This window comes from Cydia amplana, chromosome 2, assembly GCF_948474715.1.
Source record: "Cydia amplana chromosome 2, ilCydAmpl1.1, whole genome shotgun sequence".
Classification (NCBI taxonomy): Eukaryota; Metazoa; Arthropoda; class Insecta; order Lepidoptera; family Tortricidae; genus Cydia; species Cydia amplana.
This window is the reverse complement of record NC_086070.1, coordinates 2160190-2225226: the sequence shown is the minus strand read 5'-3', so window position 1 is coordinate 2225226 and position 65037 is coordinate 2160190. Positions and strand designations below refer to the sequence as shown.

The window sequence follows — 65037 nt, the reverse complement described above, 5'->3', positions numbered from 1 at the left end:
TTACTGAGATTGAGTAAATATCTTTATACATAATCATCATTTGGTGGCAATAAATAACTAGCCTCAAGTCCATACACCATGTAGCAAAGAAACACTTACGAAAATCCGGTCCGAAGGACCATTATTACCATTACATAATATGATAATATACATGTCTAAGGGTAGCATTCCATCTGTCCCAAAACCTTGGGCCAATGTGCATTGCATCTCACTCTCTCATTAAGCAAAATGTGAGACGCAAATACACATTGGACCAATATATTGGACAGATGGAATACCACCCTTACTGATATTGGGTAATTATCATTATATTATCATTTGGTGGCAAGAAATTACTCGCCTACACTCCTTACTTACACCATATGTAGCAAAAAAAAACATTTTAAAATCCGGTCCGAAGGACCATTAGGACATTTGGTAAATATCATTATAATAATTATTACATTCTTGATATGTCGTCATTAGCGACGATAACGGTAGTGACCGAAGTCAAAAGATGCTGTCTATTTAGATAATTGATTTGATGAAATGTTCTTATTCTTAAGCTCCATCTGGCGGCAGTTTAAGAAATATCATACGACTTTTACTTTCATTTTCTATATTTTTTATTACAACGCCATCTATCAATGCTCTAGCAAACTAACAAAGAAAGTCGATGGCGAGAAAGGGACTACCCGTCGTCGTTTCACGCTTACTCCATAGATGGCGCTCAGAGCGCTAATAAAGTTAAACTGCAATAACCGTAATGTTGTTTATCCTTCTCGCTCCCGCAGTTAACTATCACCGATGAAAGGGACAAAAACTCGGTGTCAATGTATCGTAACGTAAACATTTCTGTTAGTTGCGAGTCAGATTCCACGGCGACGGGTACGGTAGCACGAATCCAACGTGTTTAAATAAAGTTAACACGAAATACAATACGATATATCGGGTAATTGTTTTACTAAACAGTGTTTCGAGTTTTAAAATAGTGTCTAGTGTTGTTTTAAGCTGATTTGTGTGTGTTTTTAAGTGATGCAGCCGAGTTTTTGTAATACTAACGGTATTAGTGCGTCGTGAACTTTGTCTGAATTTTAAGACACACCTAGTGGCTTTTGAAGTCTGGTTTTTGTTGGAACACAAAAGAAACAGGATGTAACACAGAGCACGTGTTATTTTCACTGACAATTTAACGGTGAGTACCCAATGAATACCTATTCAATTTCGGAATGTTACTGTGTTACATACATTAGTCTAGTCAAACGGGATTTTTAACCCACATATTTTGCGAATTCCTAATAACTTCACTTAAGTAAATATGTAATTAAGATTTACCAGTGTTAGCCAAGTGTTAGCCAGCTGGATGACTAACTTAGACGTTAATTACACTTAATTAATTGCGAAGTTCCAACAACATTCATTCTAAAGCCTAACGCCTAACCAGCCTCTAACCCCAACGTATACTTGGTCAACCAGATCTTGACAGTAGAAAAAGGCGGCAAATTTGGAAAATGTAGGCGGGAAGGGATATCGTCCCATAGAACATTTGAATTTTTTTATTTTTTTTTACTGACAAGATTTGGTTGACCAGCTATACATAAAATTTAAAAAAAAAACATCCGCGCAAAGGCAATCATCCATGCAGCCAATTATTTTTTTAAAACATAAACTTGTTTTGTTTGAGTTATTTTATCGGGGCGTGTATGCACGTCAGTTATTAAAGAGTTTTATAGTTTTGTCAGCTTTTTACACGTCTGGCTTGCCATTCAGTCGGACGGCCTTGCTTAAAGGTCTGCCATTCTCCGACCGTTTGTCACGCACGTCGTTGTTAAGATGTCGAAAATGTAGGATCTTATGAATCATTTCTATACAAGGTGTTAAGTTTCGTACCGATTTTTGGGTTTTTTTGAGGGGCTACAGTGGGGTTCTTCAAAAAAGTAGTGGACAGGGTCGGCAACGCGCATGTTACATCCCTGGAGTTGCAGGAGTCCGAAGGCAACGGTGACTGCTTAGGCTCAGGGGGGTCGTCTGTTTGTTTGCCACTGACGACGACCCAAAAAAAGTATGTTAAGTCTGTAGGTCCATAAGGGTGGCATTCCACCTGTCCAATACATATATGTATAATCAAATTTGTATTTGCGTCTCACGTTTTGCTTAATGCAGTGAGACGCAATTGATGCACATTTGATCAAATATTGGACAGGTGGAATAGGTAATAGGTTACCACCCGTAGATGTGGGTGACGTTTCTAATTTCTATCCGTTGAGCTTTTTAAGAGCTTGTAAGATCCGCTGTTGGGCGAAGACCTTCTCATTTGACTTCCACAAAATAATTTGTATGCTTACCTGTATGGATGCGGCAAACTTGGCCTGCTTAGTTTTGGGCCAAGTTCCGCATCCATTCTCATTTTTTCTTCACATCCTTTATGTCTGTGTTGTGACTTGTGACTAGGGTTACCAGATACAAATTTAGAATTCCCTGACAAAATTCCTGATTTCCGAATATTTTTCCTGACAGTCATATTTTTCACGACGACGATGCTTGATTAAGGATTTGTTAATTAATAATTACGAAGTTATTGATAACTTGAGTGGATCTCATTTATTATTTTTTTACAATGTTTGATTAATTTAAGTAAATAAAAAGGTACTTTATAATAAAGTCTATCAATTCAAAAAATTCCTGACATTTTCGTGTTCCGTCCCCATTCCTGACAAAAGGCCAAAATTCCTGTCATCTGGTAACCCTACTTGTGACGCATTAAATCCTAAATCGATGCTTAATTATCTTTCATGGTTGGTGGTTAACCAACGTAGACTCGTATCATTAAAATGTGCATTGCATAATGTTCAGAAAAAGTTAGGTATGTATTTTTTTTACTGTGAGGTTTGTGTCGCGATCCATGGCGATAAGTATATAACTTAGGAGGGGTTGCCGTATGCCGGGACATGTCCCCGTTTGAAGCTTGGTGTCCCGGCTAAGAAGACAACTGTCCCGGTGTGAAAGTCATAGAACATGTTCCAGGATTTTTTAAAGGAATTTGTAGGTACAATAAATATACTCATTAGGCGCATCAAAAAGAATATATGTTTTTAACGAAGGACGAATAGACAGGCACCCCCTTTTCCGCTCCCCCCTGCGCAAATCAAAATTGTAAAAAAATGCAACTGATGATGTCCCTATAGCAATAGCAACCCTAAGGGCTCATTTAGACGGTGCGAGAACTCGCATGCGAGTTTCATTACATTGCGTTTTTGGTCGGTCGGGTGAATTGTTGTAACCTCAATGGTCCGCAATGTAACTAAAATCGCATGCGAGTTCGCGCGCCGTCTAAATGAGCCCTAGTTAGGGTAAACTTATGCGGGTATAATAATAGTACTAAAGTATACTTGTTGCATTAAATTACAAATTCCTGCGCTGTCTGTGGGAATGGAGGGATTCAAGCGGCAAGCTCGCATTTTATCAAGTTTCATGTAACGACTGATTCACCTATAAAATTTTAATGTTCTTAGTTCGCAACATGATTACCGTCAAGTGCAATAGCTAATGTGGATTGGGAGAATAACATTAGCCAAAGGAAATAGGTATTCCCCAATCATAAATGAAATGAACATGGCGTGGCTGACATCAGTCAACATCAGTGTAGTTTTAATGTTTACTTGGGCAGAAACGGTACAATAATTCTTACAGATTACAGATAGTAATATTATTCAATACATGAACCAATGAAGTTTTTACAATCTTTGAATTTTTCAACTAAAGTGTCATTCTATGGAACTTGCTAACTATGTAAACAAACCGCCATATTGAAACTGTCAAAAAATATGAATTTACTAGTGACTTTTGTTTACATAGTTAGCAAGTTCCATAGAATAACACTTTAGCTAAATTTGTTATACTTAGTCAAAAAACACTGTCTAACTAAAGTTTGCCTGCATGTCCCTAGTTACCTCACTTGACGGTATTATCACGTATTATTTTAATATCTGCTTATCTGTAGGTTGATCACTAACTACCTAATTAACTTTTATAACATTCCATTTCAATGACCATCAACTTCTTTATGCTTTTACAGACCTTGCGACAAATGACATGCGATTTTAGATTATTGCGGTCTAAGTAGAAGCAACGATTCAATCGATCGATCAAAAGCCGCAATGTATTTCAAATCGCATGAGATTATCAATAACGTTTGAAGAGGCCATTCCATAAGTACTTGTAATTAGTCATTGTCTACCTAACCACACCTAACTATCGTTTGTCACTGGCATCATAGGAATCTGCTAATTTTAGCCACGCGTGTTGATTTAAACTCCAAACTTGCCTAATGAAAGGCCAATGACTACTTAGAGATGCGTATCATACACCAAATGCCTGCACCAGCAGGCAGCACGCCATCTTATGTTATTGTTATTGACCGCAAATCTCAAAAATCCGGGCAGTAACGATTTTGACATTTGCGAGAGTAATGCAGTCGGAAGTAATGTCGCGCTGCAGCTGTACTGCTGCAGTATTACTGCCGACTGATTTGCTGCAGGGGGCCTTCCGCGAAAATCTAAGTTGGACAATTGCGGGCATTTTTCTCTGTCACTCTTATTACCCTTTCATCGGAAAGAGAAAGATCCCCGCAATTTTCGAATTTGGGTTTTCGCGGTAGCCCCTCAGGATTCAGGACACGTAAAAGGGTAATCATCCAATACATATTATTTAAAACAAAGTCCCCTGCCGCGTCTGTCTGTCTGTATGTTCGCGATAAATACAAAAACTACTGTACGGATTTTCATGCGGTTTCCACCTATTAATAGAGTGATTCTTGAGGAAAGTTTTGATGTATAATTTGCAAAGTTTTGTGTAAATTCGTTGAACTAGGTACCCGTGCGAAGCCGGGGCGGGTCGCTAGTTTTATATATTTAAATGAAAAAAAAATGGATGCTGATAAGCAATCCTAATGCAATGATGAATGCTGATGTGTCAACTCAACCCACATTCATTTTGCATTAATATGTGAACCCAAAAAATTGACGCTTAAAGTTGACATTTTATTGCAAAATTAATGTAGGTTGACACATTTTTGCTAAACAGCATCAAGTTTGACTGTCGCAATTGTCATAGACATAATCGATGTTACTGGCCGGATATTTCATTTGCGACAGCATAGCAGTCGGCAGCAATGTCACGACGCCACAGCAGTAACGCTACGCACTGTTGCAGTCTGAATCCGACGGTGGACGGTAATAATTTCGAAATAACTTCAATAACTTTCTGATAACAAACTGACAAGGCGGCAATAAGTCTAACCAAACCTTGCAAAACTTACATTTTACTTCCAAACCTATTCCACTCTAAAATAACCTTTATCTTCTATCAATAAGGAATATATTCATCTGTTATCACACAATGTGTTTATTATGTAGCACTGACGCTCCATTATCCAAAGGCGGTATAGTGCTTTAGGCCTTAAGGTTTTTAGGTCATTCTAGACTTGTAGGGCAGTAATGACACATTATCCGGTTGGAGTGGAAAGCAGCTGAACCCTAGGTCAGCTATAATTATGATTTAAGATCTGTATCAGTCTATAGGTAGTTACTAGTTGGTACCTATCTACCTAAGTGCCTAGGTAAGTGGACACAAACTAATAGTACATTACTGCAGACGCCGGGAAAGAAGGGCTTGCCGGGTGAGTAGGTATAGACGGCCGACCGTAGGGAGGCCGGATAGTGATACGAAGTCGGCAAGACCTTTTCACGGCTAGGCATGTATAGTGCTTTTCTCAAACATAATATGCAATGAAATAAAAAAAATCACCACTCAAAAAAACAAATTATAAATATCAACCACAAATAGCTACACGACTAAAGTTTTTTAATTTTTCTTCCAATCCTGCCATAATGACTTTTTTTTTACGGAAGTCGTCCGTATTTCTCGTGCGCAGTGTTCGAATAGACCCTATTAGGGCTATTATACACAACCTGATAATAAGAATCTCAATTTCAATAAATAAAATAAATGCAGAGGATTTTAAATATTGTCTATGGTCTCTGGCGACTTACGTATAGACAAGATTTTAAATTTATTCATCAACACATTGAATCATACAGACTCGTATTCTTAATATCAGTACGTTCGTGTATAACAGGCGTTAACACGGATATTTTGGTCCGATAACCATTCATTCACTAAAATGTAAAAAAATATATATAATTCGGCTGTTTAGCCTGTATGGACACAGACCCCATGTTTACATTAGAATTAAAAAAAAATTACTTCCCGGCCTAGGCCTTCAATTTCGTATGAAATTTCTTTACAGTTCTCTGGAGTTGCTCCGCCCTAAACGTGATACTTCGAAGCCTGATATAACGCCCGGAGCGACGACATTTCATTGCATGTTTGAGAAAAATAATATACTTACAGACTTTTCAACCCTTTACCATATTCTACAAAGTGAATAATTAGGGCTTGTAGGCTACCTACAGTAGGTGTGTAGGTTTATTCGGCTTTTTTACCCTGATTACAAATCACTACCTACATAGTATAAAACAAAGTCGCTTCTCGCTGTCTGTCTGTCCCTATGTATGCTTGGATCTTTAAAACTACGCAACGGATTTTGATGCGGATGCGTTTTTTAGTAAATAGAGTGATTCAAGAGGAAGGTTTATGTATAAAAAGCACATCAAAATCCGTTGCGTAGTTTTAAAGATCTAAGCATACATAGGGACAGACAGACAGCGGGAAGTGACTTTGTTTTATACTATGTAGTAAGGTAGGTATACCTAATCAACTTTACTAACGATATTAAGTACAATAGAGCACAATGTAATGATGTCATTTTAACAAACGAGACTGTAGTGTCAGCGTGGGAACATCGTATTGTATGTATACCTATTTCATATTTACTACCTACTTCACTCATAATATTTATAAAAATCAACAACAACATTCGGAACCATCAAAAAGCAGCATTCTGACTTATATTAGGTATACCTATCTTAACTTAATTTGATATTATTCTCGGTGCGTCTCTTTCGCTCTAGATAACTGCTGGACACTGTTAGTAATCAGTGTTGCCACTGTTGCCAGGGCTCTTCATGAGTAATAAGTTACGTTTTGTTGATTTATACAAAGTCACATTTTTGCATAAGTCACATTGCAAAAATCACATTTTTGTCATATCTACATAGTATAAAACAAAGTTGCTTCCCGCTGTCCCTATGTATACTTAGATCTTTAAAACTACGCAACGGATTTTAATGCGGTTTTTTTTAATAGATAGAGTGATTCAAGAGGAAGGTTTATGTATAATTTGTTAACCCGTGCAAAGCCGGGGCGGGTCGCTAGTCTAGTAGTAAAATAAAAAGAAAACGGCCAAGTGCGCCCGTATACTGTTGCCGCACATTGTCGTACAGTCGTCATCAGATACATCGGAGCGGCCAAGGCGTTCACAAATATCTAAACTCGCCTCTATTGTCAAGGCGTTAGAGTGTTCAGATATTTTTGAGCACCTCGGCCGAAACGATATTTTTGATGGCGACTGTACACATGACACAGGCGAGACCCAAACGCCATACAGAATGTGATTTTTATGACCATCTTGTCAGATTGTCACGCAAATCAATATCAGATTTACAAGCTTCGAATGGCTCTAATAATCTCGACATGGTTAAAGTTGCATAAGGCGTTAGGCCGGTTTTGTCAAACTGGTTGCAGTGCTAGCGCCAATCAATCGACTATGCTGTACGAATTTTAGATGCAGACGACCTACATTTTTAAAGATGGATGTACATTACAAAATCTGTCATAATCGACAAACGATAAACGAAAAGAAAAAAAAAAACAATTTGGGATATTCAGGAAGATAGATGCTAAGAAGTCACATGACAATCTTCATACCTTATTTAAGTTTCTATTGGCGACTGTATTAGCGATAGTCACTTGTCTGAGCCCCCTGTTATCCTACCTATAGGAAGCGTGCGCGTTGGAGGATCTGCCATCTTGTGACCTGAAACGGAAACTTAAACTTGACATTACTGCTGCTCCCTACAGGCGGCCTAGCCAAGGTGACGTGATGACGATTGCTTGCGCTTCGCTATGGAATCGTTTTGTGTCTCTCTATTTCTCTTCCATATTAGTGTGACAGTGATAGTTGCGTTTCGTTCGCTAAGTAGCGTTAGCGATTGGCCCCGTAGACAACATGTTCACGCACGCTAAGTACCTTTTTATGCGTTGTAGATTCTGCGCCGTCTTGTGGCGTTTGTGGTAATAAACAGGGGACTTTTGTCACTTGTGCTGCCCCCTACGGTTCATGCAAGCTCCCTATAAGTACTCGTATGGGCAGTCGACATCCGCTATATACCTAAATGAGTATGCGTAGGCGGTGTTACGTTACTTATCACCGAATAAGAAAAGTGAACGCATATATCCATTTGCGAAGTAGGATATCCAGTCCTTCCTCGTCAGTCGACGTTCCATAAGAACTAGTTCTGCGATTAAAGGCATTAAGATGTGATCGTTTATACTATAAGAGCTTTAGATTATAAATAATTGAACTAGACTGGACCACTGAGGATTATAGCGGGTATTACGGCCATTACGGGTGCATGTGCAAGTTGCATATAATTGATATAATATCCACAAAATTGGCAACATTCTTAATTTTTTAGAAAAATTACAAGTTTTTCCATTTTAGAAAAGAAAACCACACTTAAACGTCATTACCAAACTTAACGTCATTGCCAGGCAGAGTGATTGCAGGTGGGCCAGAATGTTAACGGAGTGGTGGCCGATTTCAGACGAAAGGAGTGTCTGGCGTCCGTTGGGTCGTTGGGTGGACGATATTCGGAAGATTGCGGGTCACTTCTGGATGAGATTGGCTCAGGATCGGGTTAAGTGGCGTACTCGAAGAGAGATCTATGCTCAGCAGTGGGCGATAAAAAGCTGATATGATGATGATGATGACAAAAGAAAAAAAATATCTCTGTGGATTTTTACGGAATTTTAGAAAACTTTAGTTGGCATATTTTTAGGTATGGCCAAGTGGCCAAATTTGAAGAAATATTCGTGTTTGTTGCCCTTCCACACAAATATAAACAAAATTTAGAGTCGTATTGTCAAGTAATAAAATATATAACACATGAAAAATATATCCCAATTCTCACCCCCTCGGCGTGAAACTAAAACTAACTTTACATTGATATTTCGCTCTACAAGGCGCCAATAGCTACTAGACTGCAGTGGCTACAGTTTAACACACACTCTATTCAGTACGGATATGATGGTCGTTCTTGTCTACGTGACAGCGTGATAAAACGGTGTCCGTCACTTTCTTTCCCACGGTGTTAAACAGTGACAGTTATTTTATCACGTGGATAAAGATGGATAAAGCTATCCATAATAGGCTGGCAGGGTTAACTTAGTAATTTAAATCACGTAATCACAGTGATGAATGTTATTTTAAAACGTGATTTAAATGAATAAACGTCGCAGGCGCAATCAAGAGGGCTTTATCTTTTACACAACGTGCACATCAAGGTCAACTGCATTCTTGCGATCTTAGGAACAACGTTAGCTACACATAATTTATATTTGTATTAGGGACGAGGCGCAAAACGGCCAGAGGGCCTACTGCGAAAACCGAAATTCGCAAATTGCGGGGATCTTTCTCAATAACTCCAATGAACGCGTAACTAGACTAGAGTGACAGAGAAAGATGTCCGCAATTTGCGAACTTTGATTTTCGCGGTTATAGCACAGGTTTGGCAGGATTCACTTATAAATAATATTATGAAAGTTTCTAAATTAAACTATTATTGTATGCGAAGACAACGCATCTTGAAATTCATTGTAAAAATTCTGTTATTCTACCATATCATACACCATCAGCTTTACCTTTTGTTCAGAACGCATCCAAAGTGACGTCACGGACGGCTGATGAGATTCGAACAGTGGCGACGTAAAATATTATAAAATACACGTTAATTATATGAAAATATAATAAAAATAAAATGCATGTTAATTATAAGATGTAATGTTTTGAAAAGATGAGTCCCGCCGAGTTAGTTGCCGGTCCCATATTGGGATACACTCCTCCAATTGAGGGGGGATTTAAATCTTCTAGAGGCAGAGGTGTAGGGTTAGAGCCGGTGTAGCTTTATTTGACGTTCATAAGCGCATTGTATAATATGCCTACCTGAATTATAAACTATCTTTACCTTTCATCCTTTTCTATGAGGGTTGTACGGTCAGGCCAGGCATGGCCAGACTAAGATAGAAATAAGGAAAAACCGGATGTAAAACTTCACTAGTGTTATAGGGTTTGCAATCCGGATCCGGAATGTATGAAATTATCCGGATCTGGACCCGGATCCGCGGATCTTCCCATACATTTCGGATCCGTCGTGCAAACCCTAGTCCGGTACCAAGCACTTTTATGGATTGTATTTAAGGTACGCCAGATGGTATTGGTAACATCGCGTATTGTTCGGAGGCGCTTTCGTTTTTCTTCCTTTCTACTGTACCTACTTACAATGGCGATAATGTTTCATAACGACACCTTTGTATTGAAATGACGACTTTGGCATATTTTATGTAACCACTATTGAAAAGTTTTAAAACACTGCTCCGTGTTCCGTATGCAAAACAGACGAGTCGCAGGAGATACGTTTGGCAGAGCATGTTTACAGTATTTCTTATTCACAAAGTGTATTTTAAATTTTGTATTGTATGGCGTGACATAATCGCAGTGGGGCAGTGCATTTTACTTCACTCAACCTCAGTACTTTGTGGGTTTAGGCGGAGTATGTCACTTTCTTAGGACGTCACTTTCGAGTTAGGTCACGTTCTGAGGACGCCACATTCTGAGTTTGTCACTTTCGGAGGTCGTCACATTCTGAGTACGTCACTTTCTGAGAACGCCACTTTCGGAGGACGTCACATTCGGAGTACGTCACTTTCTGAGTACCTACGTCACTTTTTAGCATGCACCTACAACGTGCGCCTGCACGAACAATGGATACCAGTAATCATATTATCTGTACGGCATACGGCCGCTTTTATGTATGACATACAGGATCTTTTTTTTATATTTGCAGTAGGTATTGCTTTTGCAGTCTGAATCCGAACGTCAATGACAGTTTCCCGTTATCGTCTATAAGATTCGTATTTCCCTTCAATGGCCACTGAAAAAAACACCTGTATGTCATACATAAAAGCTGCCGTATGCCGTACAGCTAAAATATGATAGTTGGTATCAATTTTTCGTGCAGGCGCACGTTGCACGTGCATGCTAAAAAAGGGACGTAGGTACTCAGAAAGTGACGTACTCAGAATGTGACGACCTGCGAAAGTGACAAACTCAGAATGTGGCGTCCTCAGAAAGTGACGTCCTCAGAACGTGACCTAACTCGAAAGTGACCTCCTAAGAAAGTGACATACTCCGCCTAAACCACTTTTTGTACCTACTTCGACTGTCTCAAATAGGAAATAATCATTCACTACATCTGGAGGCTCTACCACGAAAAACGAAATTCGAGATTTCTTTGGCTGCCTCTCTATCGCTCTTGCCAACTTGAGAGGTTACGAAAGGTAAAGAAATTTCGATTATTGTTTTTCGAGTTTCGGCCCTCTGTTGCATTCAGGGATCGGATACCCGAATTGTTTGGGAACGAAAACGGATATTTTTTTGTTCTTTGCTAATTATTACAATTCTAATTGGGCAATCTAATAATCTAAGTCGTTGACCTAAACACACAACTGAGTCCTATATTTCGAGTATAAAATAATTCGAAAAATATGGCTATATCGAAGTTTTTTCAAAAAACCGGTTCCGATCCCTGGTAGCATTTGCTTTGCATCTGATGTGTGCCTTAAATGTACTATTAACTTACAGATAAGCGTAAAGATTATTAATTCAGCTATCTTATGGTCAAAGCCGGTCCGGTGTGAACCATTGGGTATGTAAACAAGTTTCGTATCCGCAAAGGACGGTCGTTGGTCTCAAATGTAGCCGGTTGTAGTGTGTGAAGTGCTTAATGGATTTTCATGTTTGTGGTAATTAAACTATTAAGATTTTTGACGGTTAAAGTATTCCGTATCTGACGAAATTAGTAATTAAATGTACCCACCGAACAAATAACCATCTCGCCAGAAAAGAATTACGATTTAAGAAAGAATCGCACTGAAATCTATTCATTAGGTGATTACACACAGATAATACACTGTATACTAAACTTAATATAACACTTAATCTTTTTGCATCGGAAGTCAAAAACGCTTATGCGATCATCGCAGTCATATCTGTATGTCTGTCACAAATGTTTTTAAGGTTCCTTAGTTATGTTTATGAGAGATCCTTATAGTTTCGCATTGTCTATTCGTACCTACGTCCGCCGCTTACGGATGTAGGTACGGACGACGTAGTACCTAATTCTTATTCAGTTCAACCCACTACAATTTTATTATTAGGTTACTCGTAGTTTAAACAACCACTATTAAGAAACTCATAAATCTCATAATTAACAAATGACTATGCAGTCAGATAAGCCTTCGTTCACAGAATAGCGTGTTCACAACTCTGAGCAAACCGTCAACCACACGATGTTTACAAATATTTAGGTAACCCGCTTCCCAGCATTATTGTAAACCGCCGTGGTACTGGCAGACATTCTCATCAGGTCTCAACTCAAGCCAACCAGTGTAACTTTAGTCTGGCAAACCAAATTGGCTAGTATAAAAAGCCGGAAAATTTTAAAAATTAAAAAAATTGGCTTATCAAATGGTGGTATTTCATCTGTCCAATTTCTTTGTACAGTGCCTCAAATTTTGCTTGATGAGAGAGTGAGACGCAATGATATTGGATAAATGGAATACCACCCCAAAATAAGACACTTTTATTTGGGTCGTATTAAGGTCCCTGGTAACATCTTACCTGCCAAGAACATGTGGGAATATGTTTCGGCAAGGTTCCCGCGACAAGTCAGCTCGTAAAAATCGTAAAGCGTTGGGAAACTTGGAAATAGCTAATACCCTGCTAGATCCGAGATAATATATTATAATTAAATATGTCGCTTTTACAATGATAACCTTTTTAGTTACGTTTTAGTGGTGTCGGATGGCCTTATGGCGCGGCGGGATGGCGATGGGATGGCCGCGGTGTCGGTTTTTCGTCCGCACATCAAAGGTAGTGGGCCAGCCATGCGATGATGGTGCGTAGGTACGCATCTATACGTGGCCCATTCCATAGTGCGTGCTCTCAACCATCGCATGGCCATCTCACTGGTCCAGCGCTGGGCCATCGTGTAGAGCAAGGGTTCCCAAACTTTTTTTAGGCACGCCCCCCTGCTGCCTAAAATGAAGTTCCCACGCCCCCTTCGCTTAGATGCAAGGAAACGGAGAACTATTAGGTACTTAATCGTGTTCAAATTTCCCGAGGCCCCGCGCCCCCCACTTTGAAAACCCCTGGTGTAGAGGAACCATAATAACCATCGCATAGCCATCTCGCTGGGCCAGCGAGGAGCCATTATGAAGGAAATTGACAGGCAACGGCGGCCACGACGTCGCATCAGTAATGCAGTTGCAGTTAACATCCGAACGTCACCTTAAGACTTAAACATGGTATAAGGTAAGACTTTACAACAGTAGTATTCAGATGTTCGTGAGCACCAAACCTCACAATACACATTTTTTCCATGAGAATTATCTAATTGTACAGTCACCATCAGATACATCGAAGCGGCTAAGGCGTTCACAAATATCTGAACACGCCTCTATAGGACGACTGGTATGGCCTAGTGGGTACTTGGGTAGTGATCCTGCCTGTGAAGCCGCGGTCCTGGGTTCGAATCCCGGTAAGGGCATTTATTTGTGTTATGAGCACAGATATTTGTTCGTGAGTCTGGGGTGTTTTCTATGTATTTGTATATTATAAAGTATATGTATATCGTTGCCTGAGTACCCACAACACAAGCCTTCTTGAGCTTACTGTGGGACTTAGTCAATCTGTGTAAGAATGTCCTATAATATTTATTTTGTTTATTTATTGTCAGGGCGTTAGAGTGCGTGTTCAGATATTGTGAACACCTTGGCCGCTCCGATCGATATATCTGATGCTGACTGTACCTCAACCGTTGGATTTTCATGTACAGCCACGTAACACTCCGCGGCGCCTGCGCACAGGAGCGTAAAAACGTTTGCGTCACGCTTATACAAGATGTTAACCAACCGGCGAAACTATTACTAAGTATGAGTTTTAGTTGCATGTGTTAATCAACTTACTCGAGGGATATACACGTAATGTAGGAAGTTGGGGAGTAAAAGTTGATTTTTCATTTTACTCCCACGAGAGTAATGATATTTAAATGATTTATTTATTTCTAAAGCAGTTATAAATCGCATAATAGTTGGCTCATATTACAGACCCTCCGATTTAAAAATTATATTATTAAAAGAGAAGCGAAAAACAAATTCCATACAAGTTTTTAAAAGCTCATAACTCTTATAACAATTAAAAAATCTAAGAAATCAACTGGAAGGGCATTGCTATGGTTAACATACCTACATTTAATCGCATTAAATATTTTCTATAATCTTAGTAACCATACTCAGTGAAAAAAAGCGGCCAAGTGCGAGTCGGACTCGCCCATGAAGGGTTCCGTATTTAGGCGATTTATGACGTATAAAAAAAAACTACTTACTAGATCTCGTTCAAACCAATTTTCGGTGGAAGTTTACATGGTAATGTACATCATATATTTTTTTTAGGTTTATCATTCTCTTATTTTAGAAGTTACAGGGGGGGCACACACATTTTACCACTTTGGAAGTGTCTCTCGCGCAAACTATTCAGTTTAGAAAAAAATGATATTAGAAACCTCAATATCATTTTTGAAGACCTATCCATAGATACCCCACACGTATAGGTTTGATGAAAAAAAAATTTTTGAGTTTCAGTTCAAAGTATGGGAAACCCCAAAAATTTATTGTTTTTTTTTCTATTTTTGTGTGAAAATCTTAATGCGGTTTACAGAATACATCTACTTACCAAGTTTCAACAGTATAGTTCTTATAGTTTCGGAGAAAAGTGGCTGTGACATACGGACAGACAGACAGACGGACAGACAGACAGACAGACATGACGAATCTATAAGGGTTCCGTATTTGCCATTTGGCTACGGAACCCTAAAAATGAGGTCTGGGTCATTCTCCCGGTCATAGACGCGACCCATATATTTTCATACAAAATGTATGAAACGAGCCGTGGCAATTAGACGTGACCGCAAACATATTCTCAGAGAATGACCCGTCTACGTTCATAATCATAATCATTTAATCGCAATCGTTTGTATGGGAAGCGGTTATGTGACAACTTTAATGTTATTTAAATTTCGTCTTATAACAAGCAAAATCAAATAATACAATGAAATAGACAAAGAATAACAAGAATTGTCTGAACCGATAATATTATTGAATGATCACTATACCTTATAAAACAAAGTCCCCCGCCGCGTCTGTCAGTAATATGTTCGCGATAAACTCAAAAACTACTGAACGGATTTTCATGCGGTTTTCAGCTATTAATAGAGTGATTCTCGAGGAAGCTAAACCTTCCTCAAGAATCACTCTATTGTGTATCATTTGTTACCCCATGCGAAGCTTGTATTATGTATATTGTTCAGTTCAATACATGGAATAAAATATAGATAATAATAGGTTATTAATATTTTTCTGTGGGACTATTACCCAATCCGTCTGTTGCGTGCGAGTGGACCACCCGTCATCAGTAGGACGTAAATACATAATTATATAGGCTTCAGCTTCAATGGAGCTTGCCTGAAAAACATCATAAAACAGGTTAACTATGCACAAATATGAAGGTACATATATCATTACTACTGGATAATAACAAGAAGTTAATGAAAAAGCGCGTACGTTAATGTATGCATTGTTAGACGCCGTATTTACGAGTATTACAAACTTTTACTTAAGTTCACAGTTCACATGTTTAGTGTAGTTAAATTATAGGTACAGTACACACAGTCGCAATACTAATACTAGACTGTCTATATATTATACTACTCTTTGTACTAGACTCTACTACCAATATCAGTGTACACTCTGCATTATAATAAAATATAGTCCACTCATTGTTCCCCTTAATTTTACATCTACGACTCCACTGCCCGCAACACACCTTTATATACAAACGCAGTAAAGATGTCGTTAGCGCGATGTAGAACTCGCCGTATTCAGTCGCGACATCTACCGAGTTATTGAGTAAACTTTATAACAACCAGTTTCGGAAACTCGCGACATCTATCGACTTATTGAGTAAACTTAATACGAACAGCCAGTTTCGGAACACCGCCTAATAAGATATAGTCCACACCAGATTGCGTGTGGTTCTAATGCACTTCATTGTTCTCCTAATCGCTAACACCTACGATTCTATTGTCCGCTGCAATGGCTTCTGACTATACTTTCTCTAACTTTACGGTTTAGGGTGGACATTAACTTGAAGCGAAGGTATCTATTGTGTAAGTTTCTTGCGGTTTAGAGGAGTTTCCTTCCGGGAGCTGTGCTTATGGAATGAAATACCTGCTGTGGTATTAGTGTGAGCTTTTATAAAATATTGGAAGATAGGTTCATCCGATGATCTCATTCGGAATGCATGTATGATTCTGACATTTTTAGGGTTCCGTACCTCAAAAGGAAAGAACGGAACTCTTATAGGATCATTCGTGGATCTGTCTGTCTGTCTGTCTGTCTGTCTGTCACAGCCCTTTTTTTGCGATATTACAGTTCATCTTTTAGTAAGGAAATATTCGAGTCGTTGTGTAAATGTTGGGACATTACACTCATTACAGTTTGATTTTGACATCCACCTTGTTCAAGTCGGTTAAAAATAAATCCAGCAACAATACTTTGATTATGTTGTAGCAACGGAAATGAAAGTGGGATACTTTTTATCTCTAACAAAAAGTGCAAGATCTCTAAACTAAACTTACAAACCGAACACTGCCCTATACAAATAGACCGAGCGCAGCATGAATGGTTATTGTATGAATGGTATTGAACCGTATTGTGAAGGTTTAAGGTTGATATTCGCACGGACTGTTTACTTAGGCAATGTGGTACCGACTATAGATGATATATCAGTGCAGAGGCTTGACTTACAGGCCTTTAATTTAAACTCTATTTGAACATTGTGCAAATATCGCGATGAAGGCTAGCGGTGAGTTTCCTAAATTAATAAAAATATCTGGAAGACCGACGAGCTTTGCTCGGAAACCATAAAAAAAAACTTAAAAGTTAGCGTTTTCCCAGAGATAAGATCTAGCTAGATCGTTTTTTCGCCCCCGAAAACCCCCATATAGCAAATTTCATCGAAATCGCGTTAGAGCCGTTTCCGAGATCCCCGAAATATATATACTTATATATAAATAAATAGACAAGAATTGCTCGTTTAAAGGTAGGTATAAGATAAGATTCTTGTAGTAAGAAACGGCCAAGCCACATATTTTGACTTAGAGAGTGTGAAGTTAGGGCTTGTAGAGTGCTTGGCTCTACAAGCGATCTGATAGATAGATCTGAGATATCTTTTTGACAGTGCGAGCCTTATGGATTCGTCTTGGCAACATTTTACATGAAAATGTTTTCGTGGGTTCTTTATTTTCATCAGTAAACTTAAGACGGCGATTAGGTAGAAATGGTAGAATAGGCAGACATTAGACAGCAAATAGTTTTGGTTAAGCTTCTGTATTAGCCCACTTCTGCGGCACCCTACTAAGCCCGAACACGAAACGTCGCGTTATGCTAGTGACCTCCGCAATTTGCCACCGTTACCTACTCCGCCGATTACAGTACAGTTATGCGTTAAGCCGGTTCCGACACTAGCATACATCATATGTTGTGTCGAATTGCTTGGGACAAGTCAAATGACAGTTAAATTGGCTTCTACATATGGAGACATCATGCTTGTATTGTATGAGACAACTGTATCGTAATCACATCATCATTTGCGTCTCACTACTGTATCACATGTAAATCAGTAGCGATTACGATTCGCAAATCCAACATGAAATATCTGGGAGACATATAAAAACTCAAATATGCGCTCCCAAAAACCCCCATGTAGCAATTTTCATCGAAATCGAACACGATCCCCGAAATATATACGTACATCAATCAATCCCCTGGCTTTTATCCGTATTCGGGGTCAGCCTTCCTGATACTCTTCCGCCAATCTTGGCGGTTTTGCGTCATTTCTGGTGTCAAGCCCGTCGCAGCAAATCTTTGTGCACTGTCTGCATCCAGGTGGTTGGAGGGCGGCCTCTGCCTCGTGTGCCTTCTTCTATGGCCACTACCTCTCGAGTCATGTGGTCTTCATTTAGGCGCATTACGGGGCCAAACCAGCGCAGGCGGTCATCTTGCATTTTTTCGGCCATGATAGGTAAAGTCTAAGAAAAAAACGGACCTCGGAAAATGAAGAAAAATTTATGCTCTACTAAATGGCGACATACCTTTGGCCTATACTCGTGTATATGGCGACACTGTTTGATATTTAACAATTTTAACACATATCAGTATCAACATCGTTTTGAAAATAATAAAAAATGATAAAGAAATCATTTATAATGTAAATAATATAATGTATAATGTGTATGTAATGGAAGAGATAGATATTCGAATCCAAAACGCCCTAAGATGCTCGGCAGCGCTCCATCGAGTCTTAGTGTCCAAGCTGATCAGTAGACCGACCAAGATTCGAGTCTACAAGACTGTAATTAGACCAATTTTGATGTATGGGTGCGAAGCTTGGACGCTGACTCAGAAAGAAGAGAGCAAGCTCTTAGTGGCGGAGAGGAAAATCTGGCGCAAGATTCTGGGGCCTATCAGAGAGGAAGATGGAACTTGGAGGCGAAGGAAAAATAGGGAGCTAGAGGAGCTGGTTGCGATGCCCAATATAATTGGCGAGATCAAAGCCACACGACTCCGCTGGCTTGGTCACCTGGAGAGGATGGGGGAGGATCGTGCTGTAAGAAGAGCGTATGTGGGGCGCCCGGGCGGAAAACGTCCGTCTGGACGTCCCAGATACCGCTGGAGTGACGAAACCCAAAAAGACCTGTCCGCCCTTGGAATACCCAACTGGCGCGAAGTGGCACAGAATAGGGTAGAGTGGCGCTCTCTTGTGTCAGAGGCCAAGATCCTCTTTGGGTCTCTGAGCCAGTGATGAATGTATGTATGTGTATGTTTATAATGTAAAGCTATAAAGAAATATTAAAGTTCCACTCTAGCTTTATATATATTATTTTGTAATGAATCCCTAAGTTTAACGATATAATAAATTAAATGCCGCACTTCGGTAACTACCCATTTACTAATGTGGAATACAGTAATAGGGTAAATGCTTATTATAAAAGTTACTGTGCAATCAAAACTAATTATTCTTAATTATTGCGAAGGCCTTACCTAATTAAGTTAATAGTTTTATCTGTGCCTAAATCAACCATGGTCATAGAAAGGCTGTCAATTTTTGTTTTAATGCGTTATGCCAAATCTAATAGTACTTGACAAGTGAGATATGTTTTGAATTGTTAAATATTATCCGGTTAGGTTAGGTTAGAAAATTAACCTACCTTTGAAAAATGATTTATTTGGGTCACAATAGATGACAATAGTAAAGACTTATTATTTAAAAAAAATACGACGGCAAATTGAAAATGGGACCAGATAACACAAACTAGTAGGTACTGCGTACTAAAAGTGTCTAAAAGTTTTTGACCCACATGGCATGCACGAAACCCTCAAACTATTTCATTTACAATTCGTAATTCATTTCTTACAAGCACTCAACGCTCCAATTAACTTGAAAAAAACCTGTCATTTCAATAGTAATCCAAATCAATCATACGTAGTTACCTACAGATCATTCTCACGCGCATGTTCTTGCGTCACGTGTGAATCTATCGCAACGCCATTGTGGTGTTGCTCTGGTTTAAACGTGGGTGTCGTAAGGACATGCTAAGATCAACCTGGTTGTAGTTAGCTATTTATTTTTGTCAAATCCAAAATATTCTTTATTTAAATTCTATAAAATGTAAAATGTAACATACAATCATTATCAAATAGAAATCCCGCCCCGGCTTCGCACGGGTTAACAAATTATACAACCTTCCTCTTGAGTCACTCTATCTATTAAAAAAACCGAATCCAAATCCGTTGCGTAGTTTTAAAGATCTAAGCATACAGACAGACAGACAGACAGCGGGAAGCGACTTTGTTTTATACTATGTAGTGATAATAATATAGAACCGAATAGATTATAGACACAGGTATACCCTATTTTAGTGCTTAAGAGTCCCCCCCCCCCCCCAGCAAGCTCGGCCGAATTTCACCTTCCCACAAACGGAGTTTCGTAGGTATTTTAAAACTACGGGTTAGATTGTAATGAAACTTTTAAGTGGTTTATATATGTAGCTCCAGTTTATAAAACAAACGAAATAGAGCAAAAACAAGTTTGGCATGAATAACTTCAATTCGCTGTATTTTATTAAAATTAGAGAAGTTGCGACTTATGGCTTGTGGGACATAAGGTCTTAACTCCTAATGGCAGTAATGGCTAAAATTCGGTACGCTAAATGATCACACGTTATCCTAAGTTATTATTACTGCCAAACGACAATGCGAGTTACATGTCACAGTTACTCACATTCAAGTACTGCACGGAGAGTTGTCATATAAAACTTACTTTATTACAGTCCAACTTTCATTCAGCCTTCAACCTTGTTATTGAAGAAATAAAGTAGGATATAGATGTAAGGATTGAGAAGAGATACGACTTTCTGAAGGTACATTGAATTGTGCCGCGAATTAGTTTCACAACTGCATCGTTTTTATTTTGTTTTAGTTTTTCGGTCGCTGCAATTTTCTGCGTTTGGAAACTGTACGTTCCACTTTGGGATTTATTGGTCTTTAACTTAATTGTTTCTCAATTGAATTGGTTGATCAAATTGATGTATTCGTTAGATGCAATATGGTGATATAAAAACTAAATTGTAGTATGAATTCGATCCAGAAGGATCGTACACGTAGTAAGATCCCTAGTTTAAATTAGAGGGCTTATGGAAATGGTACAGTCAGCATCAATTGTTGTGGTATGGATATGTATATCTCTTTTTGTTAAGCTGTTAGAGAATGTCAGGTACCTATTTGAAAAGATTGGACCCCAAACGTGGCAAGAATCGCAAAGCGAATGTCGATATAAAATACTTTGGCTTTAAATGTCGAAAAAATCGAAGTTCGCAAATTGCGGGCATTTTTCTCCGTCACTCTAATTACGCCTTCATTGGAGTAAAAGAGAAAGATCCCCGCAATTTGCGAATTTAGGTTTTCGCGGTAGCTCCTCAGGAACATATAGTAAATATAAAGTCAGGAAGTTGTTTTATTTTAAGTTCCATTTATCCAAAGACTCATACATACAATCGAATTTGACAAGTTAAATAATCATTATAAGGTTTTTAACTAGGTAATCATTATCAATTTATCATTTAATTTATTGCGAATCATGGTGTCAAAATGTATTTATCAATGATCTGAATTTTCCCAAATAGGTCGGAAATACCTTTCCCTTACCTTCATCCATGTCACATGTAACCTTAAAAGTACATTATGCAAAGTGACTTAATAATTATTTTAACTTAAGACAAAAGCCTAAACAGTATTGCGACATAAAGCTATTTAGATTCAAGAGCGATTCTCACAGCCGTAAGCCTAATCTTACAGCAACCTTGTCACACCCAAAACAATGGCTTACAAAATAATAATTACAATTACAACTAACGTCTACAACTATGAAATTACACGGTTATGTCACTGCATTTTAGACAGCATTTTGACTTTACATTAAAATAAATAAATATTAGGGGACATCTTACACAGATCAACCTATAACCCCAAACTAAGCAATACTTGTACTATGGGTGCTAGGCGACGATATACGTACATACTTGTATAGATAAGTACATACTTATATACATAGAAAACACCCATGACTCAGGAACAAATATCTGTGCTCATCACACAAATAAATGCCTTTACCGGGAATCGAACCCAGGACCATCGGCTTCATAGGCAGGGTCACTACCCACTAAGCCAAACCGGTCGTCGACCAAAGAGTCGTCAACTTAACTTATAAACTTATCTGTTTTCACTTTATTTCAACAAGGCTTAGACAACGTGTCAAAATATTGGTTTCCTTATTTTGACCGTGACCAGCTAGTAAATGATTAAATGACCGGACCTGGGTCAATTGAAACAATTAACCCAGTGCAGATCCAATTGTATAATCATTTAATAATTGCATCTGAAACGGGAATATAGAATAGATTTGTTTATTAAGTTTGTGGTAAGTGGGTCATGGTGACAATCTGTTTAGTAAGAAATTATTAGGAGGGGGCTAACCCAAAATTGTAGTGTGTATATTGAATTTTGACACATTTAATCAAGGGCAAATTCACACGGAAACTATACTATATTTGCAAGGGTAGACTTTAACCAATATCTTACATGGTTAGTTGGCTCGATATAAAAAAATTACGAAAACATGTCTACTTTTCATTTGTATAGGTATTGTTATTTGTTCCCCTGCATATCATAGCAGTATAATTTTGGTATAAAATAGAATTATAGCCGAGGGATCTGATAAGTTAAATTTTGAACAGAAGTATATCATCAGAGTAGTTAATTGAATTGAGGTAAATGATAAAAACCCGCGATACGGCTGTAGCTTTTGCTCTTTCCCTGTCAGAAATCCTCGCGTTGTCCCGACATTTGCCACGGCTCATGGGGGCCTGGGGTCCTGTTGGCAACTAATCCTAAGAATTTACGTAGGCACTAGCTTTTACGAAAGCAACTGCCATCTGACCTTCCAACCCAGAGGGTAAACTAGGCCTAGTAGGCCTTATTGGGATGAGTCCGGTTTCCTCACGATGTTTTCCTTCACCGAAAAGCGACTGGTAAATAGGTATTAAATGATATTTCGTACATAACTTCCCAAAAACTCATTGGTACGAGCTGGGGGGTTTGAATCCGCGACCTCCGGGTTGGAAGTCGCACGCCCTGTCAACTGTGCTGAAATATCAGGAATTTGCCAAAACAAATATACATGGTAAATACCCCGTTGTTACCTATTTATAATGAATATTCTAGCTTGAAAATGATATGACGATTAATCAACGAAACACACACAAAGCGAGACAATGACAATGACATTGTTGCAAGTGCGACCTTGCTTCCGATGCGAGGGGGACCTAATTGAGAGCCATCCAAAACCTACTTGCTGCCTAATAGAAAGCTATCAAAGTCCTATTTGCTAGTTAACGATTTGAGAGGCTGCGGGTACCTATATTTTATTGATAACTAGCGACCCGCCCCGGCTTCGCACGTGTTAACAAATTATACATAAACCTGCCTTTTGAATCACTCTATCTATTAAAAAAAATCCGTTGCGTAGTTTGAAAGATTTATACATAGGGCAGACAGACAGCGGGGAGGGACTTTGTTTTATACTATGTAGTGATAGTGAAGTTTGTAAAGGTTAATAAAATATCTGGGGCCCAATGTTACATGCCCAAGAGTAGTCAACCAGATTGATTCCTAGTAGGCCAGTTTAAACCATGACATAATGAATTAATTTGTTTACGACAGTGCTTATTGAGTGATGTCGTATGTCATGTATCCAGTAGTTAAAGCAACAAGGTTCTATAGTGGCCTATAGCCGGTCAAACAAGTTTGTTAGTAGAAAAAGGCGGGAAATTCAAATTTTCTATGGGATGTTAACGCTTTTTTTTAAATTTGCCGCTCTTTTCTACTGACGGCAATTGCTTGACAGAGTATATTAATCAAATTGGTCGACTGAACATACCTATTTATGACCTTGAAATATTGCGTTTATTCATAACGACTAATAACGAGGTCATAAAATTTATTAGATAATAACCAATCTATGGTGCCATTTTTTTCCGTAAAAAACATTGAAGTGAATTATTATTATGTTTGTTTCAGGCGACGCAAGATGGAGATACGATGGTCCTTGCTTGTCCTATGGGCGGCTATGTCGTGGATTTCAGGTAAAAAACATCGATCAGCTACTTTCAGATTTCAGAAATATAAATACCAAATAGTGAAATATAAGGTCCAATATAAATATGTACCTACAAACCGATTGTATTCAAATATTCGATATTTAAAGGCAAAGACAAGATAAAATCAGGATAATACAATGAATTCACTTGTGATAATTAATAGAGATGAACCGGATATCCGGTTACTATCCGGTATCCGGCCTATCCGGCCGTTATTTTACTATCCGGCCGGATACCGGATAGTGACCTACTATCCGGCCGGATACCGGATAGTAAAATTAACACATTTTGGGGTAAAAAATGGAATCTAAAAAACAGTCACGGTCATAATGCTAACGACACAGTAGATAGAAATGATTAGGTAACCAATGTCACACAATACACTTATTTGTTTACCAAAAATACGTGCGCGAACTTTTAACTATAAACGAACTTACTACGTAATGACATGATAAAACTCGTTACGATCCTAGAAATGTGTCCGCGCGAACGTTCACTACGAAACAGGCCGAAACCTGCACGACGCGCACCTGCAAAACTCAAAATATAGGTATATTTCCGCCGGCCGAATATCCGGCGGCCGGATACCGGATATTCGGCTTGTGTCCAGGCCGGATATCCGGTATTCGGTATCCGGCCAAACAACTATCCGTTGCATCTCTAATAATTAATGTCATAATCATATATTACTTCCACCGGTTCATAAAAGACCTCTCGATAGGTTTCAAAACATAATGCGTAGACGAGAAAACTTACCTAAGTACCTACAAAAATTACAGTTTAAGAGAAAATACTGCATGTAAAGACGCCTACTGATTACCGTTAGCCGGACGATATTAGGCTGTCAGTTAAACACAAAAGGTGACAGCTCCGAACAACTGACAGGCTGATATCGTCCAGCGGACTGGTAATCAGTCAACAATCACTATTTTCAACGTCATACTTCACGCCCTTGCTTTGCAATAAATTTCGCTGTAAAGGGTTTTCCGGCCACATTTCCTCACCGAATACTATTTCACCACATTCGTTCTGGGCTAACCGATCTGACCCACTAAGTGCCTACCTTGAACCACGTTTGTGTTGCCTCCCTGTACACTTACGTACGAATTTACAAGTGCGACAGAGAGGCATCACGTCAAACGTGGTTCGCGGTAGGCCCTCAGGCCGGAGACGCTGTAGTTAGAAAACAATCTTAATAAACAAGATTTAAAATTATTAACGCAAAATGACATACTCGTACACCCATTAGGATAACTCACGTTAGACTGGGTCGTGTCCTCGCCGGATCTTCCGGAACTTCGTTTTCTATGGGAAACATCACGTGATCACCGGTCGTCTATCAGAAAAGTAAGAGCGAGAAGCTCCGGCCCGGACACGGCCCGGTCTAACGTAAGTCATCCTTTATGCTGACCCACTGATTAGCTTGGTCGTGTCAATAGGCGCGAAATGGTCGAAAACAACGCACTCTGTTATAGCGAGTGACTTTCTCTGGCCCTGTAGCTGGTGCCTTTTGTGGGATTGCCCGGAGGCAATAAAATAGAAGTCTGATTAGAGCTCAAAACCGGCCAAGTGCGAGTCGGACTCGCGCACGAAGGGTTCCGTACCATTATCTATTATTTTTAGGGTAAAAACAAGATCCTATTACTAAGACTCCACTGTCCTGTGTAGCTGTCACGGTTCATGAGATACAGCCTCAGACGGACAGATAGACGGACAGTGGAGTCTTAGTAATAGGATCTTGTTTTTACCCTTTGGGTACGGAACCCTAAAAATGATGACTGCCCGTTTTTCATGGTATTCGAGGATTTCGTCTTATCGCGGTTCGAGTTAACGAGGTTTCACTGTATTAGAAAATTTGTACGTAACAAACTTTTCTATTAATCTTTGAGTCAAATAAGAGTAAAAAGTAATCTCGTATCTTTGTCAAGGTATTTTTGAAACGTCTGTTAACCATCTTTTGTTCTAATTAATATAATTAAAGTATTGTTTCGCGAACTTTCTCCGCCAGCTGACCGCAGCTACCAAAACTGTCCCTAAGTACGGTCATTAAGACGTTAAACACATGCCATTGTCGTAACTCGTCTTTTTGACTGGTACTTATTCCGAACGGTACCGGCTTTAGAATCACTTATTTAAAACTGAAAAGTTAACGGTTTCAGTTTTAGGACTAATGATAATATGACAACAATAATTTATGACTTAAAACTTTATGGGAAACAAAGGGACCCTAGTTTTATCATATCCTTGGTTTCACAAGCAAACTGAAGTCGGAAAGATGGAACGTGCCTAGTAAAAAAAAATGTCACAATATAGGTACCACAAAAAGCCCATGAATCATCATTATATCTAAAAATTCCAGATGCTGAATCCGCGGATGTCCTCCCAGCCTTCACTCATGACATGAACAACTTGCCGCTATCAGAAAGCACTCCGGTCGGCTCAGTTGTCTACACGTTGCAAGGGACCAACCCTAGTGGCGGACCAGTGAGTATAATACCATTAGGAGGAGCCTAGGATGTTCTTCCAGCCTTTACTCAGGACATGAACAACTTGCCGCTATCAGAAAGCACTCCGGTCGGCTCAGTTGTCTACACGTTGCAAGGGACCAACCCTAGTGGCGGACCAGTGAGTATAATACCATTAGGAGGAGCCTAGGATGTTCCTCCAGCCTTCACTCAGGACATGAACAACTTGCCGCTATCAGAAAGTACTCCGGTCAGCTCAGTTGTCTACACGTTGCAAGGGACCAACCCCAGTGGCGGACCAGTGAGTATAATATCATAAGTAGGATTCTGGGATGTCCTCCCAACCTTCACACAGGACATGAACAACTTACCGTCACCAGAAAGTACTCCGGTCGGCTCAGTTGTCTACACGTTGTAAGGAACCAACCCCAGTGGCGGACCAGTGAGTATATGAAGAACTTGCCATCGTATTGAAAAATTGTGAAGTACAAAAAGTATCTTAAATAACCTTCTATAGAGAGCCTGTAGTACTTCTTGTTTGTTGTTCACTTTGTACACATTAGCACACATTAGTAAGAACAGACCCTACCTATATCCTTAATCGGCTTTACAGTTTTCGGAGTTAAACCATCTTTTGCCGGGTTCTGGGCAAAGGTATTTTGTTGATAATTGTCGCCGTACTAATATCTTCCACCTTTATTTCAGGTAAAATATAGTCTGGTGGGGACTGACAAGTTTTCAGTGGATCCTGTGTCAGGAGAAGTTACTCTAGTCCAACCCTTAGATAGAGAGGTAAGAATGAAAAGTTCTTTTTGCACTTTAATACTACAGGTCCTAGATGTCGCTAGCAGTATATAGATGTGCCAGTTATGCATTTTGCAAGCTGCCAAAAATTCCAACCTGTTGGGAGGGTTGCCGAAACCTTCGTCACAAGATAGCGCTGGAATATTTTAGTCAGATCAGATCAGATAGAAAAAATGTACGGGTGTATAGGTAAATAATTTACTTTATTTTTCAGAAAAATGATACGCTGAAGTTCCTCGTGTCCATAAAGAACGAACACAACGAAGGTCAGACTGAATCCGTGACTGTGATAGTATGGGACGAAAATGACAACCCACCGGAGTTTAAAAATGTAAGTACCTATAGAAATAATTATTAGAGTATAACTGATGGCTGATGGGGTAGAAATGCTCTTGAGTAGTTACCGTGAGCCGCAAGATACATACAGCAATAGAAGGTCCTCTAGCAAAATGGCCCGACTAACTTGTTCAGGTTGCTGGTAATCCTTGGATAAGGGTGGAATAGGGTTTTTCTGCACTAGTGGATGTCTTCCTTTAACGTCTTTGTTATGGTAACGAATGTAACGATGATTTTTGGTTAACTTCTAATTATCAACACATGCTTAGCATGCATAATTGTAAACAGGGTCATACAAAACCATTTAAGACAGATCACGAATTCATCGATCTAACAATTATTTACAGAGTCCCTATGAAGTATACGTACCTGAAGACGAAGTGGTTGGAAAGACAGTCTTACAGAACATCCTGGTGGAAGACAGGGACACGGTTGGTGACAATCTGGAGGTCGGCTGCTTGCCCAATGAACAGGTATCTATCTCCGTTAGTCTGTCTGTTACTTATTAAATATTGACAGACCAGACACGGCCAGAAACAGACCTTAAATTAGAAGCAAAGCTTGAAATATTGTATAGCTTCACTAAGATATTTAATTCAGTTCCTAAGGGGCGAGAAATGGGACTTAAAATATTGAGTGAGTACGAGTACCCCCCCTCCCCCGGTAGAGCTTAGAGTTCGAATCTAGTCTGAGGTGGTGAATTGTTCTTACATTTCAACAATTGTAACTCTTAGGGCGGCCATTTTTTTAAACATTTCTCTTTAGTCCCGATGCTTAATACTAGGCATGTTGGCACGTAGTTTATTCTTACCCTGATATTTAAAACCATAACTTTTTATCAATATATCACTTTTGTCACTATTCCAGTGGCCCGAAGCTTGTGACATCTTCGAAGTGGTAGCCCTTCAGTCCTCAGCCAACTCTTACTCTGGCGTTCTGGTGCTGAAGAAACCTCTGGACTACAATGAGAAGCAGTTCTACCAGTTCCAGCTGTACGCTTCCGTAAGCCTCGTTGTGTATTTTTAAATGTGGACATATTAAATAGAGATATTTATATAATTTTTATGTATAAAGTAAAAATTTACTAGTAACATACATTGCACCAAGTTAAACTCGTTGGTTTTACCATCCAGCAAATATTTTGTAGCCATGTGTTGTATAAGTAGGCATTGGCTGAATTATTGAAGAGACTGCGTGTTTAGACTGATCTCCACAAAAGAGGTGAGGATGTTTAATGAGATCAGTCTAAACACACCATCTCTACGGGGTGACGATGTTTAATAACTCGTTAATGTTTGTAATATGAGCACAAAATCCAAACAATGACGTGTTTTATACGCAGCACAACGGTTCACGTTGCTGTTGCTGCACTTCTTGCTCGTTAAAAAATTCTTATTTCTCTTAAGAATCAGTCCAAACACCGATGTTAAAGGCCCAGGGGCTAGCTAAGATGACAAATAACAATATCTTATTGTCAAATTTAGGCTTCTTACTTGGCTAGGCCCCCAGATAATTAGACTTTGTCGCCTGATTTCTGATTTGAAATTGAATATATAAAATATAACCTAAACATGGTATTCCTTCCAGGATGGAGCCCTCAACTCCACAGCCCCTGTAGAAGTCAAGGTTGAAGACGTGCAGAACTCCCCACCGGTCTTCAGCGGCGCCCTCAGTGGGTCTTTAGCTGAGGATGCCCCGGTCGGAACCTTGGCTTTGGTGGTGCGAGCGAGAGATGCTGATCGGGTCCAGCCGAGAGAAGTGTTCTTGGAGTTGTTGACCAGTAAGTTGTTCTTCCATCCTTGTTCAGTCGGACTTTGGCGGAGGATGCTTCTGTGGGAACCTTGGCTTTGGTGCTGCGCATGAGTGATACTAATCGAGATCCACCGAAAGAAAAGAAGAAGAAAGTTTTCTTGGAGTTGTTGACCGGTAAGTGGTGCTTCCTCTCATGTTCAGTGGTCTCAGTGGATCTTTGGCGAAGGATGCTGGAAACAGGTATACTCAAATCGACCATCCATCCCTGTTTGACTAAAATGTACATTCAAGGAGGCCTTTAAGGATTTCTTCAGGTATAAGGCTCTAACATAGTTGATCCTTCCAATCAGCTTATCAAAATTATCTACTTAATTATTTTTTCTAATTTTCAGATCCGTTGGACTACTTTTTACTAGACAGTGCCTCAGGCAACCTGGTGACAGCTAAACCATTAGACAGAGAAGCCCTAGCCGATCCGTCGTCACCTCTAAATCTTACAATAAGAGTAAGTATTAAACATTTTGTCCTTTTGTTTGATTATAGTTTCGCTCCTTCTTATAAATTTGCACATACCTACTTAAATTATTGAGCGTTTCGATCTGTGCAAGCTTAATGCAATTTGAATTAGAATAATACTTCATTATATATTTTTTAAAGTTCTATTAGAATTACATGTGTAAAATAACTGTTATGTATTTGAAATATTTTCCTCAGGCCACGGAAATAGTAAACGGCTCCCCCCTAGTCTCCCCCCTAACATCGTCCATCGCCACCGCAACGATCACAATACGAGACGTCAACGACGAGCCACCGCGTTTCTCGAAGCCTGAATACCGTGTGGAAGTTCCAGAAAGCTTGCCTGTGGGCACTCCCCTGCCGAATCTGGACATGGTTGTTACTGATAGAGACGTGGTAAGTTTATCATCTATCGCTACGGTAGGATAACGTTTCTCGAAGCCTGAATACCATGTGGAAGTTCCGGAGAGCTTACCAGTGGCCACACCACTGCCGAATGACATGGTTGTTACTGATAAAGACGTGGTAAGTTTATCATATATCGCTACGATAGGATAACGTTTCTCGAAGCCTGAATACCATGTGGAAGTTCCGGAGAGCTTACCAGTGGCCACACCACTGCCGAATGACATGGTTGTTACTGATAAAGACGTGGTAAGTTTATCATATATCGCTACGATAGGATAACGTTTGTAGAAGCCTGAATACCGCGTGGAAGTACCGAATAGCCTGAGGGAACTCCGTTGTGGCGTGTGACCGTTGCTTTATTATATGAAGTCTTCTACTCAAAATTGAACCTTATCTTTGCTCCACAGGGTTTAAATTCCGTCTTCACCCTTCGTCTCTCCGATGAGATGGGAGCATACATTGTGGAACCAGCCAACGCCACAGGCAGCGCTTCAGTCACTCTTCGTCTAAATTCTAGCTTAGATTATGAGGACCCTAACCAGAGGAAGTTTATTTTGGAGGTGAGATTTAAACTTTATCCTTTAAGTTCCCACCTTCATAATAATCATAATTCTTATAAAACCTCCACCTTTTCGAAAAGATGAGGCCATCAAATAAATATCGCTGGCTACTGCGGGATTAGTAACTAACTTCGTAATAAGTCTGAAAAGATCGTAAGAAAGAATCTTATACCTACCTAAAAGGTAAATAGAAAAACAAAGTAAAATAATCTGCGAACCAAATCTGGATATAAAAACTTTTTTTGCAATATAGAGTAATTTTTATGTGACTATTGAAGACGCGGCAAAATAAAAATATGCTCTCTATTTTGTAGGTGATCGCCGAAGAGTCACACACATCCCCTCGCCTCTCTTCCAAAGCCAGTGTCATAGTAACAGTGACAGACGTCAATGACAACGCCCCTACTTTTGCTGACGAGGCATACTCAGCTTCTGTGCTTGAAAACGCACCAGCGGGTGCCTTGGTTGCCATTGTGAAGGCTACAGATAGAGATACTGGCAGGTAACAGCTATTTCAGATCACTGACCATCCAGCCTCTAGACTCAACTTAGGCCAATTCTTTCATGAAACCGAGCATCGGCCAAAAATACAGGGGTGCGGGGGACGAGGTGAGCGAGTCCCGTGCCGTGATTGGTCCGTTCAAACACACGTGGGCGTCAGACAGTAATATCTGCCGGGCGCTAGTGATGTGACACGTTGAATAATAACATTGTCAATCACGGTCAATAATGTAATAACAGTAATAATATGCAAGCATGTTTTGAATGCTATGTTGATTCGTTCGTTCGAAAACATTAACCCATAACGTTGTGGTTTCGTTAGCAGGTGTATCTGCTTTATATACGAGGGGCGTTCAAAATATTCTCGGTATTGATATCTTACAAGCTCTTCTAAAATTTCTTTCGTTACTGGCCGCTAAGGTTTATTCATTGACATTAAAAAAAAGTATAATTCGAACCGAGATGTTCTTTTGTTTTTCTGCAATTGCTGAACAAACATGAACATCATGTGGGAATTGACAATGTTAACTAAATTAGAACATCGATGCGTGATAAAATTCTTGACAAAACAGGGTAAAAATCAAAAAACCATAAAAGAGGAAATGGATTGTGTTTACCGTGAGTCTGCTCCTTCTTTATCTACCATTCAAAAGTGGTCAAGCGAGTTTAAACGTGGAAGGGAGAGTGTTGAAGACGACCCTAGACCTGGCCGGCCTGTAGTAGCTACTTCACAAGAAAATATTGATAAAGTGGAAAAACTTATATTGGAAGATGGTCGAGTGAAGGTAAAATCTATAGCACAAGTAACCAATCTCTCTATTGGTACCGTACATGATATTATCCATGACCATCTTAATATGTCAAAAGTAAGTGCAAGATGGGTTCCGCGAATGCTGACTCGGCTTCAAAAAGACATGCGTGTAGCTTGTTGTTCCGATTTTATTGACCTGTGCGGTGAAAATCCTGATGAGGTGCTGCAAAGAATAGTTACTGGAGATGAAACCTGGGTTCATCATTATGACCCAGAGAGTAAACAAGAGTCCATGCAGTGGCACATTAAGGGTTCAGCTCATCCCAAGAAGTTCAAGGTCATCCCTTCAGCTGGCAAGGTCATGGCCACGATATTTTGGGATTGTGAAGGAGTATTACTGATCGATTATAAAGAAAAAGGTGTAAATATCACAGGACAGTACTACGCTAACATTCTACGTCAATTAAAGGATGCAATCAAAGAAAAGAGGCGAGGAAAGTTAACCAAAGGTGTTATGCTTCTGCATGACAACGCCCCCGTCCATACTGCTCATATTGCCAAGGCAGCTATTGTTGAATGTGGGTTTGAAACTGTTACTCACCCACCGTATAGTCCGGACTTAGCCCCCAGCGACTTCTTTTTGTTCCCCAATCTTAAAAAGGATCTGCGTGGAAATAAATTTTCCGATGATGAAGCATTGAAGGCGGCAGTGGAGGAGCATTTTTACACCAAAGATAAAAAATATTTTTATGCAGGATTAAAAAAATAATTGATCGATCTTTTAAGTGTATGAACATAGGGGGGGAGTATATTGAAAAATAAAAATATCAAACTTTTCGTACTTGTTTGTTTTCATTCTCATACCGAGAATATTTTGAACACCCCTCGTAATTAATTTAAAAATAAACTATTGGTAAAAAGGCGTCTTATGGGATTTAGAGAAGCGCGAGACGAGACGAGATGCGGATGCGGATATTCGCAACATCCCTGCTTGGAAGCACTTCTTCACGCAGCTCGCCCTTCGGCCTCGCTTTAAATTACTGAGGGTTGCACGCTTGGGAGTCGGGGTGAAGGCTTCGGGCCTTCGGCGGGTCAGCCTTCGGCCTCCCAGCCTGATATTCGCCCTTCGGGTTCGCTTAACCTACTTGGAAATTTTCCTTTGCCCGTGTCCGCCGCCATTTTGAGTGTTTTCAAAAAATAATTCACATACTAATCTTGGGCCCCCAAGCTCGCCGCATGCCAAATCTCAACGCGCTCAGACCAACTTGAAAAAAAAAAGACGGCCATTTTCATAATCATAATCATAATTCTTTATTGCAACCATGGTATTACAAGGTGTTTTTATGTTAGTTAGTACATTTTGAAACTTTTTAAATGCAATTTGTGTTGTCTCGGGCCCTCTATGGCATTTGGTCGAGCACCCCCCACCTATCTCTCACCTTTGAAGATTTTCATAAAAAATAAGTGGCCATTTTTACCGCCATATTGGTTTTATTAATAAAAATCCATAGGAATACAGCTAGGTGACCCCGAGTTTTCGTGACCAAAATTTTAGCGCGCTGGGAGTATTTTGAAAAATGATCGCCATTTTGAATCCGCCATTTTGAAAAAATAATGGCGGCTTCAGAAACTGTCAGCGTCCCTCTATGACATTTGGTCGAGCATCTCCCACGTATCTGTCACCGTTTAGTGACCAAAAGTCGGATAATCCGGTAGACCAAAAGTCGGATTTTTCTGGAAGTCACCAAACCACCCCCTCTATACGACCGTATCAAAGTCAAATACCCCAGGAACCCCCTTCTGGGAGAGCAATTATGTCAATTAATCACTCGGGTTGCGGCTTTATATACAGGGTGGATTTTCTTTTTGGCTCAGTGAGGGCAGCTACCAGATCCCGAACTGCTACGAGAAAACGGTCTTAGGAGACCTTCCCTCGATTTCAAATTAGATCCCATTCCTATTGAGGATCAAAAGCTTGTATGGAAGCAAAAAAAAATTCCGGCTAGAAAAGCCACAAATCGAGGAAAACTTTTCCCATAATAAATTTCACATTTTCTCCATAGTAAATGTATGGAAAAAGTTTTTATTAATTTGTGGCTTTTTAGTACATTACCGTAAGTCGACCCCTAGGAAACTATTGATACTGGATAGGAATGGAATCGATTGGCATACAAAAGTAGCATGTGAAAAATAAAAGTTTTCATTTTCATTCAAATATTATGGGAAAAGTTTTCCTCGATTTGTGGCTTTTCTAGCATGAAATTTTTTTTTGCTCCCATACAAGCTTTTGATCCTCAATAGGAATGGGATCGATTGGCATAAAAAAAAGTTTGTCAAAAATGACCTTTTTCTCGTATCCTGTATGTTTTTTCCAAAATCTGTAAATGCCAATCTTCATTAATTTAAAATCGAGGGAAGGTCTCTTAAGACCGTTTTCTCGTAGCAGTACGGGATCTGGTAGCTGCCCTCACTGAGCCAAAAAGAAAATCCACCCTGTATTCGCGGTATCCTACTATACCCACCCATTAAAAACATCCTGTATAATTCTATTAAGAGTTATTACATGGTTTAAATCAAATATTGATTTGTTATTATGTAAATGAAATGTTATTTAACACAATCTAACTAAATGAGGTTTAAATTATTTGGCCGAATGTTCAAGTATCATTGCCATGTTGGCAGTCGTACACAGAAAAAAAGCAAAAATTAAAAAGTTAAACCGGCGCCCACTATTCTCAACAAAAATGGAATCAAAATAATGCATTTTAAATTGCAACCGTGTGTTTTTGTATAAAATTGGTCTTGTGATTAATTTTTGCAATGTTTTTATAATCGCTAAAAGTAATACGAGTACCTATGTAGTGCTGAATTGAAAATATCGGTTATGTTCAAGGGAAAATTGGTACCTGACCGTAAGTGTACTTCTCATATTATTTATTTGTTTTATAGTGAATTTTTCGCAAATACCTATGCGATTTGAATTGAATTACCTTATCAATAGTAAACAATCACATTCTATGGATATGGACATCACTAGTTTGGGCTTAGGAATGTCACGTAATAAAAGACAAGAAAGGATGTATACGGATGCAGCGCGATAGAAAGAGACTTTCTTAAAAGACGTCATCGAGTTTCAAGCGCTGTCAAATTTGATGAGACGCTTAAATTAAAATATTTTTTTATCCAAATCTCTAAAAAATCGGCTTACCTGTGAAATGAAATGCCATTTTTTTGTACACCAGAGTTTTTAGTGTTCTTGCCACACAATTTGACACAACAATAATGCATTTTTGATAGCAAAAACTTCTTCGAGCTACCGAAGTTTCTACACCGAGCCCGGTCCGCCGACTGAAGTAAGCGGTGTAGGCGTGACTCGAAGATGGAGTAACGCTACCGTATGTGTGGCAGAGGGGGTAGCGCGACTATGCTATGTCTAGAGGCTGGATGGTCAGTGTTTCAGATTAAACTAAACGAACACTTCTTGAAAAAGAAACTAATCGACAATAATTAGTGCATTTCCAAGCAAAAGGTCCTATATAACCTAACTTGCAGGGTGGCCCAAAAATGCAATTAGAAATCACCTTTATTGAAAATTTGTGATTTGGTTTCATAACGACATTTTGGCAATATTTCATTCTTTTTCCAGATTTGGTACAGATGGAATAATCTATCAACTGTCAGGCAACGGCGCTGAGCTTTTCAAGGTCAACAACCGCAGTGGCGCCATCACTGTGGCACCTTGTATTAACCCTGGCACTCCACCCTGTTTGGATTACGAGACCAGGAGGGATTACTTCTTGCAATACAAGGTAAAGTCTAATGATTTTTGTCGTGAGGATTGAGGTTCCAACCACGGATGTTGCGAATATCCGCATCCGCATCCGCAACCGCGGAACTTCCGCATTATTTTCAACATCCGCATCCGCATCCGCATAAAATCGATGCGGATTTAATGCGGATGCGGATGTGGAACAGGTCGGTACAGGAACGTCTTAGCATTGGCATAAGTGCTAGACTGCTAGGTAATTTAGTCATTAACCAAAAAACCTATTAGAAATGAGCAGTCAAGCGTGAGTGGGACTTAATGTACGGAACCCTTGGAACGCGAGTCCGACTCGCACTTGGCCGGTGTTTTGGTTAATGACTAAATTACAAAAATAAAATATGGTAAAAATGTAATATTTGACGTTTTTTATGGTACTATCTTGACATCCGCATCCGCATCCGCATCCGCGGATGTGAGCCTTTAAAAATCCGCATCCGCATCCGCATCCGCGGATTACAAAAAATCGGCATCCGCAACATCCCTGGTTCCAACGGAAGCATATGTGCTGTGCTTGACAGAGACCCCGTGTAAATCAAGTCATAATTAGGTATAGTCCCTTTGAACTTATTCACTATCTGCCCTAATTTTATCAGGCTATAGACGACGACGGTGCCGGGCAAACGACAGTGGTGCCCCTGCAGATATCCTTGCTGGATTCCAACGACAACCCACCAGTGTTCACCACGAGCGTCTACAAGGCCTCTATAGATGAAGACGCGATTAAGTTTGAACCGGAATTGCAGGTACAGTACTGCTGGATAGATAGAAAGTCCTGAAAAGAGTAAACAAAAATTATTCTACATTGAAAAGTCATTCATTCCCCTGGCTTTTTACCTATTCGGGGTCAGCCCTCCTAATACATTTGCGCCAGTCATGGCGATTCTGAGTTAGTTCTGGCGTTAAGCCTATCGTCAGCATATCATTGTTAATAGTCCTTGTCCAGGTTGTCGATGGGCGGCCTCTTCCCCTATTCACTTCATCTATGGCCAGGACCTTTCTGGTCATATGATCCAGAGACCTGCGCATGACGTGGCCATACCAGCGTAGACGGCTTTCCTGCATTTTTTGTGTTATGTCAGCTACTTTAAAAGTCCCTCGAATGTATGAGTTCCGAATTTTGTCTAGCCTCGTAACTCCTCCTGCCCATCGTAGCATTTTCATTTCGGCAACATGTATTTTCTGGTTTTCACTTTTCCTGACTCCCCAGCACTCGGACCCATATAGCATGGCCGGTCTAACCGCTTGCTTGTATACGGCGCCTTTAGTTCGAATAGGAATTTTTGGGTCACACAGGACCCCAGAGAGTGACCTCCACTTGAGCCAGCCTGTCTTGATCCTGTTGTCTAGGTCTTTTACGGCGTTAGCTTCAGTGTTGACTATGGATCCAAGGTATTTAAATTCCTCTACTCGTTTCAGAGGTATCCCTTCAATAGTTGGCGCCACGTTTTGCACGTTAGTGGTTTCTGAAAAGCGGCACTGCATATATTCGGTTTTTTGGCGGCTTACTCGTAGCCCGCAACCTTCCAAGGCCGTGCACCATCTATCCAGGTTGTTTTGGATTTCCGTTAGGGATTCCTCAATTAAAACAACATCATCCGCATACAGAAGCGTCCACAGGGCCGGCTTTTGGATATCCCTTGTTATGTAGTCCATAACAATATTAAAAAGCAGGGGGCTTAATGCTGACCCTTGGGGAACCCCGACCTTGACCTCAAAGCTTTCACTCGTGCCCGCTGGTGTTACTACTCTTGTTGTTACGCAGCTATACATATCCTGTATAATACTAATGTAATACTCGGGGACCATTTGTGCTCTTAACGCTTGCCATATAAGCTTGCGTGGTATGCGGTCAAAAGCCTTCTCTAGATCAATGAATACCAGGTGTAGGTCTTTCTTTAGGTTCTTGTATTTATCCATCAGTATTCTTATACAATGTATAGCATCCGTAGTACCTACTCCCGCTGTGAAGCCACACTGGTTTTCTGTTATGGAGTAAAGTTTGTTTAGCCTGGTGATAAGTACTCTTTCCCATATTTTCAGAGTGTGGGAGGTCAGTTTGATAGCCCTATAGTTCTCACAGTCTGCAATGTGTCCTTTATTCTTGTAGAAGGGTATCATGTTGCTGAGCCTCCACATATCTGGCATCTTCCCGGATGTAAGGATGAGGTTGAAGAAATTTGACAGCCACACAATTCCAGGTGCCCCAGTTTTCTTCCATAGGTCTGCCGGGATTTCATCAGGGCCAGTCGCTTTGCCATTTCTCATGTTGGAGATGGCTGATTTTACTTCAGTAGGTTGTATCACCTCTATGGGGCCATGTACGACAGGGAGTAATGTGAGCGGTTTTTGCGGAAACTCCTCATTAAGAAGGTGTGTAAAATATTCTAGCCATCTTATGTTGATATCTTCATTCGATGTTAGCAGATGTCCTGAGGCATCGTTGATATATTTAGTTCGCTTAAAATCTTGGCTTTGCTTATTTCTTTGTTTGGCTATTTTGAATATTTCATTATCCGTTTCCGAATTTTCCAATCGGGCGATAAGGGTCTTGTTTACATTTCCCTTGGCGATTGCGACAGCCTGCTTGGCAGTTTTCTTTGCAATGTTATATATGTCTTTATCAATATCTGTTTGAGTATCTTGCCAGCGTTTGAACGCGGTTTTCTTTTCCCTAAGCTTTTCTTTTACTTCCTCGGTCTACCAACTGGCGTCTTTCCTTGTGTTTAGTTTGCCTTTATATGTTCCGAGTTCTTCTTTGGCAATGCAGGTTATTTGCGTGTGAAGCTTGTTCCATGTTGTGTTGGCATCCTGTGACATCACACAGTCGGAAAGACAGACTTCTATCCTTTTTAAGGCTTGATTTCCCTTTGATGTCTTAAGATTATACCATTTGGTGCGAGGACAAGGCTTTATTTTACTTTTAGTGTTCCAGATGGGAACTCGGAGGCAGGCTACGAGGAGTCGATGTTGAGTAGTGAGGGGCTCTCCCGGGATGACTTTGCAATCCTTAAACATCATACGCATCGGTGAGTCACACAAGAAGTAGTCTATCTGGGATTGGGATTTTCCGCTTTTGTAGGTGATTAGATGTTCATTCTTCTTCTGGAAAAAGGTGTTGATTATAGACATGTCGTGTTTGGTCGCTAATTCTAGGATATCCTTCCCTTGTTCGTTTAGGGTCCCGAAACCGAAGTTTCCATGTGCATGTGTGTTCTTGGGGGAAAGTTGTCCGACATGCCCATATAAATCTCCGGCGATTATTTTCCTTTCCGTGTTGGGTATGCTAAGAAGAACTTCTTCCAATTCTTCCCAAAAAGCTTCTTTTACATCCCTATTGCAGCCTGTTTGAGGGGCGTATACTGAGATAATGTTGAAGGGGGGTTGATTGTCCAGTGCTAATTTAAGGTACATTATTCTGTCATTTATCTTATCTACTTTGATCACACGTTGTTTAAGATCTTTGTCTAGTATAATTCCTACGCCATTTCTAGACGTTGAGGAACCGTTATATAGCAGTTGGTAATCGTATCCGATATCCCTGGACTTGGAACCCTTCCATTTTAACTCCTGGATGCAGCATATATTTATGTGTCGTCTGTATAGAGTCTCTGCAAGTTCTTGACTGCGTCCGGTCAGCGAGCCAATGTTCCACGTAGCTATACGCATGGACGTTGCGTTGCGTCTAAAACCGTCGCTTGGGGGGGACGCCCTAGTATTATTCGCATAGTGAATTCGGGAGCTCTGACCGTCGCTTCCGGGGGACGCCCTAGTATTTATCGTTTCTCTAATATGGTGTACTTTCATAATGCATTAGGAGATTTCTTTGGTTGGCTTTGTTTTTTACGGCCGGTTGCCACCTGACGCCAAGACTGTAGCCTTTCTGAAAGGTTAAGGTCGCCGCCGTTGATTTACTAGAGATTCTTCCGCCGCCGGTCCCTTCTGTACGCTCCAGCCAAGCGCCCAGCCCGTCTGCAGCCTCTGCTCCGAATATGTCGAAGAAGCCTGAGGACGAGGGTTTGATATCGGAGTGTCCTTCTCCGGCCTGTGTGGTCCGCGAGAGGTATTTTATTTCCCTCAAGCCCTCTGCTCACTAACAGGGTAGTGAGCAGCGAGCCCCCCCTATCCGCCACCTGGGGACGCGTTCTCTAGGGATGCAGGCTCCCCCGAGAAACATTGAAAAGTAAGGAAAGATAATTAAAAAGTTACTGCATTCACAACTGAAAAATGTTGTTAGCATTCTTGCGGGATAATGCTAAATACTGATGATAATGTGTTCCGGTTATCCCAAATTAAGGATATTAAGCTCGCAAAACAGTTTTCAATGTGCCAGCGGCTTTTATTCTGTTCAAGACCAGAACTTTCCTTCTAAAATTCAAATATTTCAAATCTATGTTATATTTCTTCAGGTGCAAGCTCGAGACGTGGACACCTCTTCTGAAATCCGGTACTACATCATAGAGCCATCGCAACATCCGTTTTCCATGGATGACGTCAGTGGCAAGATCTCGCCGAAAGCCGGTGGGGTGGCCACCAATGACAGCAAGATTGTGGTCACCGTTCTGGTAAGATGACTATCTTTTAATATCATGTCGGTTACAAACAACCATACTGCCCGTTTGATGTTAAACCTTTGGCTGCCGCGTGGCACACATATGACTGATATTAGTATGCAAAATTACGGCGCGGCGTTCATGGTTACCGTAAACTGCTACCCCCTGGATTTCAGAGCTGACAAACGCATTACTGACCTTTTAGAAACCTGTGTACTCCTTTTTTGGAAAAACTCATATTATAGGAGACCGTGAAAAAAATTTCGGAAAGGAGCTCATCCCACAAGGTTTTAATGTTAAACGATCTGGCTTCCGCAGTAACTTCAGCCCAAAACATACTCGTATTCTAGATAACCGTTGCAGTGGTACCTAATATGCAAATCTCGATTCGATTCTAAGACAACGGTACTTCAGACCCATTTATTTTCTCCAGCAAGATCAAGGGAATTTGAAAATCAATACATGACGGCTACATAATAAAAACTGTCTATGAATAAACGATTGTAGATTACAGATTTCTGTATTTGATATGTTCTACAGGCCACAGATGGCGTGCACAACGCAACGTGTAAAGTGGAGATCAACATCCGTGACGTCAACAACCATGCGCCAGAGTTTGACCAACACAAATACGAAGCTGACATCTCGGAGGACGCGCCACCTGGTATGTGTTTTAGGGTGATATTCAAACTGTCCAATGTGTATTTGCATCTCACGTTTTGCTTAGTGAGGGAGTGAGACGCAATGCGTATTGGACCAAGATATTGGACAGGTGGAACACCAATGTTACTTACGTTATTAAATACGAACAAATCCTTTTGGAGTGAGTGATAGGTTGAGTTCCTTTTCTTCCTTAATTACGTAAGCAGCGTTCTTATGTTCAAAAATCAAACTGATGATTTTGATTACTGAACAGTCTGTCTGGTCTGTCTGGCTGTGAATTAACTGTTCGTAGTTCCAAATATGTATGTCAGTCAGCCAGTTAGTCAGTTGGTCTATGTCAGGTCGCCACGGAGGTTGGAAGCCACGACAATCACCTTATAAGTATCGAAGAACTACTGACTTACTATATATATATTATTATACTCTTTGCTACTGACAAAAATTCAACGTCATGCCGCTATAACTTAGTGCTGCTCGCTAAATTCCAATAATAGCCAGAGAATTTTCACTCAGACTCGATAGTATCAACAATTTTTAAGTTAATCATTTTTTAAATTAAAGAGCAATTTGACTTAGACTTAAACACTTTCAAGATATATACAGTGCCATTACTAAAAGAAATTAAAAACTAGCTTAAATCTAAAATAGGCCCTTGAGGCATTGTACCAAGGATGCTGGCGACATTTCCTCGCTGTATCGCAATGCGGATACGTTGTGCGAGGTAGCCGCCAGCTCTTCGGTCACCAGAGGGCCTACCGCGAACCACGTTCGACGTGTTGCCTCCCTGTCTCACTTACGTACAAATTTACAAGTGCGACAGAGAGGCAACACGTCGAACGTGGTTCGCGGTAGGCCCTCAGTTACGTCAACACTTTCCTACTTTTTATCCAGGTACGGAGGTAGCAGCGGTCCGCGCCACAGACCTCGACAGTGGCGCCAACGCTGACCTCAAGTACGCCATCCAGCAGGGGGCGCTGGAAGCGTTCGCCATCGACAACGTGACCGGGGTCGTCACTGTGTCGTCTAAACTGGACTATGACAAGCGGAACACCTATCGGATAACTATTGTTGCTGCTGATCTTGGTGAGTTAAATGAACTTTCTGTGACCCTTTTTAGGGTTCCGTACCTCAAAAGGAAAAAACGGAACCCTAAATAGGATCACTCGTGCGTCAGTCTGTCTGTCTGTCCGACCATTCCCCCCCTTATCCCCGAAACTACTGGGTCTAAAATTCTGAAAAAAATACACAAAATAGTTCTTTATCTATAACAGAAAAACCTATACGAAATGTGCAGTCAAGCGTGAGTCGAACTTAATTACTTTAGTTTTCGATCCGACCCCTACAAGTTTTTTAAAGACACATAAAAAAGTACATTGTAAAAAATTGGGTAATGTACGGAACCCTTGGAACGCGAGTCTGACTCACACTTGACCGGTTTTTTATTTTATATATTGATTTAACACTTGGAGTAAATCGGAGACCATTGCCTAACTATCCATCATTTTTCTTCCAGGCATGCCAAGCCACACTGGCACCACCGAACTCACCGTTCACGTCAGCAACGTCAACGATAAGAAACCCTACTTCACCCCCACCATACAACGGGCTGAGGTCTCAGCTGATGCTGAACTAGGCACTGTAGTCCATAACCTTCTGGCTATAGACCCTGATATAACTGATAGTGAGCAGCTGGTGTACGAGCTACAGAGAAATAAAATGATTAAGGCTGTAGATAAAAATGGACAAGAGGTAAGGACAGTTTTGATAGGTTTTCCTTGAGAGGACTTGAATAAAAACCATATATTTAATGGACTGTCTGTGATGATGCAGAAAAAGGTTACAACGCTATGGGTCCGAAAGATAGCGACTGTTCTGAGTTACCAAAAGGTAGATTTAGGGGGCATGAGGTTAGACTTTACAGCTAGATTGTGGGAATAATTACCCACTTCCCACTCGCAAAAATTCCAAAAAAATCCTTTGTTTCAATGGTCTTAAAACCCTTTGCAAAATGATAGAGTAAACTTCTTATTTCAAGGACCTCTTTAGAAAACAATGGTCTTAAAACCCTTTGCAAAATGATAGAGTAAACTTCTTATTTTAAGGACCTCTTTAGAAAACAATGGTCTTAAAACCCTTTGCAAAATGATAGAGTAAACTTCTTATTTCAAGGAGCTCTTTAGAAAACGATCTTTTTTTTTCAGGTATCAGACGAAGGTATCTTCGACTCGTGGTTTTCCATCCTGTCAAATGGCAGTGTGATAGTATCACAGCGTCTTGACAGAAGCCGGGCGGCAGTTTTATCACTCCCTGTCACCGTCATTGATGCTTCGGCCAACCCGTTGCAGGAAGCTGATGGTAAGGTTTTACTTGTTAGATTATTCTTCTTCTTTGCCGTTATACTCTTTGCAGAGTGTATGTATGTATGTAAACACTTTATTGTACATAAGACAGGTTAAGATACAATTAAAAAGAAAGTATACAATGTACAAAGGCGAACTTATCACTGTGCGTGCGTGCGTGCGTGTGTGTGTATAGTGTGTGTTAGTGTCGTCATGTCGTGGTAAACTGCTGACATCAGGCACAGATGTTGCTTGCCGTACGATTTCTCGCCATTTTCCGTGGTTGAACTTCTTAGATTACTGTATAGTTTAAGTTGTTACTAAGCAGGTTATATACCAAAACTGGAGGTAGAGCCAACGCGACCATCGTTAATCAATAGCTCCAATTCAGATACAGCTAGGATTCTAATGGTATACGAATAAATTATAGACAAGGATGATGCAACTGCTGTGCAAATACTTGAATAACTTTATACACTTATTTTTTGAAGAGCCCCATTCTGGATTTAAAAATTGCCAATGTAATTGCAGTTTTTAATTAATTCGGCGTTCAACTTCCTAATAATTATCTAACATTGGAAATCTCAATCATAACCAAATTTTTCTGCAGGTGAACTCATCATCACCATAGTGGATGTCAACCGCCACGCCCCTACATTCTCCCAACCTGCCTACGAAGAATATCTAGTCGAAGAGCAGCCAATAGGGACTGTGCTTAGCAAATACACCGCTACCGACAAAGAGACGCCAATTTCTGCGCTGGTTATATCTCCACCAAGCCCGTACTTCCAGATTGACAATGTTACAGGTAGGTACTTTCAAATCATGTCATTGATAGTCACGTTCATTACCTATACCTAATGCTCTGGTTTCCTAGGATAGCGGCCGTCTCCATACAAATACTACGACATCCATATTTAGCCGTATTATTTAGTATGGGACAGATTATTGACTTATTTCGGTTTTACGAAGGGTAATCTCAAATATTGTGGTCCCTTGACATCGAGCGATGTGTCAACCTTAGGATGGTATTCCATCTATACAATCTTTTTATCGAATGTGTATTGTGTCTCATATTTTGCTTAATGAGAGAGAGTGAGACGCAATGACATTGGCACTTACTAACTAATAATACATTTTCAGGCGTAGTAAAATCCATGCAGCGTATAGACTACGAGACAGTTCGCACCATCAACTTCACACTGGTAGCATACGACTCTGGCGTCCCACAGCGCTCCGGCACCGCACAAGTCATAGTCCACGTAAGTTAATACTTTCACTGACTGAGGTTATACTTATAATTAATAATTCTATGCTCTAGCTTCCCAAATAAGTCTGTCCATTGGACGTTGAAACCGTTTAAAGAATGTCCGCTGGAGTCTAGCAAGCATGACTGTCCATAACCACCAAACTGTTTCTCATCGTTAAATTTTATTGTAAGATAGTAAACCGCCGCGGCGCGCCGGGTGACGTTGATCAGTGTGTCAAGTACAAGTGGTGCAACTGGCACTTAGGCTGGTGTACCTGCAGATTTTCCGATGGCACATCGGTGTGTTGAGGTTTTGCACTCTTCCAGTATTTTCACTAACAACAGTGAGTCAGGAAACATCCTTGGGCTATTATTTATTTATCGTATGGTATATGTACATGTCACTGGATTACATATAAAAAGAAAACTTATAACTAGAATTTTGCCCTTCCCAGGTACGCGATTGCGTCTTCTGACAGGATCTTAAAATCGTCTACATGGCTTGTATATCTAGTAAGAGGGCATTCTAGAATTATGAGCTTGATGGTCTGATCTGGGTGCCCGCAGTTACCAACTCCTGTTACCAGCAGGAGAGGAGCTCCAGCTTGTGCCAATGGTGGCCGCAGTTGCCAACTCCTGTTATTAGGCGGTTAAGAGCGGACCATACCCGGCGGGGTTCCTTGAAGCCTGCTTGAAGGGGTTGGCTTGGTCTTTGAGGGCTTCCCATTCTGTGGTCCATGCCTCCTCTAGGGTACGGGTGGTCAGGGAATTCCCCATCTAATGCAGGGGGGTTTCGGGATTTAAGGCGTTTTCTTCCGAAGTCCTCGAGGTCTTGGTGGATTGGTATGTCAGGACTACAGTGCGCTTCCTTGCGCGCGTATCCTTGGACTGTGTGCAGAGCAGTCAACCAATGTTTATTCTTACGATATTTGCTTCCCAGGTGGAAAACGCCAACGACGAAGAGCCAGTATTCGCGGCGCCGCAATACGACGCTAGCTTGCAGGAACATGCGCCCGCGCACACGAGCGTTGTCACCGTCAGTGCAGTTGATAAGGATGAAGGTTAGAATGAATAAAAATGAAATTAAACGGAACTGAAATAAAACCGTGGGTACTTGTCAACGCCTTTCGAAAAGCAAGAATGTATGAGGATGACAGATACAATGAAAAGTCGCGGGATCATTTCACATAACGAGTATTAATGAACCATGACGATACTAAATCAGCAAACACGCTCATCATAGCCACCGTCATGTGAGTGCTGATTCTTGGTTAGCTCAGTGGCGCCCTCAAATACATTTTATATTCATTCTTAGACTGTAAGTACCTACTCAAAATAGTAATTTCCTAATTATTCAGGTGAATTCGGCCAAGTTCGCTACAGTCTCACAGGCGAACTGTCCAACTTGTTTTCCATCGATGAATTATCTGGAGTGGTCACCGTAGCCGAGGGGGCTGATATCGACAGAGAAGTTACTAGCGACATCTGGCTTCGAGCCGTGGCAAGCGACGGAGCACCGCCGACGAAACAAAAGAGCAGCAGTGTACCTGTGAGTAATTCAAATCTTTATCAAGTAAATTAAATAGCGTTTCCCCCGCATTCTTCAAGAAAAGAGCGTGCTGCCATCTTAAAGGTCGGAAACGCACCTACAACCCGTCTGGTGTCGCGGGTGTCCATGGGCGGTGGTAATCGCTTACCATCAGGCGATTTGTCTGCTCGCTTGCCTCCTTATATCATAAAAGAAGTTTCAAATGCTTTAAGCTGGAGAGAGTTCATGTTCATGTTTTCTGCGATTGAAATAAACTGAAACAAATACTGCAAAATACATGTGCATATTGTGCATACGGTGTGTGTGTATGGATACGGTGTCATCACAGACAATCCAACCTCTAGACATAGCATAGTCGAGCTACCCCCTCTGCCACACATACGGTAGCGTTACTCCATCTTCGAGTCAATCCAGTGCCGTGATTGGTCCGTGTCTTTGAACTAACCAATCACGGCACGGGATTCGCTCACCTCGTCCCCCCGCACCCCCGTATTTTTGGCAGCATCGGTTTCATGAAAGAATTGGCTTAAGCTCAGTCTAGAGGTTGGATTGTCAGTGGGTGTCATCGACACGTTTTGATGCTTATGAGTCAGAAATCTAAGTAGAAGAATCCAAAATGGCGCGCGTCCTGACTTTTTTGTTATAACAATTGCAGACGTATTCAAGCACTGTGCACGCATCTCAATGCTCACTTGGGTGCCACTGCCACTGATGCCACAAGCGTAAATAATAATATATTCTAACTGATCTTCTTCTTATCGTGTGAAGGGATCATAACTAAATAATATTTTGCCAATATCTTGCCACCTCTAACCCCCGGGAGGTAGCTCTTATGAGGTCTTCCGTAGTGCACGTAGTTGGACACAGGGAACACTGCATCATATGTCGCGTTGTTTGTTGGTCGCCACATTCGCATAGTGCATCACTTTGTCCCGGGTTGATTCCCCATTTCAGGAGGTTATCTTTGGATCGGCCAACAGTATAAGTTCTAAGTGATATAACTGTACTATCCGTATTTCAAAACTGCCGTTATTCTTCCAGCTCCACATAAAAGTGCTAGACATCAACGACCACGCGCCCGTCTTCGCCCAGAGCGTGTACAAGAGCACCATATCGGAAAACCTGCAGCTGAACCCACCGGCTGCTATCCTTCAAGTCTCTGCTGAGGATAAGGATGAGGGGCTCAATGGGAAAGTGGAGTATGCGATCGTGGAGCAGAGCGTGCCTGGTAAGAAAAAAACTCTGAAATAATTATGCCCGATGTCAGGCGTGGCTCACTCCCCAATTTCGTCGCTTTGCTACAGGTAGCTAAAAGTACATCCATTCCGGCCCCAATTTTGGGGAAAGCCATAAGCCGCGCGTGGCGCTGTCGCCACCTAGCGGCCATATCTGTGCTGATCATAACAGACGCGTTTTGTTAGAGTGAGTCTTCTGTACTTAGTACTATTGTTTATTCTGTGCCAATGTACTTATTTGAAATTGTCACTTCTTATTTTGAGCTTAACCGTTGTGGTAATTCTAAGAACTGTGATAAGGACATCTGTCATCACCACGGACTAACCGCCTTATTCATTAACGCTCAGCTAGTTAGCTAATAATCATTTGCCCTTATCTGTCATTTTGACTTATGTATTTGTAAGAAAGGGATAAAACATAATTTAACTAAATAAGGCCCGTAAAGATTTTATGAATACTTAAGGGGGTAACTAAACTGTAGAGATGTACTATTAATTTGGCCGACTAGCCGACTAATCGGCGCTCGGATGGCCGATTAGTCGGCCGACTAGTCGGCTAGTCGGCCAGATCATTAGTTTGGTCTAAGTTCGGTTCAAATGCACTAAAAAACAATCGTTTTACTCTTTCGTCGCGCTATTTATCATATAGTAACGCTAACAAATTAAATAAAAAAATCCTAAGGTTATATTTCATACGTCGACCGCACAATCGGACATAAAAAAGCGACCACAAGGTCAATAATGAATTTTCGAACAAAAGTTTTCGTAAGCACCCTAAATAAAAATTTGGGTAAAATAGGTAAAAAGCTTATGAAAATAATTATGTGCTGTTTATTTCTTTTTGCCCTGTTTTTCTGTCACGTATATAGTGCCGACTAATCGGCCATTTTTGCCGACTAGTCGCCGATTAATCGCCGACTACAAATGAGGCCGAATAGTCGGCTTTCCCGACTAGTCGGCGACTAGTCGGTACATCCCTACTAAACAGCCTTTAACAATTATGTGTCGTACGTATGAAACTTATTCACTACGGGTGCGATGGTTGCACTTGTTTACGTGACAGTGTTATAATGTATTTCCGTCTTTTTCAACCGGGTACATTATCATGTGGAACACTCACATCAGATACATCCGCAGATTTACAGGATAACTTTCTTATTTCAATAACTTTATCCTTTATCAAAAGACGTTTTTATCTTTCAGGAACCTTCTCAGTGGACCCAATAACCGGCATCATCTACCCGGCCCGCCCCGTGGTCGGCAACACGACGTACCACCTGACCGTGTCGGGCACGGACCGCGCCGGCGCCGGTCTGGCCGCGCCCGCGAGGGTGGACATTACGGTGCTCAGCGTGAACAAGCATAGTCCGGAGTTTGTGTTCCCGCCGCCTGAGCAAAGGCAGTTGGAGATACCTGAGGTATAAAATAAAAATAAAATAAATATTAGAGGACATTTTACACAAATTGACTAAGCCCCACGGTAAGCTCTAGGCTTGTGTTGTGGGTACTTAGACAACGATATATATAATATACAAATACTTAAATACATAGAAAACCACCATGACTCAGGAACAAATATCTGTGCTCATCGCACAAATAAATGCCCTTACTGGGATTCGAACCCAGGACCGCGGCTTCACAGGCAGGGTCACTACCCACTAGGCCAGACCGGTCGGTCAAACGGTATGAGATTGTGTTCAGCGAAGCGGTCTTATAATGATTGAAATTAAAGATATACATATATCAAAATTTGCCGCTTCGGGCGAGTTTCTACCTCGCGGCTACGAGAGTCCATTTTCGCTGATTGGGATTGAAATAGTGACCGTATATATTTCGTTCGCTACCGTAAAATGGGGTGAGTAGGCGCAAAACTGACATTCAAACCTCGATAACATTTTATTTTTACATATGCAAACTGAATGGTGTATATAATAAGTGTTCCGGACGTTTGTATTTTAGTTTTTATCTTATTTTGGGTAGTTCCATTTCATAACTTTGACGATAAAGAGGAAAACCCACCTCACCCCGTAGTGCCTCGTATTTGGGGTGAGAGGGCTTTTCATACAAAGGTGATTTTGGAAGAATGTTGGATCGATTTTTTTTTATTATTCGTATTACTATAGCTCCATTTTAAATTGGAATACATTATTTTTGTAGCAGTAGCCTTAAAATCCCTTCTCACCCCCCTCTCAAACCTTCTCTCCCCATTCATAACCCACCTCTCCCCGCGAAACCTACTCACCCCATTTTACGGTACGCTCTAATGGGTCGGACACCCACAAAGTCTATATATACGTAGAAACGCTCTGCCTATGGCTCTTATCTCATTGCGTCTAACAACTTTATGAATTGATTTATCGTCCAGCACGTTGTTTTATGGACGTGCAATACAACGATGTCAAAGGATGTACTTACTTACCTACACAAAAATTGAGAAAAACTAATTTAGCTGATCTTTTACGATATTTCTTTTTAATAGACTTTCAAGTATTTTTAGGACCATTGTCTTTTGGTTTTATCTAAACTTCTCATGAATGTAGCAAAATATTATTCTTTCAGAACGCAGCTCAAGCGGACTATCTCATAACTACAATCAAAGCAAAAGACCAAGACAGCGGGGAAAACGGTCGCGTGTCATACTACCTCAAAGTGGACAACCAGAGAGTTAGCGAAACTCCGGAGTTTAGTCTCGACAGAGATACTGGGGAGCTGAGGACTAAGACGTTCTTGGATAGGGAACATCAGTCGGAATATATGGTGAGTGAGACTTTAGCTTTATGAAATGGGATTAAGAAAACCGTCAGTAAAATTTTATGTCTGTATTATTCTTTATAACAAACGCAAGTAACGGATACGATTTTTAAGGCATTGAAACCTTGAATTGCCTGAAGCCGTTGTAAAAGCGATACATATAGTTGGTCAAACCAGATTGTCAGTAAATAAGAACAAAAGAGACTATACTCATCAAGTCATCATTTTCTTTTAGGTGCTAGTACTAGTGTAAGACAACAGTCATACAGACAGTCCTTTGACAAACTATAAGTTATCTACCGCTCCAATTTTTAAAGGAATTAGATTAGGACAGTTACATAATTGGTGCCGTGACCAGGATTTCCAATAGTAATACGTAAACAATGTGGTGTTTATTATTATAGAGTGTTGTACTTACCCCCAAAAAATGACAATTGTGGGCAAAGGCAAAGGATGACTCACGTTAGATCAGGCCGTGTCCGGGTCGGAGCTTTCGGCGCTTCGTTTTCTATAGAAAGCATCACGATCACGTGATGCCTGTCATTGCGCCGGAAGTTCCGGCCCGGACACGGCCCGGTCGGCCCGGCCGGTCTAATGTGAGTCTCCTTGGACCTGTTCTAGACAACCCACTCGTGTGATCTTAAAATACATTATTTAAATAATGTTTTCCTAGTTGGCGATAGCAGCCGTGGACAACGGTACACCCGCTCAATTCGAGAGCCTGATGATCCTGACGGTGGTGTTGGCCGATGATGATGATAATACACCGCGGTTCTCCGCTCCCAGCTATCTGTTTAGCGTTAAGGAAAACTCGCCTTCTGGAGTTATTGTCGGTAAGAAACGGATATGAATTCCTATTTCTGCACCGCAAATGTACAGTAAACTACAGAGATAACTGACCCCCTGTAGAGGGGGGGAGGGGGGTCAGTCATCTCTGCAGCTTACTGTGCCTTCCTGACAAGTGTTTTAATTAGTTTAAAATATAATATTTACCAAATGTATGGATAATGGCTGTCTTTAGCGTGTGTAATTTTTTTTTGGAAAATGAACTTGTATACACCTTTTTGGAGAGATTAAGAAAACTTTCCCACAAAAACACTACCCTAATAAAGATCTTGTTTGACAGGCACTGTGAAAGCTGTAGACAACGACTCTGGGGAAAATGGGAAGGTGTACTACCACATACTAGAGGGAAATGAGGACGGGGCTTTCACTCTTGATAGGATCAAGGGTGTCATCCGAGCTAACATTAGTTTTGACAGGTAAGTTAGTGTATCCGTCTCTTTTTAACCGACTTAAAACACAGGTTCTCAATCTTTGTATTATTTTATGTGCTAATTTTCTCAAAGATTTCTCAATTTGTTTTTTCTCCTCTCCCACCTCAGAATCCTCAGATCTGTTTATTGGCGTAAATGTCAATGTGAAGTTTATGTTTCCGACTTAGGCCACAAAATAGCAGATTGTAGAAAGCACTTGCTTATTAGACTACAGTGTAAGTATGTTTGTGTTTGTTTGTTTGTTGAAAATGTTTAAGTTATTGATTTAGGTTACAAGATTATTATAGGTTATAGATTACGTTAATCTTAGTTTTGATATTTTGCTTGGACATCGTTTAGCCGCGACCATGAACAGTGAAACTTGTATCGAAACATCAGTAAACTAGTGGCTCTGTGAGCTGTAGACCTCGCGAGCAGAGCTTAAAACTGAATAAATGTATGGCAAAAATATTTATTAAAATATAGGTATAGTACATGTAATATAAACAAAAAATTAAAAACTACATAAAGCTACAAACAAAAATTAAACGAATACGCTTAACCCGCGCTTGATAAATAAAAAATACGATTTTTTTCATTTTTTCAAAATAAAAAATATAATAAAAAATAAAAAAACCGGCCAAGTGCGAGTCGGACTCGCCCATGAAGGGTTCCGTATTTAGGCGATTTATGACGTATTAAAAAAAAACTACTTGCTAGATCTCGTTCAAACCAATTTTCGGTGGAAGTTTACATGGTAATGTACATCATATATTTTTTTTAGTTTTATCATTCTCTTATTTTAGAAGTTAGGGGGGGGGACGGACACACATTTTACCACTTTGGAAGTGTCTCTCGCGCAAACTATTCAGTTTAGAAAAAAATGATATTAGGAACCTCAATATCATTTTTGAAGACCTATCCATAGATACCCCACACGTACGGGTTTGATGAAAAAAAAAATTTTGAGTTTCAGTTCGAAGTATGGGGAACCCCAAAAATTTATTGTTTTTTTTCTATTTTTGTGTGAAAATCTTAATGCGGTTCACAGAATACATCTACTTACCAAGTTTCAACAGTATAGTTCTTATAGTTTCGGAGAAAAGTGGCTGTGACATACGGACGGACAGACGGACAGACGGACAGACAGACAGACATGACGAATCTATAAGGGTTCCGTTTTTTGCCATTTGGCTACGGAACCCTAACAACTATACGAAATTTAAGTATAAAAAATTCAAAAAGTTATGTAGCAGTATACAATTACTGGGGATGGAACCAGGGGCCTCCCGATCAGCTCCCGATGCAAACAAAAAAAGCGAACGTTTGCAAAATACACCATTATAGTTTTTACTAAAGCTGACGATATTTAGCTACTCATTCTCAAGTAAAAACTAAATATCTAAATACCGCCAAAACCAGCGACACAAATTTTCTGAATTTTTGGCCATTTAATCTATAAACATATCTCAAAAAAAAAAACTCTTATGATACCGATACGACTATTTGTTTAGGCGGGAGCTATCACAACTCCGCCATTTTGAAAATTTTCCATAAACCGGATCGACAGAAAAATTTTATTTAGTCATAGAATTCGGTCACAAAATTTCACGAAAATCGGTTAAGAATTGCGACCTGTAGAGGAGAACATCCGGACATACAAAAGCAAAATGCACGAGTCAAAACGTAGACCTTCGCTACGCTTCGGTCAATAAAGGTAATAAAATAAACATATTTCTTTTTTTTTCAGAGAAAAGCAGCCCGAATACTCCCTAACAATATACGCAAGCAACAGCCCTATTCTAGAACGAGCGGCCGCCGACTTCAACTCTGTGGACAACAGTACGGAAGGCCAGGAGAGCGGCGTCGCGTCCGTCAAGATCAAGATCCTGGACGAAAATGACAACGAGGCGAGGTTCCCAGAGAAGACGTATTATGCGGGTGAGATGAATATACCCTTATTTATTTTATAGGGAAGGGCCAACTAGCCTTTTTAGGGTTCCGTAGCCAAATGGCAAAAAACGGAACCCTTATAGATTCGTCATGTCTGTCTGTCTGTCCGTCCGTATGTCACAGTCACTTTTCTCCGAAACTATAAGAAATATACTGTTGAAACTTGGTAAGTAGATGTATTCTGTGAACCGCATTAAGATTTTCACACAAAAATAGAAAAAAAACAATAAATTTTTGGGGTTCCCCATACTTAGAACTGAAACTCAAAAATTTTTTTTTCATCAGACCCATACGTGATCTATGGATAGGTCTTCAAAAATGATATTGAGGTTTCTAATATCATTTTTTTCTAAACTGAATGGTTTGCGCGAGAGACACTTCCAAAGTGGTAAAATGTGAAAAAAAAAAAATGATGTATATTACCATGTACATGTAAACTTCCACCGAAAATTGGTTTAAACGAGATCTAGTAAGTAGTTTTTTTAATACGTCATAAATCGCCTGAATACGGAACCCTTCATGAGCGATTCCGACTCGCACTTGGCCGCTTTTTTTTAATGAGATTGTATTCAGTGGCATTTTTCATAAGATTGATTTCCGTGGCATTTTGGCATTTCTCGTATGTCAGGATCGTAGCAAGTGGAAATCCGTGGTCTCTGCCTACCCCTCCGGGAAATAGGCGTGATTATATGTATGTATTACATACATATATACGTATGTATGTATGTTGATTTCCGTGGCACGTTACAGGATTTTACTGGGAAAAAGGTAGGTGAGCGCTTTGCCCACGCAAAGTTAGGAAGATCCTGAGAATAGGTACCTACTTAATTCATTTAACACGTGCCACGGTGGTCAAACATACGTTGTAAATATTTTAATAATATAACTTGTGGCGATCATTTCTTTTTTTTTTTCAATGTTGCTACAACAAGCACTGATTTTTAAGAGAACCCCGCTTACCCTCTACTGGCGTTTACCCTGGAGTGTTTTGGTGTACCTATGTGCTTCATTTCAATAATTTTTATATCGTAAAAACATTCTTTTTGTCCAGAACAGTACATAAAAAAAGCAATGAAATAAATGCATTTGTATTTGTACATTTTTCCGTCGAAAATACATGTTATACATGTAGAGTCAGACCAAGCTAAGTTAACAGCGATCTTGATAGCCCAGACAGTACTAGTGTTAACTCTTAAATGCATAGTGTTGCCAAATGTCTACAAAGCATTAGACAGCTCACAGATTAAGGGTTAAACAAATTCTATTTGTTCCTGTATATTATTTCAATAGTAAAACTAATAAACTTTCCGAATTATTACATAAATTTACGCAGTATTTTAATTTATAAAAATTACATTTGTTTATAGATGTAATGTCGGAAAACTTAGAAAAACCTGGAAGTTGATGATTTTTAGTATGTGATTTTGGGCAGATTTTTCGGGGTTTGTTATTATTTTATATTTACAAACTGTATCGTAGTTATATCACAAATAGTGTACCTTTCTAATGGTAGAAAAAAATGTGATTTAGCCAATTCAACTTCTAACACTGATTTCGCAGTGAAAATCGAAGTTATATTTTTTTTACTATTTTTCCTAGAATCGGCAAACAATTATGTGATACATATATTAATTTCGGGTAAAAAGAAAAAGTCATGCATTTAAGGGTTAAGTAAACGTCATAATTTCATAGATGTTTGACGTTAAAAATGACTCTATTTTGACGACTGGTCTGGCCTAGTGGGTAGTGACCCTGCCTGTTAAGCCGCGGTCCTGGGTTCGAATCCTGGTAAGGGCATTTACTTGTGTAATTAACACAAATATTTGTTCCTGAGTCTTGGGTGTTTTCTATGTATTTATATATTTGTATATTATATATATCGTTGTCTGAGTACCCACAACACAAGCCTTCTTGAGCTTACTGTGGGACTTAGTCAATCTGTGTAAGAATGTCCTATAATATTTATTTATTACTTATAGTCTTGTCAAACCTTCACGCTTTCATTTTAGGGTGCATTTCTTTGTCCAATGTGTATTTGCATCTCACAATTTGCTTAGTGAAAGAGTGAGACGCAATGCACATTGGACCAAGGAATTGGACAAGTACCAACCAACCTTAGAAATTGTTAGCCTGAAACAATTGAAGGAAAACAACATAACTGCTTAGAGCGGTTGACACTTTTTTAAGAACATTGTTAATCGTTTCAGGTGTCAACCAGTGTAGTCAGTTATGTTGTTTTTGTAAACATCCCTTCAATTTAATTATTATTTTATAATAGCGATAGTGCTATTTAGCTTTAACGACATATTGTGGAGTGCAAAAATATGCACTCCACATTCAAAAATTAGTATGTAATCATTTATAACAAAACACGACAGCTAAACGAAAGCCAGTTTAGTATACTGCGGAATCATACCGTTAGCTAGTTTGCGGTAAGGAGAGCGACATCTAACGGGGAATTCGAGAAACACCCCGAATCTTCTTTTATTAACTCACGACGCAAAAAGAGGGGTTTTTTAGGTTTGACGCTAATGTCTGTCTGTCTATGACATCGTAGCTTTCAAACGGATGTACATATTTACTTGCACAACTATAATACTAGGCAAAGAGGCGAACTGCGTCCACCATGTATTCGTCTAGCCAAGTCTAAAAAGTGTCTCCACTCAATAGGTCCTAAGATATATAACCACATACCCTTAGAGATTAAAAATGCGAATAGCAATCAAGGTTTCGTGAATAAACTAAATAAGCTGTATCGTAGTTATATCACAAATAGTGTACCTTTCTAATGGTAGAAAAAAATGTGATTTAGCCAATTCAACTTCTAACACTGATTTCGCAGTGAAAATCGAAGTTATATTTTTTTTTACTATTTTTCCTAGAATCGGCAAACAATTATGTGATACATATATTAATTTCGGGCAAAAAGAAAAAGTCATGCATTTAAGGGTTAAGTAAACGTCATAATTTCATAGATGTTTGACGTTAAAAATGACTCTATTTTGACGACTGGTCTGGCCTAGTGGGTAGTGACCCTGCCTGTTAAGCCGCGGTCCTGGGTTCGAATCCTGGCAAGGGCATTTACTTGTGTAATTAACACAGATATTTGTTCCTGAGTCTTGGGTGTTTTCTATGTATTTATATATTATATATATCGTTGTCTGAGTACCCACAACACAAGCCTTCTTGAGCTTACTGTGGGACTTAGTCAATCTGTGTAAGAATGTCCTATAATATTTATTTATTTATTACTTATAGTCTTGTCAAACCTTCACGCTTTCATTTTAGGGTGCATTTCTTTGTCCAATGTGTATTTGCATCTCACAATTTGCTTAGTGAAAGAGTGAGACGCAATGCACATTGGACCAAGGAATTGGACAAGTACCAACCAACCTTAGAAATTGTTAGCCTGAAACAATTGAAGGAAAACAACATAACTGCTTAGAGCGGTTGACACTTTTTTAAGAACATTGTTAATCGTTTCAGGTGTCAACCAGTGTAGTCAGTTATGTTGTTTTTGTAAACATCCCTTCAATTTAATTATTATTTTATAATAGCAGTGCTATTTAGCTTTAACGACATATTGTGGAGTGCAAAAATATGCACTCCACATTCAAAAATTAATATGTAATCATTTACAACAATACACGACAGCTAAACGAAAGCCAGTTTAGTATACTGCGGAATCATACCGTTAGCTAGTTTGCGGTAAGGAGAGCGACATCTAACGGGGAATTCGAGAAACACCCCGAATCTTCTTTTATTAACTCACGACGCAAAAAGAGGGGTGTTTTAGGTTTGACGCTAATGTCTGTCTGTCTATGACATCGTAGCTTTCAAACGGATGTACATATTTACTTGCACAACTATAATACTAGGCAAAGAGGCGAACTGCGTCCACCATGTATTCGTCTAGCCAAGTCTAAAAAGTGTCTCCACTCAATAGGTCCTAAGATATATAACCACATACCCTTAGAGATTAAAAATGCGAATAGCAATCAAGGTTTCGTGAATAAACTTAAGGCTAAACTTATGTCTGAAGCGTACTACTCTGTTGACGAATTTTTCAACGGCGTGCACTCTTGAACTGGTTCACAATCCCAAACTATTCAAATATGAATTTAACTCGTCATAAACACCCAGATTATATAATAAATTGTAACCTGACTTATCTTAACCAATTTAATATTATATACCTACCTGTAGACTAGTGTAGACTGTTGTGTTATTGTTATGTAACTAACCGTCTTCATTTAGATCTAAATATGTAGTTGTAAATATGAAATGTACCTAATTGACGTGTAAATCTCTGTTTTATAAAGGAATAAATGAATGAATGAATGAATGAGCATAGGCCTCTCTTCTAGTGCGCCAGTTGTCCCGGTGCTTAGCTAATCTCATCCAGAAGTGACCCGCAATCTTCTGGATTTCGTCCACCCAACGAGCCAACGGACGCCAAAAATCGATCAAGTAGTTTGAAGAGTGTCAGCTCTTACCCAAAATGATAACCATAATACGTAGGGAATTAAAATATATTTTTTTAATAGATAAACCCATAGTTATCGCGCCGACATCCATAATTTTCCTAGCTTTCGGATTTCACCGAACGCTAAAGTCTATTTTTGTATTCGGTAGACTGAAATGACAGTTAATAGTATGAAATGACATTTCATGTTCATACTATTAACTGTCATTTCAGTCTACCGAATAAAAAAATAGACTTTAAGTGTTTCTGACTTGCACTCAATATTTGTAGTTTTTTTTTTATTCTTAAGTACCTGTTTTTTTAGCAATAAAACACACGGCGCGCGTCAACGAGGCCATCCTTTCAGTAGCAGCTGAAGACCCGGATCTAGAAGAGAACGGTACTTTGGTGTACATGGTAGCTGCTTCAAACCTGTACAAGTTTGGAGCTTCAAAGTCGAGCGGGAGCGTTGTGCCGTCCCCCTTCAACATTACGCAGGAAGGTGAGATAACAATATTAATCCTGAAAATTTCTTCTAGATGTGGCGCTAAGAGGTGTGAGGTTGTGATATCAGTATTACCGTCTAACTTTTCGCGCGCAGGTGTTCCTCTGCTACATTTTTGAGGCATAGACCAGGACATGGTCTGAGTCTCATCCAAATAAGTCTTAATCTAGTCCATTATTTAACCATTAACTTACAGACCCAGTCAGTAACAATAGATTTGTGATCGACAGTGGTTTTGTCAATTCATCTTTACTATTCATAATTATTTAATTTTATTTTCTGCAGGCGTGCTAATGACAGCGGGCTACATGGCGGAATATAACCAAGACCGTTTCGTGTTGGATATCATCGCGCGTGAGCTGGCCCCGCCTCATAGAGAAGCTAAAGCGCAAGTCTACGTAAGTTTCCCAACCACTTCAAGCGTTTGACGTAGAACCAAGGCATATGGAAATAAATCTCCCAGACGCTTTGAAAATAGTCTTGCTGAAATTGATAACTAACTATTTTGGCTCAGTGATCCAAAGAGGATCTTGGCATCCGAAACGAGAGCGTGTCCCGATCATGCGCAACTTCCTGCCTGTTACTGACGCAAAGCTGAAGCAGATCCGCCGTCACACTATCTTCCTAGCGATACCTGGGCCTGGGAAATTGATGAAATGCCCAAATATTGTTTGTTTGGTTCTCTCTCTCTCTTTAGCCCTTTTCTACCCTTCGGGTGTAGGCCTCCTTCATTCTTCTCCATTCGTCACGGTTCTGTGCAACCTGGAGCCATCTCATCCCCGCAGCCCTTTTGATGTCGTCTTCCCAACGCATATTGGGTCTACTTGGAGGACGTTCTTCCCCCCATGGTCGCCACTCGAGTATTCTTTTACTCCACGAGTCGGTCTTTCGTGCCATATGACCAGCCCATTCCCACTTCAAACTGGCTACGCGTTTTACAACATCCGTGACCTTGCTCTTTGTTTGGTTACGACTTCTTTTCGTGTTTCCAGATATGGATAACAGACAGGTCATTCCTCATCCGCATGGTGGTGTCGCGCGGCTGCGCGCGGCCCGGGGCGGGCGTGCGGCGCCGCCTCGCCGCCGCCAGCGGAGCCCTACTCGTGCCCGCCAGGAGACTGCACCTGGTGCACGCTGACAGACTCTACGATGATTGGTAAGTACCTTCAAACCTCCAAATATAAACAATAATAGACCTAATATAGAACCCTGTGACACTCTTACTCATACTAAAGTCACATTAGAATTGTAAACTTTGCGACATTTTATTCTGTTTTATTGCTAGGGGATTTTATTATCCCTTTAGAAGATGAAATTCAGGGCATTTTCAGGCAGATCATAATGTTCTTATTTATAACCGAGTCACACTGCGTTTTTTACGCAATCAAATGCTTTAGATGAATATGATGATACATATATACTAATTCTGTGGTGTACTCTGCTGATAAATAAATAAAACATCTGACAATTAGACTTCCTTTCTATCCTGTTCAGGTGTGAAATCCACCTACTCCCAGTAGACCCAGCCTCATACCAGATCCTGCCCGTGGAGAGGGTTCTAGAAACCGTGGACTCCAAGTACGATGAGCTCAAAGACGTGTATCAGGAGTACGGCGTTGAAACGCTCACGGCAGCCAGCGCTACTGCCAAAGGTAAAGAATAATAGATTGTTACTCATGCTTACGCTATGATTTTGATGTTTATTTTCTAAATCAAATTTGCAGTAGGTAGTTGTCGAATTTTTTTGTAACATTTTGAAATCACGTTTTTGCTCTAGTTCTCTTTTACAGGTGTATGCGCCCGTGTTAAGTTACAATTTAAAAATGGCTGAAAATAAAAATATTTATATACTAAAATACAAATAGGGGATAGTGATTTATCGATAAAATTTATCGTCCTATACATACTAATGGTATACTATGGCATAGAGAAATATAGTAAGACAAATCAATATTTCTCTATGACTATGGTTAACGGCTCCACAATAACTGTTCAACATATTGTACAATGTACATTTGACTAATTCGAATAAATGAATTTCTTTTCCCAGCGCCTGACAGTTTCGACCCAGCACTAGCGGCGCTCATAGCTCTGCTGATAGTTTTATTCACGGGCATTGTCACTTTCATTGTCGTCTGCGCCTGCCTAAAACATTGGTAAGTATTCATATTCAGCTTTGCATAATATAAAATATCTTCAGTCTATGCTTTAAATGAATACTTACGTGATTCCTAATACATTTAGTGCGGTCGAAAATATTTAAAACGGGCTATTAACACTAAACTGCAAAATAATTATGAAAACTTCTTGGTAATGTACTGGCTAAACTACCAGTAAACCACAGATTATTTACCACATTTTTTATCGAGTTGTCTAGAGCAGGGGTTACCAATAAGTTTCTTCAGGGGTCCGGTTCTTAAAATAAAATGCCCATTGCGGTCCGTATCTCTTTGAGTTTATTAAATAAAGCAAAAAAAAAAATTTTTTTTGCTTATTTACTAAAACATTGGCAAGGCCTAGAGTGTAAATCTTAACAATGCAACTTGAAACTAGCAGAATCAAACAGCAATTTTGAATGTCTTTTATAATACTGTATTTCCAATCACATAAGACTCACAGTACTCTTTCTTCCAGGGTAATTCCACCGCCATCCCTCCAATCCAGCAAGGGCGACAGCCTCGCCCGACGGCGGATATTAGAAGAACTCAGCACCACAGAGAACCCTCTATGGCTAGAGACTAAGCTACGGCCATATGAGGAGCAGGAATTAACTATGAACGTGTTTGGAGACCAGGTAGAGCAAGGCAACGTGGAGCCCCCACAGGTTGGTACCATGCACTTATACATACATTTATATGTACTATGCTTACGCATTTTCATGGCTGCGCTATGGAGTGATTCTATGGGGATCCAGAATAGATGTACTGTTAACAATAAAAACAGGCTCCGTAGACAACATGCCAATCGCTAACGCTCCGTAGCGAATGAAACGCAACTGTCACTGTCACACTAATATGGAAGAGTGATAGAGAGACACAAAGCGATTCGATGGCGAAGCGATAGCGACTGACACCTTGGATAGGCCGCCAGGTAAGGCACTTTTAATTTAAATACTAACACCAATCTCATTAACATGGCATCAGGCTGGAGAATAAATTAAGACCGTATGATAAACAAGAGTACAGCACGAACGACATTTAGGAAGATATGTTCCAGTGAGCAAATAGATAGTGACGGCTAACTTGACCAAATATATCGTAACACACCTTTGTTACCGTAAAATGTGTTCCAGTATATTCAGCCACCTCGTTTGTGGTTGTGTTTGTTATTGTGTTTTTGTTGTCTTTGTTGATGCTGACTATACCTTAGGGTGGAATCACATCTGTCAGCATCGAGCCGCATTTTATATATGAGAAATTGCTCGTTAGTATGAAGATGCGTACGCATGCTTTCAGCTTTCCGATGCGTACGCATCTTCATACTAACGAGCGATTTCTCATATACAAAATGCGGCTCGATGCTGACAGATGTGATTCCACCCTTACCCTACATTATACAAATATTTACAAATTTATGATGATTTCAGACGGACAACACATATGCGACGATACAAGGTAGTCGCGCCACTGAGCGGTTTGGAGACTACGCGACGCTTGGCGGCGACTCGCCCACGCCGCTGGAAGCTGCCTTAGGTTTCCAGGTAAAACTCATTTAATGGCATTAATTAACTCACATTAATATACGTAAGCGCCAATGAGCATACAGTAAACTCGGCTCGGCTAAGCTCGGCAACCCTTGCCCGCACTTTAGAATAGAATAGAAGAAATTTATTCAGAAAACGCTTAAATTTCGACTTTCGACCGTTCTCGGTAACTTCAAAAGCGCTCGTCCCCACTCGCGCAAGTTTGCCTCACAAACTTTTCGTATTACATGTGTTAGAGTGAGAAAAGAGATGGCTGGAAAGACGGAGCTTGAGAATGCTGCTAATATTTTGTGCTCGCATTGGCTTGAGTTGGCTATGAATGTGTACTAAAGTCTATTTTTTTATTCGGTAGACTGAAATGACAGCTAATTGTATGAACATGAAATGTCATTTCATACTATTAACTGTCATTTCAGTCTACCGAATAAAAAAATAGACTTTAGGTATAAGGTGTATTCGAGTAATGTGGAGTCACTTAGTGAAGGGTAGTTCCAAAAGTTGACTCCGACATCATGAAATTTTGGGTCATTTGCGGAATTACCTAAAGTTAGTACTGTGGGTTAGTACTCCACGTTGGATTGGAGGAAATTCACAGTGACACTGTCATGGCTCCTCCACACGATGGGCCAGCGCCGGCCACTCCAAGGGACGCAGCCATGCGGTAGAATGAGATAGCAATATCACTTGCTCCCTCTAACGCATAAATGCGTCCCTTGGAGTGGCCGGCGCTGGGCCATCGTGTAGAGGAGCCATCATAAGTGCCTGCAGTTAGGGCATACGAGAAAACATTGTAAGGCAAAATAAACTATCTGCTCTTTAATTATTAAACGAACTATACAGGGTGGCCCATTTAGATCGGTCAGTATGGAAAAATCTGAAACTATAAGACATACGATGATCTCTTCTTAGGAACCATGTCATCGATTTTAGTAACAAGAAAAACTGCATTCATACATTTAAAAAAATGTATGTAAAATGTATTGAAAAAAATGGTGGTAATTTCGAAAACTTACTAAAATAAATTAAAGGATATGAAAACAATGCATTTTATTCATTTCAGACATCATGTTTCATAGTAACATTTACTGCTAAAGACCTATACAATCGATATCTAAATAGAAATAGTGTTACTTTTATTTTTCAAAATGTCCGAGTTCGATTCCCGAGCTGAGTACCTATTTTATTTAAATTGTATGAATGCAGTTTTTCTTGTTACTAAAATCGATGACATGGTTCCTAAGAAGAGATCGTCGTATGTCTTTTAGTTTCAGATTTTCCCATACTGACCGATCTGAATGGGCCACCCTGTATATGATTTCAACAAATCATATCTATTACAGGGCAGCACATTTAAGCCGCCGACGCCGGACACGCCGGAGCCTCCACCGCGGCCCACGGCCGGCCTAGGGCCGCTATGATGGTAACTACATATTTTGTTATTGTTGGAATAAAATGGCACCTTAGCACAGAATAAGTAATAGTATTATCATACAGAACGGCCACGCACCGCCCCGCCCCGACTCGCATTACCTCGCCCCGCGACATAAATCTGGCGGACTTCTGGCGTACTCAACCCACACATACACAATGACGCGTGTACAGACGTGCCGTGCACACATATAAACGCAAATAATTTTTGATGTATGGCGTGTCCGCCCTGTGACCATAGCTCATACACAGAGGCCACGTAGATAAAACACAGCTAGTGCGTCTTAGCAATCTTAGCATAGGCCGATTTAATATGTCATGTCATGATATTCTGAAATCGTTTTATTTTACCTTGTTTTATCATACAATTTTTATTTTCAGATGAATGTCGAATCTTGCTCTAGTTTAGTAATTAAAATTAGTTCCTAAGTTATATGTAAATAGAGTCTCAAATGTAGTGCATGTTGGCAATGTATTATACATATTACTCTTCATTCAAGTAAATCATTATCGTTTTAAAGACTGCATATACCTTTTGTTACCAATTATTTGTTTCGATGTATAATACTTTGTCAACGTCCATTTATAGAAAGATTTTGATAAAAGTATATCCAGAAATTGTGTAAGTATTAAACAGTTGGCATCTTCAAATCTAGGATCTAAACAGACAAGACAAAGAACTAATATCTAGCTGCCCACTGGTAAACAGTTATATAATATTATGCACCAAGTTGCTCTAAATGCCAACAATATTTTACTGCCCAATATCAGTGACTGAAAAATGATATTATGATGTAGATTCTAAAATCACTGTAACATTCCTTATTTATTACTTGTTAATAATTGAGATTAACGTATGAGAGAATAACGTATAAACGTTTAAGAAAAAAAAAATGTGTTTTTAAAAGTAGGTGGGTGCCGTGACCAGGATTTTACAGTAGCCATCAGTTATAACGGAGCGGCCGAGGTGCAAAAAATTGAGAACACGCACTCTATCGCCTTGACAATAGAGGCGTGTTCTGATTGTGAGCACCTTGGTCGCTCCGATATATCTGATGGCGACTGTACGTTAGACTTCAAGTAAATTCCAAATGAATGTTGCACTATTGGCTACAATATACCATGAGGTAATTTTATTAAATGATCATTTTAATCAACGATGACGTAAATACAGTAAGTATTGACGTTCCCTGCCGTCTTCAGGGCGTAGCAAATCGTAATATTTTTATTGATATGAGGAATTAACTTTATACGTAATGTTACATATTTATTTGCTGTATCTTAGCCATTTAGGTTTGTTTGTTTTCCAATTTGCATTTTGATGTTGATTTCGTTCTATTTGTTGATTGCTAACTTGATATG

General features: G+C 40.0%; 2 protein-coding genes across 3 annotated transcripts; both read left to right on the top strand.

Moving 5' to 3' along the window:
- Positions 1-18642: 18642 nt before the first annotated feature.
- On the top strand, positions 18643-19198 carry LOC134662096 (uncharacterized). Its single transcript, XM_063518369.1, has one exon. The coding sequence runs from the start codon at positions 18767-18769 to the stop codon at positions 19196-19198; it is 432 nt and encodes a 143-aa protein (XP_063374439.1). The 5' UTR covers positions 18643-18766.
- A 4827-nt stretch (positions 19199-24025) lies between these two features.
- Positions 24026-64292, top strand: LOC134661532 (cadherin-87A). 2 transcript variants are annotated; one of them, XM_063517659.1, is made up of 37 exons: positions 24026-24095; positions 26470-26735; positions 27281-27367; positions 27594-27710; positions 28063-28188; positions 28583-28717; positions 29303-29495; positions 29860-29972; positions 30182-30379; positions 30799-30951; positions 31266-31453; positions 35850-36012; positions 36623-36772; positions 40436-40591; positions 41120-41243; positions 42134-42325; positions 42756-42991; positions 43444-43597; positions 44192-44389; positions 44725-44843; positions 45771-45891; positions 46189-46379; positions 47421-47607; positions 48818-49032; positions 50174-50371; positions 51039-51198; positions 51492-51627; positions 53372-53562; positions 58365-58541; positions 58830-58942; positions 59537-59700; positions 60039-60196; positions 60595-60700; positions 61179-61368; positions 62131-62244; positions 63588-63667; positions 64057-64292. In XM_063517659.1, the coding sequence occupies exons 2-36, from the start codon at positions 26652-26654 to the stop codon at positions 63663-63665; spliced, it is 5385 nt and encodes a 1794-aa protein (XP_063373729.1). In that variant the 5' UTR covers positions 24026-24095; positions 26470-26651; the 3' UTR covers positions 63666-63667; positions 64057-64292. The 2 variants fall into 2 exon arrangements, with proteins under 2 accessions (XP_063373729.1, XP_063373738.1); XM_063517668.1 differs by lacking the exons at positions 24026-24095; positions 26470-26735 and adding an exon at positions 26772-26876.
- The last annotated feature ends 745 nt before the right edge of the window (positions 64293-65037 follow it).

Excerpts from the sequence above, each read along its gene's own strand:
- LOC134661532 (XM_063517659.1), top strand. The coding sequence starts at position 26,652 with ATGAACAACTTGCCGCTATCAGAAAGCACTCCGGTCGGCTCAGTTGTC. Across the intron at positions 26,736-27,280 it reads CCAACCCTAGTGGCGGACCA|GTAAAATATAGTCTGGTGGG; the intron begins GTGAGTATAATA and ends CCTTTATTTCAG. Across the intron at positions 28,189-28,582 it reads GCTGCTTGCCCAATGAACAG|TGGCCCGAAGCTTGTGACAT; the intron begins GTATCTATCTCC and ends TCACTATTCCAG.
- LOC134662096 (XM_063518369.1), top strand. The coding sequence starts at position 18,767 with ATGTATGGGTGCGAAGCTTGGACGCTGACTCAGAAAGAAGAGAGCAAG.